Raw genomic sequence first — 60,948 nt, 5'->3', positions numbered from 1 at the left:
CTATGGGTGTATTAATTCTAACTCTTGTGTCCTCCCAGAATACTAGCATCCCTTCAGGCATCTGCCATCTGAACCACACCCCCTTCTGGTATAATTTCTTCGCTAACTGCGAATAGCTTTTTCTTTTTTCCCTCACTTTCTTGGGGATCTGTTTCAGAATGGTTATATGCCTGTCCTGGTATTTCAATTCTTGCCCCCTTTGTGCACTCAGAATCTCATCTCTTGTACTTTTTCTGAGAAATTTGATGTGTACCTCCCTGGGTACGTTATGTGCTCTAGCATACGCTGAGTTCACTCTGTAAACCAGGTCTATTTCCCACCCCATCTGTTGTTTCTCTCTGTGAATGTATTCAGCCAAGATACTTGTCATAATGTCCCTTATGTCTTCATCATCTGCTTCCACCACATTTTGAAATCTAAGATAAAAGGACATTCTCTCAAATTCTATTTTCATCTGCTGGGTATCAAGTTCTTTGTTCCCCTTCTGCATCCCTTCCATCCCCTCCCTCATCTCAGCCGTCCCACCCTCCAAAAGATCCAGTCTCTGTGAGTTTTTATTAATTTGAACCTGGTTCTCTTTAATTTCTTCTTTCATCTCTTTTAATTGTTTTTTATTTCCTCTTGCCCCTGTAGAATTTGTTGAAACATTTGTTGAAACTCAATCTCTGTAGATTTAGGTTGCATCAAAGCTGTTATCGTTGATTGTGTACTAGGACTGGACGTTGCAGATGTCGGTGCAGAAGCAGCAAAGCCAGGTTTTCCAGGAGGTGGTTTTTTAGGAGCCATTGTTTGTAGAGTGAGAAGATCAGTCAGTGCAGAGATTGGTCAGTCAGAAAGGTGAAACAACCAGGAGAGTCCAGGAGACAGAAGGTCCAGGCAGAAGAGGATTTTTCTAATCACCCTGGCAGTAGAGTAAAGTTTTTCAGACCAGGGAGTTCAAAAGGCAGGAATCAACAAGAGATTTGTCTGAGTAGCACGGAGACAAAGACCGGAAGCCTGAAGTTTTAAAGGTGGAGTCAGGTTTCAGAGCTCATAAAGACAACGAAAGTGTGCCATCTTGCCCTGCCAGCTTCGGGTTTGGAGGCATAACAAAGTTTTCAAAGTTCCCAAAAGCCTTCCAGATCATCCTTCCATTGTAGTTTTAAATTCAAAAATTCGCCATTACTAGGAGCGTGGCATCCTTAGTTGGCTCTCCCCCCTCCTCCTTCCCTTGGGGCTGAGAGCGAAATTGTTTCCAGCCGCCTGTCCGAGGGGGGGGAAAATCCCCCTCCCTCCAGTCGCGCTTCTCCAGCCAAGCCGAAAGTAGAGTTTAAACTGCTGGCAATTTTTCTGAGTTAGTGAAGGGGATGAGAGGGAGATGTCACCTCACCGCACCACAGCCGCGTCCTTCAGATCGTCTTTTTCTTCCGTCAGCCTCGCAGCGAAGACGCCGGAGCGTCCCCCATCATGCTCCCTGGTGCCTAGAGCGAGGCGGGGCCCCCCCACCAGCCGCCGCCAATTCCGGGGATCCCCCGCGGTGCCGCTCCTCCGGCAGGAGCCTCTACGGGGCGTCCTGTGCCCCCCAAGGAGTGGGGAGCCCACCGGGAAAGCGCGGGGCAAGCAAAGCTTGCCCGTCGCCGTCAGCCGCCGGAACCGGAAGCATGAGATAGGTCTATGTAGATTAGATTTTTGTTGTTTAGTAAGACATTGAGAAATATATAACGTGAGAAAAAGTATTGTTTAATTTGAGAAAAGTTTATTGTTTAATGTGAGAAAAGTTTACTCCTTATGGATTCAAAGAAAAAAGTAATAGAATGTTTTTTGCAACACGACATCAAAGAAGAAATTGGAAGAAGTTGGAAGAAAAATATGCATGGCTATAAATTAGATGAAGTGAGATTGAGCAGGAAATAGGCGAGGGTTGGGTAATAACTGTACTCTTTAATAGAGGGGACATGATGGCTCAGGTGTTAAAAACACTGAGCTTGTCAGCTAGAAAGCTGACAGGCTAGGTTTGAGATCCGAGCACCTCACAACAGGTGAGTGAGTTCCTGCCCCACTCCTGCCTCTCTAGCAGTTTGAAAGCATGCAAAAACGAGTAGATTAATAGGCACCACTTCAGTGGGAAAGTAACAGCATTAGCACCTAGAATCAGATATGACTGGACAGGGAAACCTTTACCCTTTAGCTTTACTCTTTAATATATTCATGAAGAAATATACAAAATGCTTTTGGTGGCATTAGAGATGCACTAGGGTGGGGAATGTATTTTTCTACATAGATGATGCCATTTTTTGGCTGAAAAACCATTTGCAACAAATATTAAATTGTGTAATGCAATGAGGAGTATGACTCTGATCATTAATACTAATTCAGGTGCTTGACAACTGGCATGTATTTATGATAGTTGGACTGTTCCAGGGTCACATTATCATTTGTAAATTTTCCAGCCATTTTCCAACAAGGGAACTCAATGAGTGAAGCCAGATTCACTTAACAACTACATTTGATTTTCTTAACAACTGTGGCGGAAAAGATAATAAAATGCAGCAAAACTTACTTAAGAAGTATCTTGCTTAGACTAATAATGGGAATTTTGGATGCAGTTGTTGTCATAAGTCGAGGACTACCTATACACCAGATAAAATTGCACTTCCCCTGAAAGAGCACATTTGCAACATGTAATCTGTACTGGAATTCCCACATGTTACAGTAGCAGATGGCTGAGGATGGGTACAATAGCAGGCATATTATATCTCTAATGCTGCTTGTGACCATCTTCAGCCATCATACCTCATGGCAGTCACCATTCATTAGTTTGGTTTTATATGGAACGACCTAAAAAGGGTTTGAGAAACTTCAATTCAGAGAAAATACACCAGCTTGACCGTGAAACAACACGCAGTATTCTGGCTAGGGCTAAAAGATATTGGTGGTTGTCAGTTGTTTTCCAGACATAATTTATGGTATTAGTATTAGTGTCTAGGGATCTAAAATGTGTAAAGTCTATTGTATCTTAATATAAATTTACCTTGAAGTATGAAGGTAAGAAGGTACCCTCTTAATGACTCCCTTCAATTTCCAAAATCTATTTATTGGGCCCAAAAGAAGAATGTTCTCCAATATTGCTCCCATGGTTTGCATCTCTGAAGCCAAAGAATACTATATAGTACAGCGATGGCGAACCTTTTTTGGCTCGCGTGCCACAAGTGGGGGGAGCGTGGGGGGGTCATGTGCGGGCATGCTGCACCCATAATGCAATGCGCCCCCCCCAGTGCGCATGCATGCACAACGCCCCCCCCCCATTTTTACATGCTTTTTTCACCTTCCCCAGTCTCCAGAGGCTTTATAGGAGCCTGGGGAGGGCGAAAAGAGCCTCCCCCCCGGAGGCTTCAGGGACCGTCCGGAGGCTTCCCTGACACCTTCGGAGTGCTTAAAACCACCCTCCGAGCAACCTGGAAGTGACTTCCGGGTTGCTCGGAGGGTCGTTTTAAGCGCTCCGAAGGCTTCAGGGAAGCCTCCGGACGGTCCCTGAACAGGCACGAAATGTGCGTCTCCATCACCCGGGCACGGATCGCCTCCGCCGCGCGGTGCCTCGGGCCCGGCGTCCTTGCGCCGCTCCGCCCAGCCTCGGTGTGCTCGCCAGGGCCCGGCCTTCACATCGCCACCGCCGCCAGGACGGGGTCGGCCGAAGGGAAGTCCGTTGGGCCTCAGCCGCGCCGCCCTTGCCGCCGCCTCATCCTCCTCCTCTAGCCGCGCCACGCCAGGCAGGCCGCGTAGCCGCCTCGATCCCGGCCTCGGGCGGCCCCACGCCGCATCGTGCTCAGCCCCGCGGGCGGCTCCGCCCTCGGAGCTCGGCTGCCTGCCGCCTTTCCCCTCCTTTGTCTCCCAGCCGGGGCGGCCCGCCGCCGAATTGCAACTATTGCCGCCGTTCATGGGACCCGCCTCTCACCCTCTTCCTCCGGTCGGCAGGTTCCGACTCGTTCACTGCCTGCTGGGCCCCGGCGCCGCGTTCGAGCCGGAGGGGGAAAGGAGGAGAAGGAGGAGGAGGCTGGGCTGGGCTTGGTTGGTCTGCGCCACCCACCCCCCGCGCCGCCTGCGCAATGGTACGATCCAGAACACTCCGAGCCGTCGCCTTGACAACAAAGCCCCCTTCGCTTTCCCCCTCCCCCTTCCCCCCCCTTTCGGCTTAATCCTTGTGACGCCTGCGCAAAGCCCCGAGGGGACGGATTCCTGTGCGGGACGCATGGCAGGAAGGCTATAGAGTCCCCCCTCCCTCCACCGTCCGGACGGTCCCTGAAGCCTTCGGAACGCTTAAAACGACCCTCCGAGCAACCCGGAAGTCACTTCCGGGTTGCTCGGAGGGTGGTTTTAAGCGCTCCGAAGGCATCAGGGAAGCCTCCTGACGGTCCCTGAAGCCTCTGGGGAGGGGCGGGGGAGGTTCTTTTCGCCCTCCCCATGCTCCTATAAAGCCTCTGGAGCCTGAGGAAGGCGAAAAATAGCTTTTAAAAAGGTGAACTCAGCTGGCCAGCGTGTGCATGCACACTGGCCAGCTGACAGGGCAGCGCCTAGCGTGCCCTGACAAATGGCTCCGCGTGCCACAAGTGGCACGCGTGCCATAGGTTCGCCATCACGGATATAGTATTTTTATACTGCTTTTCTCTTTCTGCTTTTTAGGAAGGGAGATATTACGGTCCTCTTCAGCCAAGTTTTTTCAGAATGATCTACTTTAATGGATTTCCAATTGTTTGTATATGCTTTGCTTTTATTGTTCACCTCTTTGATTGCACCATGTGCTAAAAGGCAGGCTAACAGTGTTACTGATGCTCTTACTACTTATGCTTCTACTCTTACTACGGTAACAATAATTATAGCATCACTGTGTTCATTTAGGGCCAAACCAAATGCCTGCATGTATATTAAACACCCGTTTTCTCTGCTGTAAACTGGGAGTAGTAGGCTACAGATGTAAGGGGAAAAATCTGTCCACTGCTTTTATTTTAATGTAACAGTGCACATCTCCTGTGATAATGCCAGCTGATTATTCTGTCAAGAAACAGGGTTATTATTATTTTTGATTAGTGCATTTCTCTTGTTTGAAAATAATTGAATATTTAAGACAGTGATGGACTGGATTTTAATTTAAAGAGCATAGTAACATTGATACTAGTAAATCTATTTGTGCATTAAAATGTGTTTCAAATCTTTCCCTGGAAAGGTATAAGTATAAGTATAAACCTTTTATAAGTTCCCTGGAAAGGATTTCTTAGTATTATAGTCTGTTTAGTAGGAATGGTAGCATGCTTTTTGGGTTAATTTATTTGCTTTTTTAAAAAAAAGTTGCTTTAAACAAGGCAGCACAACAATATTTAAGTAAACAAATCTGTAAGGACTAAATAGTTACTAATAGTGGTAGAATAACTGGAATAAGCATCTGCCCTGCAAAATTGAAATTATATTGGCCAGATATTTCCTTAAGAAATCTTTATAGCCTTTGACCAGATGATGGCACTCCATGATAACTTTTGCTTACATAAATGATTCCCACCCACCCACCCAAAATGAAGGAAAATATGTGTCCCATGTAGGTTCCAACATGGATGGATCACTAGTTTTCTGAACTTTTGGGTTTGTGCTGGAGCCCATCCTCAGGGAAATTCTCACCAAAATGTTTCCCCCCTTATAGATTTATAAGGTTAAATTTTCTTGAAAATTGTCATTTTTATACTTTTAAGATGTCATTAAAATAATTGTTTTTTATTTATTTATTAGATTTATATGCCACCCATCTTGTCTAGAATAAAAAAATGTGAAATAAAACATGGGTTTCAGAAATTATCTATATAATTTGATTCTGCCTTTCAATTAATAAGGGTCTCAAGACAGCTGAAAACAATTGAACATCCGACTATAATAATTTGGGTCCCATGGGATATGCTTTTTCTGTTGTGGTGCCCACTTTATGGAGCATTCTTTTCCACGAAATTAGATAATTAGCTCAATCCCTTTTGCTATTTCGGAACTTCCTTAAGACCTGGATTCATTATCAGGTCCAGGGATCCCAAGGAACTGGAAGCTTGTTTGGATGGTTTTATTGCTAAGATGGCCATTCTTATCGTCTATTTGCCTAGGACAGTGATGGTGAACCTATGTCACGCGTGCCACAGGTGGCACGCGGAGCCATTTGTCAGGGCACACGACGCGCTGCCCTGTCAGCTGGCCAGCGCGTATGTGCGCACTGGCCAGCTGAGTTCACCGTTTTTAAAAGCCATTTTTCGCCCTCCCCAGGCTCCAGAGGCTTTATAGGAGCCTGGGGAGAGCAAAAAGATCCTCCCCCGCCCCCCGAACGGGATGGTCCCTGAAGCCTCCGGAAGTCCTCCGGGGGGGGCGGGGAGGCTCTTTTCGCCCTCTCCAGGCTCCTATAAAGCCTCTGGAGCCTGGGGAGGGCGAAAAAAGCATGTAAAAAGGGGGGGAGTCGCGCCTGTTGTGCGCGCATGCACACTGGGGGGTCGCGCATTGCATTATGGGTGCAGCACTCTCGTACACGACCCCCCTGCGCTCCCCCCACTTGTGGCACGCGAGCCAAAAAAGGTTCACCGTCGCTGGCCTAGGATTTTTGTTTTTTTTTATCTGCTTGTATCTATTGTTTTTAATATCCATTAAAACACCACCCAGGGTCACTTTTTGAGAGATGGGCAGATATACAAATTTGATTAGTAAATAAATACAAATAAATGCTTATGAAGATTCTCAGTCATCCATGGTTGTCCCAAAGGTGCTTTTTCAAAAGGCAAGTGGACTTTGTCTTTCGTTGAAAACTTTTCTCATCCAAGAAGCTTCTTCAGTTCTGACTGAAAGGTGGAGGATGGAAGGATTTATATTCTTTGTTGTCATCTGATTGTTAGCACTCTTTCTGAGAGTTGTTGAGGCCACTTGGAGATTTATCTGTACATTCAGGGTCAGCTGAATAGTACAAATGGGTGTAGAATCTTCTTGGAATCCCAGGACAACCAAGAAATGTTCGGAGAATAGCAAATTTTATTTTTCAAAATATCCTCTTTACCACCTGCTTTCTGTGAATTCTAGGAACCTTGAACCCTTTGCAGTCTTTCCCTTTTTCATTAGTTAACAGTGGAGAACAAGTTACATAAACACAGTGCAGCAAAATAATGTAAATTCCAAAACAAAATGTAGTTTTGATTCAAAAGTTTTATAACAATGACAAACATTATAACAATGAAATCTAAAATTTTATCCAACTTTAATAATGTTTGAAATAAGTATATATGTACATAGGGAGATGAAAATAGAATTACTTTTTGATAGCTTAATTAGTCAATTTTACAGACTTTATTAATGTATAATTTCAGCATTATAGTTAAAAGTAATTTATTACAGAGAATTCACTAGTGGAGAATTATTGTAAAATGTTATTTTAATCTTCCACTAGATTTTTAAAATGATTTATTATTGTGTAACTACTATACATCTGTTTTCATTAGCTAGATCAGGGGTGGCGAACACGCGGCTCTCGAGCCGCATGCGGCTCCCGGCCAAAATGAATGCGGCTCTTTGCCTCTTATCATTATTTTGTATACTGTGGCTCTTTGCCAAGTTTGGATTTTGTTATGCTGCTTCTGAGGAGGGACCTCTGAGGAGAGATCTCCGAGCGCGTAGTCCCGCCCCCAGGCTGCGTCATCACGTCTCCCATCCCTCGGAAACAACTGCACGGGCCAGAGAGCGGGGGGACCTGTGTGCAGTGGTGGGTTCCTGCCGGATCGCACCGGATCGCGCGCGCTCCCTTTCGCGCTAAACCTGGATCGCGCGCTCCCTTTCAGCGCTAAACCCGGAAGTACGGTCTTGCCCCACCCCTGGCGACGTGACGACGCTTGCCTGCGCTCCACCAGCTCGGCTGGGAACGGAGACGTTTCTCTGCTCAGCAATGTCTTCAGTGGAGTGGTGGCAGCCTGGCAGGCTGAGCCTGCGTCCCTTTCAGGCGCTCCGCTCCGCTGAGGAAACGTCTCCGTTCCCAGCTGAGCTGGTGGAGCGCAGGCAAGCGTCGTCGCGTCGCCAGGGGCGGGGCAAGACCGTACTTCCGGGTTTAGCGCCGAAAGGGAGCGCGCGATCCGGCGCGATCCGGCAGGAACCCACCACTGCCCGTGTGTCACATGTTGTGTCTCGACATTGTCGCATTAAAAGACAGAACTCGCGGTACTGACATAAAAGAGGCAATGACTGCCGTTTTTAAAAAAGCGAATATGTCTTTTGAAAAACTCACCGCAATAGTCACCCTGCAGAAGACCGGTGTTAAAACAGATATAGCTGGATACGTGAAACAACTTACACAACTGCAAGAGAAGTTTACTTTGCGGTTTGAGGACTTGGACCAAAAAAGACCACTGATCACTTTTCTCATCGACCCGTTTAATGCTGACACCGACTGCCTGAAAACCCCACTTGTTACTGATGAGGCAGCGAGTGAACTAGAAATGATTGAGCTACATGAGGACGATAGACTGAAATCTCTTTTGAAGGAAGGCCATGTTACGTTTTGGAGAGCTGTGCCAACTGAAAAATACCCGTGTGTAAAAAGAGCCGCTCTCAAGCTGCTGTCTATGTTCTCGTCAACATACGTCTGTGAGAAGCTGTTTTCTACTTTGAAACACGTGAAATCAAAGCACCGGTCCATTCTGACTGACACTCATGTAAAGGAACTGCTCCCAGTGGCTACAACTGAATACAAACCTGATTTGCAGAAGATTACTGAAAACAAAAGATGCCAGAAATCCCACTGAGATTATCATCCCATCACTCCAACAAGGTAACAAAAAACACCTGACTGAGCATGTTATATTATGTGTTTAATATATTATTGTTAAAATTATATGCTTTTGTGTGAGTGTTTGTCTGTTTTGGCAGGTCACTGCGTGGTGTGGCTCTCTGACTCTCACAGTTTAAAATTTTGGCTCTTTTTGTCGAACTTGTTCGCCACCCCTGAGCTAGATCTTTCTACCTCTTAAACATGATATTACTTGCAATTGTATGAAGGCATCATATTTGAGGAGAAATTCCAGTCCCTCACCTGAATATATTACATTGCTAACATATTTTTAAATAATGAGGGACTATTTTCAAGATGATTACCTTTCCAGATTCCTAAATGATCAAAAAAATGGCACAAGTGAAAAATAAATATTTTTTGTTATTTAAATGTGGTTTATTAGATAGAGAGTTATTTTTTAAAAGAAATTAAGATAAACTGAGCTGGATTCAATGGCATGTTGTTAGTAGAATTGAATTCTCCTAAAAGACAGAGAAGAAAACCAGTTTGAACATCTGCTGTATCAGAAGGGGGCGATTTTGAAGGTGTAGAGAATATAACAGGCAGGAAGAGAATTGTAATTTCACTCTAACTGAAAGATAACATATAAATTATCCTTACATATCTGTTTTCCAATGTTGTCTTTCTCTTTCTAAAGTTATAAGCAATCATTTAAAGCAGCAGCCCCCAACCTTTTGGGAACCAGGGACTGATTCCATGGAGAGAGTTTTTTCCAGGGATCAAAGGGGGTGTGGTTCATGTGCTGCCTGCATCCTGTGGGTGGGGCTTTGCTTGTTTGAGCGGCCAGGTTTCTGGCATGCTGCAGAGGACCAGGAGTTGGGGACCTTGATTTAAGAAATAGCTCTTACAAAATAGTTACAGCATAATAGAAATACAAAAGCTGCAATCTTATAGAAAAATACATTGGATAAGCCTAAGAAGACAAGATTTTTCAAAGTTTCAACTTAAGATTCTCAGTGGATGCAAGGCCATTGTAAGGGGTTGCAATCCTTTTCTTACCTGAACTTTGAATCCAGAGCAGCTCACTCCAAACATGGAGACAAGGTGGAAAGATCTAAATTTGATTTGGCTTACTTGAAAACGTTTTCTTCTCTTCTTTTTTCTAGCTCAGTGGTTCTCAACCTGTGGGTCAGGACCCCTTTGGGGGTCGAATGACCCTTTCACAGGGGTCACCTAAGACCATCGGAAAACACATATTTTCAATGGTCTTAGGAACCGAGGCACCAATTTTATGGTTGGGGGTCACCACAACATGAGGAACTGTATTAAAGGGTCGCGCCATTGGGAAAGTTGAGAACCACTGTTCTAGCTACTTTAGCATAATACAGCCGTTCAACTCTCTACATAGAAAACAAATTCCCTGATTCTTTGTGAAATTCTTTCCATCTGCTTCTTGCTTTTTGAGGACACCCCCCCCAAAAAAAATCATATGTATTACAAAGCACCGAAAAGTTGTTGGCTTTGTGGTTTCATTTTAAATAGGAAAATGGTATAAATTTCTTTGCATCATATTTAAAGATAAAACTCTAGTTCTGTAATTAATTATATATCATGGCTCTGTTTACCCATATGGAAGAATAAAATGAGAAAACTGACAATATGTAGAATTGCTGGAAATAAGATATTCAGCAATTTGGGACTGATAACAAAAGATGCAGAGCCTTTTTTATTTTTCTCTTGAAAAAACTCTGTAACGCTATTTCTTGAATTTCTTTTTTCAGTCCCTGAAACCAAATCCAAATATCATTTTTCACCTCTTTTAAAATTATTTTTAGGTGACATTCAGATACTTGTTTTGCATGTATGCTATGTAATAACTGTGTTAATTTGAATGAAATACATTTACAATATTTGAATAGTTGACTTAAAGCAATTGTTCCATTCACATGAACAGACCTTTTAAGCTTCTCTGCCCTCTCTGCTCTGCTGTTGAATAAAATAATACAGAAAAGATCCTATTGGTGTGTGTGTGTGTGTGTGTGCGTGTGTGTGTGTGTAGTCTAACTTAAAGGTATTTGCTGAACCAAGAAAACTCAATAACTTATTGCTGCTTAAGTAGCTTAGTACAATATCTATAAATAACAGATTGAAAGAGCAGTACTTTATGGAAGAGTGTGTTGAAGCTAGACTCACTCTGCTGTCTCAACAACAGTAGGGCCTTTCCCAGACATACAGCAAGAAATCTTGCCACTGATGCAATGAGAATGGAATTGGTACAATTAGTTAGAACTTTCCTCCTCCAACTATGCTGCCTAGTATGCTCACACAACAAAGAGTTCAAGGTTTTTATTCAACACCCCCATCCCGCCCCAGATTTCCAAGTAGTACCCATGTTGAGTGAGTCCAGTCATTTAACTCAGCACAAGAGAGGCTAGGCAGAAATCCAGTCTCAACAGAAGACGAACAGAGTCCAAAGGCAGGATCAGCTTGTGGACAACCTGCTTTCCCAATTGTTGGGCCTCTTGCCTCATCCCACTTCTTCACTACTATGCTTCAGCTGCCCCAAAAGCTGTCTTTTAAGTGAAAGATACTTTATAGGTTTGCAGGTCCTCTTAGAATCCTTAAGGAGGATTTTTATATGTATTATGTTCAAACAAATGGGTAAAAATAATGTAAGGATATGAGTGGAAAAGTGCAAAAATACCGTATTTATGCATGTAATGACATTGGAGTATATATTTTTTTTGTTTCTGTAAAGTATGTGGCAGCTCAAGTGGCATAGTGATTCCATGGCCCCTTTCCTAATCATTGTAATATTGGTAGAAGACAAGACAATCACAGATCTTTTTCTTTGGAAAATTAGGGATAGAAAGAGTGATGGTATAGAAATGTCTTTAGAATTTTTTTAATTTAAGGAATAAATGTAGTAGAGAAAACTGATGAAAGATTAGACAGCATTTTTGAACAAATAACTCTTCCTAGCTTGAATTCCAAGTGAACGCATCCAAAGCTTTCATTCCCAATAACAATTCAAAAGGAACTAAGAAGATATTCTTGTTTAACATTCATAGAAATGACACTCATACCCAGATTGAAATCTTCAATAAAAATATATTTCATTAGGATGTCGTTAACTGGCTTGGCTTCAGAATAGAGAATATTGTGCTAATTTAGTTGGATATTTGGGGATTTTAGTTATGATTTGCTTTATTACTGTTTTTTGCCCAGGGACTAACTGAATAAAATTTAGTAATTCTCAATATGCTATTTCTTAAAACCATCAGCATACTATTTTCTCAAGAGATAATGATTTCGCTTTGTATGATGGTCTTTAGAAAATCTAACAAAATGTTGAAATGAAAACATTTAGGCATAAAACAGTGAAGGAGACAAACTTCACAGTTAAATAAAGCAATTGTGTTTGTATAGTTTGAAAAAAAATGTATTGGGTCTGTTGTTTGACTGCAGAGAAACACATACAGAGGTGGTAAAAATGTCAAGGTCATAATGTTCATGAAAGCCTTTTGACCAGTTAGGAATTTTTATTAATTCTTTAAATGCAAATACCATGGTACTGTGGACACGTTCCATACCTCCTGCAGAGCAAAAGGTGGAAAATTATAATTAGCTTTTCAGAAAGGAATGTTACATACCAAGAACAATCTAAATACAAATGTATCTCTTAAACTGAGAACTCTGAGGTTATCAATATTACAATCATCTCATTTTTACAGTGAAAGTAAGAGACTTTTGGGAGCAACAGAATTTGCTCTTGTTTCAGGGATGCTAAATAATTTCTTCACTTTTCATATATCAAAAGAGAAGAATACATATTTGCCAGCTTTGACAATTTAATGTTATATGTATTTCTGGAATACTTAATAGAATAGAATAGAATAGAATAGAATAATAAGAGTTGGAAGGGACCTTGAAGGTCTTCTAGTTCAACTGCCTGCTTAGGCAGGAAACCCTACACCACTTCAGACAAATGGATATCCAGCATCTTCTTAAAAACTTCCAGTGTTGGAGCATTCACAACTTCTGTAGGCAAGTCATTCCACTGATTAATTGTTCTAACTGTCAGGAAATTTCTCCTCAGTTCTAAGTTGCTTCTCTCCTTGATTAGTTTCCACCCATAGCTTCTTGTTCTACCCTCAGGTGCCTTGGAGAATAGTTTGACTCCCTCTTCTTTGTGGCAACCCCTGAGAAATAGGAACACTGCTATCATGTCACCCCTAGTCCTTCTTTTCATTAAACTAGACATATCTAGTTCCTGCAATTGTTCTTCATATTTTTTAGCGTCCAGTCCCCTAATAATCTTTGTTGCTCTTCTCTTCTTATTGAGAAATAACTAGTTTTCTGAGACATCTAGCGAATGTGGTTTTTTACAAGCCTTCATCTATTCAAAATACTTGGGGAATAGGGATGAAATGTACTATATGTCTGAAAATGATACAGAAAGGAGAAAAAAATTCCTTTCCCAAGTGGTTCTCCTCACAAATGTTTTTCTGGCTGCTGGGCTCATATAAGGAACATTTCTGTATCTAATTGGCTATCCCTAAACCTGTCTCTAATAATTGTGCTTAAAAAACAGAAAATCTTGGCCTTCAGAAGAATGTTAAAATTTGGCTTTTCCCCAAATGTTAGCCCCAAGATAGTAAGGGAGTTCAAGATATATATACATTTTAACATTTAACCATAATCCTAACAAAGCTAATAGGGTATACTTGTTTCTCCCCATTTTTTTCAAGTCATGTGAACAATAATCTATTAAAGCAAATTCTCTGGCATGAATCATACTGTCCTAAGAGTTAAATTGAATTTTTCCAGGTAATATGCAAGGCTAGAACACTGGGTAATATGCAGGGGTGGAATTCAGTCGGTTTGGACCAGTTCGGGGGAACCAGATGTTAATTTTAATCTGGTTTGCTGAACCAGTAGTTACAAGGACTGGCTGACCCCGCCCACCCCACCCCTCCCCTCCCAGGAGTCTCCATGTAGCCTGTTTTGGATGCCAGGTAAGTGCAGGACTGGCATGGAGGCTCTGGGAGGGTGAAAAACGGGCCTACCAGAAGTCCGGAAACAAGCCAGTTTCTGGCCTCCGGAGCTCGTGGGAAGCCATTTTCACCCTCCCAGAGGCTTGAGGAAAGTCTCCGGAGCCTGGGGTAGGCGAAAATGCCCCCCCCAATCTTGGAGCAGGAAGCCAACTAGGCCACGCCCACCCAGCAATTGGCCAGAGAACTGGTTGCTACAATTTTTCAATCCCACACCTGGTTATATGCCGTGTATGGTAATGGTAATAATTAAATTCACATAAAAGGCATTGTCAAGAGAGTCAGATAAATTCTAGCATTAAATCAAATCACAGCTAATACATATCAAAATAAGTATTGGTTATGAAGTATATTTTCTGCCGCTATCAAAAAAGCTACATTTAAAACCATAATATATATAAAATATATGCTTTATATATTATATATTATAAAATATATGCTTTATATATTATTAAATTAATAATAATCTTGATTATAATATGCAGTAGTTTATATAGACACAAGCACATATCCATCTTAATTCTTTGAACAATGATTGTGTGAATTGGGAAACTATTTATTTTCTATTTTGCATTTCTTCTGCAAACCATTAAATTGAAAACCATTATTTTAAACTAAGAAGTGCCAGAAAAGTTCTATATAAACAAACTAAGAAAGAGAGTAAATCAGTGGCTACTAGAAATGTGGGCTTTGGCTAACTTTTTCATATTTATTGAATAAGTCGTTCTGTTTTTGCACAGTTCTCCAAAAAGAATCAAGATGGAAATTATTGCAATAAAATATTGGTAAAGGATAGGTGAATATACCCCCTTAGCTTTTGATGGAGGACACAGCATAAGATAATGCTGACAAACTTGAAGATTGGGCACTGTTTAATAAAATGAAATTCAATGGTGAAATGAGTAAGGTTTAGGCAAGAAAAACGAAATGCACAGGTACAGTATAGGTGGTACCTTCCTCAATAGTAGTAACTGTGAGAGGGATCTTGGAGTCCTAGTGGACAACCATTTAAATATGAGCCAGCAGTGTGCAGCAGCTGCCAAAAAAGCCAACACAGTTCTAGGCTACATAAACAGAGAGATAGAATCAAGATCACGTGAAGTGTTAATACCACTTTATAATGCCTTGGTAAGGTCACACTTGGATACTGCATCCAGTTTTGGTCGCCATGATGTAGAAAAGATGTGGAGACTCTAGAAAGAGTGCAGAGAAGAGCAACAAAGATGATTAGGGAACTGGAGACTAAAACATATGAAGAACGGTTGCAGGAACTGGGTATGTCTAGTTTAATGAAAAAAAGGATTAGGGGAGGCATGATAGCAGTGTTCCAATATATCAGGGGTTGCCACAAAGAAGAGGGAGTCAAACTCTTCTCCAAGGTGCCTGAGGGTAGAACAAGAAGCAATGGGTGGAAACTAATCAAGGAGTGAAGCAACTTAGAACTGAGGAGAAATTTCTTCATAGTTAGAACAATTAATCAGTGGAACAGCTTGCCTCCAGAAGTTGTGAATGCCCCAACACTGGAAGTCTTTAAGAAGATATTGGCTAGCCATTTGTCTGAAACAGTATAGGGTTTCCTGCCTAAGCAGGGAGTTGGACTAGAAGACTTCCAAGGTCCCTTCCAACTCTGCTATTGTATTGTATTATATTGTATAAATGGGAAGCAAAGTAGGCAGGAGATGGTACTTTTCTTTTTTGACATTGCAAAAAGAGCACAACATTTCTGTCACAGTAGCAGCATACCTAGCTTCAAAATCATGGCATGCTAAATATTTTTATTTCTAATCTTTTGCTTTGTGCAGTAGATTACAGTGTGCTAATATTTCAGTATGTCTTGAAGTTTTTCCATATATAGAATATTTCCAGAAATATTTGCCTACTTATTTTTCTTTCTATGGTTCCCCACCCCTCTCTCATTAATGTGGAACAGTCATAAATATTTTCTTACTGAATTGTGGGAAAGGAATTGACCTTTCTGCAGGGTTAGATTTCAGAACTGAAGAAAACCAATAAGAAAATATAGAAACTTTGAGTAGCGGCAAATATGGTTGCTCATCTCTTCAGTGTGATCTTTAAGTAGGGGGTAGTTCTAAAAAAAAATCACTTGTATTTGAATGAATATCTAAAAATATAGGCTGCAGATTTGTTCCAAAACTATTGGTTATTTATGGCAATCCTAGCTCTCCATTTAGATACTGTAGTAGAATTAGATTCTCTGTCATATATAGTAACAGGAAGATGTAGTTCACTGAAGTAATTATATTAAAATTCAACCTCCTTCATGTAATTTCTCACTGAAAACCATCTAGGCACTTGTATACTTGCAAGACCGATATATGTAACCAAATATAGTCATTCAAGTGAAAGGTGATAATTGTCAATCAAGTGTAATTGGTAAACATCTTTCATTTCATTGCAACCTAGAGAGGAGCAAACCAACCCTTCACAGAAGGAGCAAGTTGCTGCAAATAATTTCATACAGTTTTTTCTTATTTAAAATTTGAAAGATCATCTAAATGACTACAGAAGAGCTGTTATTTGTACAGAACTGTGACACTTTCCCTCATATATTACAACTAATTTCAAGCAGGAATCTATGATGCTTGGCATTTAGTTCCACAATAGAAATAAGACTGCAATCCTGTATCCATGTATCTTGGAGTAAGCTCTGTGAGTCTCAGCAGGACTAATTTATCTGTTAATGGGTATATATTTGCCCGTAACCATCATGTGTGGGAAGAATCTCATTTGTCTTAGTCCTAGTGACCAGTATCACAACTTGAATACATAGAAAATTTACTGGTTTTCAATTATTTTACATTTAAGATTTTGACAGGTTATAATATTGCAAAAACATATCATGACAATTTTTAGAATTGTAACATATTTATTATATACATAAGATGGAAAACAACATCTAAAACAGTATCAATTTTAAAAATCTATAGGATCACTGTAAGATCAGGGCAATGAGAGGACACACTCAGGTTCAAGGCAACAACAGCTCTTTATTCACAGACAAGTATGTACAATCTCTCCTTTTATAGGGAGCTGTCAGACCTCTCAACCAATCAGGTTAAACCTCTGTTCCTGCCTAAACAGAGGACTGGAGTGGAAACCACGGTAGCTTGTGTGGATATCTAACAATCACAATAAAAAATAACAGATGAGCCATGGATGACTGTTTTATTTACGTTGTATGGTGCCTTTGCTTTTATTTTTTCTATGTTCATATAAATAGAATATGTTAGTCAGTGCTTGTGTTAACAGAACAGTGTAGATACCAGTGATGAAGTTCTTGATATATAAATATATGCAATTTTGGAAGAGTATGTACACCATATGTAGAAGCAGAAGATGACAATTAGAAAACAGTTTAAGTCTAAATATTACAAAACTAGAAGCTAAGGCCAGCATAATGCTGGGCAAGTTCACCTCATTTTTCATAAACTTCCATTATTATTTTTTATGTTTATGAAGTCTTATCATAACTGATATCAATCAAATCAAATTATCATTTTGAGGTTGGGGCTCCACTGTAAATATATTCTTTTTCACAAGTTATTTTAGTTTTTCTGAATGGCTTTTGCTATGTTATAAGGAAAGCAGTAGTTTAGCAAGTTTCTGTTCCCTCATTCTTTCTCTTGTGCTGTCCCTGTTCCCCAATATTAGATTGCTCACACTTGAAGTGGGCAGGCAATAAAGTGCTTTATACGTAAAATATTTGAAGTCAAAAAATTCTAATAAAGGGATAGATTCCATTTTCATTACGTTTTAAGTGCTCACGACTGCAATATCCCACACAACCCCAAAAGCCATTGATTTAACCAACTTGAGTCTGCATTCTTTTGTATTTCAGTGGAGATCCTATATACTGCTTTAAAAAAGACCACTAATACATTGGTCATTTCCATTTATATCTACAGAAACCTGAATATAAACCTAACCAAATTCCCCTTTATGATTACAATACACCGACGAAGCATTCGGTTAATCTCATTCGTTACAACAGTACAAATAACAGCAATTACTTTATCCATCACAAGTGTATATACATATTTCCAAAGAAGAAAATGAAAGGTTCAACTTTTAAATTATCCATAAAATTTTTGTGCGGCTTAAATAAAACATTTAAATTGGATATTAAATCTATATTGATTATGAGAACTTTAAGGAAGTAATGACAAGGCAAATTCTGCCAAATTAATGGGTTTTACTTTTAAGCACTGTACCTTGGTCCAGTCAAAAAAAAAACTGTTGAGGAAATTCTGTTCATAAAATGCTTTAACCACACTAAACTGATGATTGTTGATAAAATAAAAATGTTAGAGTTGGAGGAATGCAGAAGTGGCTGTATACCATATTACCACACTTTTGGATTGTTACGTTTAGTTCATACTTTTCATCCTATTGCGTAGAATAAGAGGGTTGTGTAAGACGGCTCCAACAATTTCTGCAATCTGAAATAAGATGTTTTGAGTCAAGGTGAATGGGCTATGAATTAAAGTTCTTTTTATACTACATTTGGCACTGTTCCCTCACATTCCAGTTTTAATCTCAGAAGTTTTTCATGAAGTTTTACACGTAAAACGGGAAATCTTTTTTCCCAGAGCTGATTTCCACTGGTGAACAAAGCTTTTCATATTGACTATCAGTCTGCTTGTACGAACATCTTCATATCCAGCCACAAGATATTTCAATCCTGCCGATAAAATAGACATATCTTAATTATTTGTGCTTAACATATATTGAATAAATATTACCGTATTTTCGGAGTATAAGATGCAGCAAGATTTTGGAGAGGAAATTTAAAAAAAAAGTTTTTCCACTCTGCAAACGTCCCAAAAGTGGCCTGTTTTTTGTAAAAACGGGCCCATTTCCCCCCCAAAAAGGGCATGAATAGCCTTTAGGGAGCTTGTAGAGTGCTCCAGGGGGGGGGGGATGAGCAAAAAACAGCCCATTTTTCGTTAAACAAAAGGGCACGGATAGCTTTTAAGAAGCTTATAGAGTGCTCCTGGGGGCTGGAGGGGGGGGGGTAAAGTGAGCAAAATACGGGCCAATTCTTGCTCATTTCTGCCCTCCCCAGCCCCCAGGAGCTCTCTAAAAGCTTCCTAGAGGCCCTGCACAGCCATTTTGGTGATGGGGGCAGGGTTTCAGGGGGCAAAAAATGCTGTGTTCAGTGTATAAGACGCACCCAGATTTTCAGCCTCTCTTTTGAGATAAAAAGGTGCGTCTTATACTCCGCAAAATATGGTACTTATGGGGAAAAAATTAATTAGAAGAAAAGGAGAAATAATGTACATGAGAGTACTGCTGTAAACTGTCCAGAGTCACTTCAATGAAATAGGTTGTGTGGAAATGTAATAAATAAAATTAAAATAAAGTAGTTTTAGATAGAATTTTCATCATGTTTATTGTAACAAATGCAATGCTCGATTGTCAGTTAATCAATATATTTTTGCTATTGCTGTGTGCATAATATTGTCAAGATGATGTCAGTATTATTATAGCGACTGTCATTTACAAGAGATTGTATTTATATATCTTTTAAATAAAACATGTTTGCTTCATTAATTGTATGGCTTCAGCAAAATTACATGGGAAAAAGCATAACACTTCGTTAATTAAAGTAGCTATAGAACAATTTTTGTTTCTCTAAAAAATAAGTTACCTGCACTATTTTATAGGTTTAAGTCGAATTTTGCTGGGAGTGTAGAAAATCCACACTGATAAAAATAATTAGTACATATTATAATGGGTAAGCAGTGAGGGAAATGCTTAGTATTGTATTATATTAAATTGTTTTAACAGTATATAGGCAGTATGGCAGTTTCATTTTCAAAAACATCAAGCTTTTTTTAGCACATGGAACAAAATGAAATTTATATAATATACAAACAGTGCAATATCTATTTAGTTATCTGTATGAGTTATATAATCAATTATATATAATTAAAATTTTATAAAATAAATATATCTATAAACCTACCAGGATTAAGTATTGGGCAGGTACAACCTCGATTAGTCCATGATTCTGGATAAAGAATCCGTTTTCCTTGGACAATCTTCAGTTTTGTAGATTTCAGTACTTTCTGGATCATCACATTGACCTCAGCATGAGACCCTTTATCATGAGCAGACAAAATCTTTGCCTTTACCACTGTGGGAAGACAATTTCAGAAGGAAGAATATATCTTCTCTTTTTATTCCACTGGAATGGAATGAAACATAAATATTGACTAAAAGCAATGTGCAGCGTAAATCTTTAATACAAGGGTTACAACTATAATGGAGCCTGCCCATCATGGTCATGGGTTGAAAGGAAGTTGGGAGGACCCTAAGTGAATCATGTTAAATGAATGAGTCCTAATCCGTGCTCTCCCCAATGCATTCATTAAATGAATCGGGATTGTTAAGTGTAAATGGTGTACCTTAGGGTGGGGAAGACCATGGATGGCCTAATGAAGGAACAAGACCACCTGCCTCTGGTGTCCCAAAGCCTCCTCCCACCCACTGAGACACCCAATGCTCTGCTTCCCACTCTTTGTGGTCCTCATAGCTGATTGGGACTGCTCTGTACCAATCCCCTGTCACCAATTAGTCACTTTTTAAAGATGCCAGTGCTCAGATGTCAGAGTAGGGAAGGAGGACAGGCCGCTCCATTGCCGAACAATGTGGCAGAAAAGCGGCCAAGTTTTTCTCAGACACTGGCAAAACTCAGAAAACGTACGGTAGTTAGAAACCTAGAAATAGTTCTGTCATCACAAATAACTGCCAGAAGTAAAGTGACATAAAATAGGGAAGAATAGAATTGATTCCATACATCCAATCATACATTTTTCATGGAACATGCCTTATTAAAAGGACACATACCAATAATAAAACATACAATCAGTTGGAAAGACTATAACTAACACTCAAAATATGTTGGTAACTTTCACAATTTATTAAAAAGAAATTCCCAAATCAGCCTTGCAGTTGAAAAATGTAGTGTCCTCATAAGCAATTTTCCATTTTGAATGAAGTTGTCTGCATAATTAGTACATCATTTTACACTAATATCCAGTTCTGCTAATATTAGGAATAGTCCCTTTCATACATGCTATTATGTGTATTTTTTCCTGGTATTTTAACATATTTACTGCTGATATCCGCATCAATATGGGGACCTCTACAGGATTTATACTGAAGATAGGATCTGCTGTAGGAGCAGAGGGAAATCTGAAATCTGCTATTTTTTTAAATTGTCAAAAGAAAGTCGTCTTTATCACAATAGGATTTGCTATTGATGGTATATTTTGTGCATCTAACACATCATAAGATTCTTCTCTATTCCATTTTAACAGTGCAGCAGAGAGCAGCTTGCAGTTTTTTTAATATGACCACAACACATTTGCCTTCTCCCTTATTCTTTTTCTGAACATCCAGTAAAAAAGGAAAATATTGTGACATCAATCATATATTATTTTTGTTGCTGTTGCACTTGTTCAGAATGCTGCCTTGGTAGCTATAATTCGATGCATGTTATTTGCCTTGAAGTAATTTACAGTAAAAGTTTGGGACCATAGAGCTTATTATTGATTTCTCCTCAGGCTACTTTTCAGTTTAGTCAAGAATAAGAGAAGAAGAAATCCATGTGTTGCTTCCTTAAAGTAAAACATATATAGTTGTAACAAATGCAGTTTCCTATCTGAAAGGAGCAAACTATTTCTCCAAGCGAGCGTCCTACCCTATAAAGATCAACAACAAAGATACTTAAAATCATGGTAGAAGTCAAGATACCTTCTTACCTATGTAGTATAAAACCATTTCTATTTATTTTGGTGAATCATGCTTGTAGAATTAAAGAATTTGAAATGAATAAATGTCTGCTAAAGAATCTTCTGCAAGAGAAAAAAATATGTATTTGAATCCTGCTGCAGTTGCCAACTGATTTCTTGTAATATCTCTGTCCTTAACACTTGTCTGATTTCATTTCCTTGTCAGGAAATTTTTTGTCCAATTAAGTACTGGGCAGGTGCAACAGCTAAAAACACTGGAAACTTGCCAAGAAAAACCTGATAATTTTTGTACTTTCCGGTCTATAGAACAATCAAAATGGTACATTAATAGCTTCTTAATATCAGGATACACAATCCGCATAAATATAAATAAAAAAGTAGAATTTAGACATTGAAAAGTGTTTATAATCTACCCCAATTTGTTTATTAGAAATGAACACAAATAGCATATCTATAACTAACTATCTATCTATCTATCTATCTATCTATCTATCTATCTATCTATCTATCTGTATGTATGTATATATGTATTTGTGTGTGTGTGTATATGTATGTATATATCTGTACATGTGTGAAACATATGTGTGTATATGTATGTATTTTGACTCACCATATGTATATTTCATGGCACAAAAGATCTTAAAATTTTGCAAAACTTGGTCTTTACATTCACACTTGCCTGTGGAAACACCAAAACATCTGTTACCATGAATCACCAACACTTCTAACTGCTATTACAACATATTACGAACCGCAAATGAATGACATTGCTGTCCATATTCCCTGAACTGAACTTGGAAGGAACATATTATATAAAAGAATATACAATTACTTAATGTATTGTAATTTGGAAGGATACATTTCTTTAAAGAAATTGATTATTTTTACATGAAAGATTGTGTGTGTATCATGGTGAGACTGCAAGGCCTGAATTGCTCAGAATATTTGAAGATGTTCCTGGAAGTCTTAATAGGCCACCAATGGGGAACATTTTGAAGGAGGTTAATTTTGGAATGGATATTTCTGAAATTCCAGCTATGCATTGGATTGAATTGCCCACAAATACTAATTGCAGTGGATAGACTATGGGAGGGGGTGTGTCTCCTGTTGTGTCAGAGGCATCTGGATGACTACTATGAGAAACAAAATGCTGAAACAAGAAGTAACTCTTGGCCTAATGCAACAGGACATTTCTTGAGTTCTTGTGGAGTTCTTCCCAGGTTTTCAAGAGTTCCTTGTTCGTTTCATAAAAGAAATGGAAAACTTCAGAATATATTCTACTACTACCAACAATTCTAAAGTTTCTTCAAGAAAAAAAACTTATGACAGGTTAAATCAGTCTAAATCTTCTGACACTTCATAGTTTCTCTGTGTGGCGTTCTTAATCATTCTAACAATAATTTCTCCCTTCAGTTAGATGCACTAGAAAGAATAGAAAAATGAAAGTACTTAATATTTCTGCCCAATCCAGCAATTAAATATGAATAAATATTTTGTCGATGTGAAATCACAAGGGGTAGTTTACACAATCCTGCAGGCAATGGTTTTAATGAGATACTCTTTCTTTTAATATACCAAGTTAAAACTTTAGAAGGAATTGATTTGGGGAAAAAGAAAAGAAGCCTACACTGATACACATAAAAGTCTAAAATTAATAATGGAAACCTAATAACATTAATTACTTATTTGCATAAAAAAATGGGTTTCAGTTAATGTTCATTCCAGAAAAAATGATTGGAGAGAGTTCATTGGGGCCAGGAAGGGGAATGTGTCCCTCAGAAAAGCAGTATATTTCCTCTTTAATTAAAAATTTTTAAAAAATATTTTGGAAGAAAAGCAGTATCTTGCCTACCCATACCCCAATTCTTGCTCAGTTTACTCTTAATTTTCTGGCTTTTTGAAACAGGCCTAGAAATCTGGGTAATGAAAATCATTTCATTTGGTCTTTTATTTGTGACCTGATGGTTTTCCCACTATTTCTTAAAATCAACTTTTCACTGATTATTAAACAGTAAGATTATCCTCCTAATGAGATGACTAGCAGGCCTGCGAACACATTCTTACCGGAATGCCGAAGAGCAGAGTATCCTTGTTCCTCCTCCCACTCCCAATCTATTTCACTCTTGTTACGTGTAGGGATTTCATGGTACCACTCTCTGTCTCCATTGCTAAAAATCAAGGAAATAATGTGAAATATTTCTTATGAAATCAGTTCAATTCAGTTCAAGTGTTATTATAGAGAACTGTCTTCATAAGATTTAGAGAATCAGAAGTAAGTTAAAAAACAATCATGTTAAGAATTTATATGTCATATTCTTAATCAGCATTGTTGTTTTCTGTTTGTTTATTTTAAAACCCTCTATAGAGACCCGGACTCATTTAATTTCTTCATCAAATATTCTAAATTGTTTTTTTGCAGAAATACAACCAAATCATCAGCAAAATCCCTCAGTTTATAAACTTCCTTCTTAATATTTATACCTCTTATTTTTCCATCTTGTCTGATATCTCTATTCAAAACTTTGATCACCAAGATAAACAGCAAAGGAGACAAAGGACATCCTTGTCTCGTAACCTTCTAATTTCACATGAGTTAGGTCACCATTAATAATAATTTTTGCTTGCTGTGATGTGTAAACAACCTTGACCCACTTGAATAAAATTCCCACCAAAGTCCATTTCTTCCAGGACTTTAAACAAAAAAACCAATTTAAGTTGTCAAAGGCCTTTTGAATATAATCATGGAAAATTATGATTTTCCCTTGATAGAACAAAATTGTTCAGATGACAATTGTTCCAAGCATAACCTCAAGAGATTTATCAGGTCTCAACTTTCTCTAATCCAACATATATGGAGACACTTTGGGAACAAGGCATGCATTCACTGATGCTACCTTTTGGGACAATGATATAGTTTAATACATTCAGCTACTTTCAAATCTTAATGGTTCAAGCCGAATAGCAGAAAGAAAAGCCATGATGTTGATTCTGTATATCTTGCAGTCAAGTACTACTAAGCTTTTTTATTTTTGTTCATAAAATAGCATGAATCTGTTTGTAAATTTGGACTGTTTTTTGACCTCTACTTCAGACACAGGATTATTAAAGGTAAATTCCTGTCCTTATGATAAGCCAACTTGTTCAGTTTTTCTACTCACCTGTTGATGCAGTCTCCATTGATTGAATCACAATTTCCTGCACAATCACATGGTCGACAGCCATAATGTCCAAATCCCCAGTATCCTACCATACACCGATCACACTGGGTACCAGACACTCCAGGTTTGCAGGGACAATCACCATTGCTGGGGTCACAGAAAGTGCTGTTGCTAAAAGGAAGCATGGCTGATCCAATGGGGTTGCAAGAGCACACTGCAATTTCAGAACATGCATATGAGGGATTGCTCTTCATATTCAATAGAAATGACAGCTTGCTTTCTTTGCGTATTGTTCCTCTTGGTTATTTTTTCCTGAATATTTAATTTATTTATAATATCCAGGGGAAATATTCCTCTAGCGTCTTCCAAATTTTCCTCTAAAGTTTCTCTTGAAAATTATGCCTATATCCATCTCTTCTCAAATATATGAGTTTACAGTTACAGACAAAGCAAAAAAGGTTAATTAAATGAGTACATTTCAATCCCAACAATATAGAGAGGGGGGTCATTAGTTCAAGAAGACATGTATAAATTAGGTGTATGAAATAATGCACACATTATACAGCAAGGACTTTATTCTCATATGAACTCATGTAATAGATCTGTAATACTAGAAATAAACATTTGAAGAAAAGGCCAGTGTATAGATAAACATTTTACTTCCCATTCCTCTAGTATCTCTGCTCATTACATTGGTTTCTCTGTTTCTGTTAACTAGAACTTCATGCTTTAAAGGTGTCTGATTCCATCATTTCTGATTTGGCTATAATATTACATATTATTATTTAGATCTTTTTTTTGGCATTACTCTACAAACTCTGGTGCTTCTAATATTTTGAAAAGATCAAATTCATTTTAATGTTGTATCTATAGTTGAGAGTTTTTATATTATTTGTTTACCACTTTATTAACAGGGAAAGCAACTGTATAACAAATGCCAAATGGTACCTTTTTATTAGCTGTATGAATTACATTTGGCAAAGTTTATAAAAAAAGATATAAAGAGCTAAATACTACCAGAATCTGTAATTATATCTCTACTTAATTGGAAACTGAGATTATGGATTCAAACAAACCGATTTCTGACAGACATATATAATTATTTTGTATTCTTGCTTGTGTTTACTGACTTTTAAGAAAAACATTTACATTTACAAATGCAATCCCCACTTTTTAAAAAAGTGTTCATTGCTGTTTTGTTGTGTTTTTAAGAATGAAGTATGGAAAAAATATATGTTGCCCAGTGTTACTAATTTTCATTATGTGATTAAGATATCCACTAATAATTTTACCTGTGTATCTTTAAATGCTGATAATATTTTGAAACTGTTTCATTCTAGTTGTTTACTCTTGCTGGGGAGTTTGATTATTTTTGCCTGCTATTAATTCTTAAATTAAAGATTAAACATGGGCTAGCATTTTTAGTCACTTTTAGAATTCTGCATGAAAACTTTGGTTAGTTAACGAACTAATTCCAATGGAACAATAAAATTATAAATATGAGGCCTGGGTAATGCTATAGGTTTAAATTGGGGGAAAATACTTTTGGAGCATATAGAGCATCTATTTGCAATTCATTAAAGGAGACGTGTAATTTGTCAGGATTGTGTAGCTACTTTAAGGAATCAAACAAAGCCTGTTCAATGCATTGTAGATAGAAGTTGTGTTCACTATACTCTATATTCCTAAACTGCTCTTCTAAACTGAATCCAAAGCACTGCACCATCATCTTCATGCATATCATACAATCCTTCTTAATGGAAGCTCTACATTATATAAATAATTCTGACCACTCTATTTGCCTAGGTTGAGCTGATCAAATTCATGGTTGAGCAGAAATGTAGTTGAGATTGAATTAAAACCCAGGTTCCCTTGTTCCAACTTTATGTTGCATGGATATTGTGTGCAGTATTTATTTAGAGAACCTTTAATATTGGTATTAAATAACTTGTAAAATAAGTATATTTTAAGTTCCTTCTTAAACTGTAACAAGAAATGAACTGTTTCCTCTGCAGTACTTCCTAGTTGTAATTTTTTAATTGTTATTTTTAAATGCAAAATATATACTAGAATACATCTGTCAGATATGCGTACATAAAAGAAGCCTAAGGTTAAAAACCCTAACGTATTAATTTAAAAAATCACCCAGTGTTGGAAGCTTGCAAAATTAGGATTGGCTTACATTTGCAGGTGTCAGGAGCAGAAAAAGGCTTTCTAAGATCTCGATAAAAGCCTGGCTTGCAACGTTCACAGTGCTGTCCTTCAGTATTATGTTGACAGTTGTCACAAATGCCCCCACTTTGGTTCCCTGATGCCAGCCATGTGTCCATATCAAAGTGACAAGTGTCAGAATGTCCATTGCATTTACAAGCTGAAACATACCCAAGATTAAGGAGGGTGGAGGAGAAAGAAAATCAGGATTTTGCTGTTTTGTTAAAAAAAAAAAAGGTACGCAGCATGGAAACTGTAAATATTGAAAGCAAATGATATTAGAATATATGGGTTCGTAAAATGAGTAGATTGTATTACTGTCTGGTTTTTCTAGTATATTTAGCTTGTCAAATGCAAAATTGCTCCTTTTATTTGGATGGATAGATGAATGGATGAATAGATGCACATAATTTTTATTTAAATAATGTTTCCAATAAAATACTGTAAAAGCAAGAAAATACAATAAAATTCATTGTCATTTCAAAATGTTACATTTAATCAAATTTCAGATCAGTTTTTCTTGGCATACATTTAGGATCACTGTAAACTGTTTATGTCTACGTACTTTTTATATTTTAGATGTAGGCTGCAAATCTTTTGATTTTAATTCAGAACATTTTATTTAAATGCTATGTGAAAATATAAGTAACAGTTCCTTGGCTTTTCAGTAGACTAAACAATACGACTTTCTTCAATATGATGCTTTCCATACAGTATGTACTAAATAGTAAGGACTGGAATGCTTTTTAAACCCATGGGCTTTCTTTCAAGATTTTGAAACAGGATCCCATCACTGAGAAAAAAAGTGGAATTAGATGACCTATAGACATTTCCAAATAATATATTCTATAGCATGATGATTCTAATTCTCAGCTACCGTGGTCCATTTGAGATTAGGAGAGTTGTAATCCATGATATCAAGGCTACCAGTTTCGGGAAACTTCAAACAATACCTTCTCAGTAAGTGTCTGTTCTTATTTTTGTAAACTGAGAAATTATTTAAAAGGATGCAGATGGTAGTTTTAGTTTTGTCTTGAACTATTTTACCCCATCATTTGCAAAAGAGACCTTTGTTTTTACTCAATAGTCTATAAATGATTTCATTACTTTGGTCTCATACTTACATTTGCATACATTTGGAGCTCCTGTTTGGCCATTTGCAGCAAGCCAGGGTTGGTCATTGTAAAGAGGGGCACAATGTTGACAATGAGTTCCTGCAGTATTATGTTTACAAATGCATCTCCCATGGACCTAGCAATTGAAAACAACCATGTCTGCAATGGCATGTGTACAGATTTCAACATTCAGATATCACCATTACACAATGTTAGAGTATGTGCTACTCTAAGGCAATAGAATATGCCTTTGTAACTAAAATAATTCCTTTTAGAAAACTATACAATACAATACAATAGTAGAGTTGGAAGGGACCTTGGAGGTCTTCTAGTCCAACCCCCTGCCTAGGCAGGAAACCCTATACCGTTTCAGACAAATAGCTATCCAACATCTTCTTAAAGACTTCCAGTGTTGGGGCATTCACAACTTCTGGAGGCAAACTGTTCCACTGATTAATTGTTCTAACTGTCAGGAAATTTCTCCTCAGTTCTAAGTTGCTTCTCTCCTTGATTAGTTTCCACCCATTGCTTCTTGTTCTACCCTCAGGTGCCTGATGACTCCAAACTGATGACTCCAAGCTCATCCAATAGATAATCAGCACTGTTTCCTACTATGAATTTCATTGCATGTAACACCTTCTAGTTGTAAGAGGATTTGATATTATTAATGCTGTTTCCGACACAACCAATGGGTTGTATGTTTTTTTTATAGAATTAAGCAAATATATACGTAGATACTGGGAAACTGAGAATAGGGAGAGGCTGCTACAGCTCACACAAAAAGTAAATTATAAGGAATGGGAAAACATATAATTGGAGAAGGAAGACAAGGTTACAGTGATACTATTATTCATATTCCAATCTTCCATTACATATTTATTATACTGCACAACTTTCTCAACATCGACACAATAATACTTTAAAAATGCTGCCAAAAATGAAATGCATTTTTCTGAAATAAAGTACCACTTATGCATCACAAACACACCCTGTAGAAAATAAATGATGCTGTTGCATTTCTTGAATAATCTTGGAATGACTGATTCCTATTTAATTCTATTTAAAAATAAGATATACATACATTAAACATATTAGTTTATATAGAATGATACCAATTGTAATTGGTCTTCCATTAAAATACTTGCCTGTTCCTTTTTATATTATTTTTCTTAGTACTTTGTAACTTCAGTTTTATTTTGGCTCCAAAGTAGTAAAAAAGAGTGGCCATCTGCTTTACACACTTCATGTATGATATGTGTTGTAGAGTCAAGCTAGAAGATGAAAATGTAATCTGTGGAGGACTAGGAAAAGTATTGCAGACAAAGATATTTTCTTTAGAAAATATGTATTTCTCAAGATTATTCTGCATCCTTCAAGATATTCTTAAGAAGGCCTGATTGCGGTGAGCACGTATTTATAGTATTGGAAGGACATTTATGGAAACCATATTATAAAATATTCTTACGATGCTGCAGTGCAATATTATTCAATCTTGTTTAGAATATTATGACAAGGTACTGTACATAATAGCAGAGTAGACTTAATGGACTTAATACTTCAATGTTATTATACCCACATGTCAACTATATGACTTAGGAGATTCAAACAAGACATTCAGTTGTATTTGATTTATCAATGCACATATTTACATTGATGATAGGATGTACATATTGAAGCCAGTGTCCTATATAGAGGAATGGAAGTAGAATCCAAGGGAGGCATTCACAATAATAGGTTTCCTTCCAGCTTCAACAAACAATGTATTTCTGCAGAGAATTCAAGCCCCTAATTCTTATATACACGTGTATTTTGCATTCTTGCCAACTAAGACCTGTAGTTAGTTTTGGAATGCAAACATTTCCTTTGGTAGTCCAAAATGTCCTTTTTTAAGAGGCAACTGGACTTTCTGGCTTTTCTTTCAAGATATTTTGCTTCTCATTCAAAAACCAGAAAGTCCAGCTGAAGAAGCTTCTTGGGTAAAAAGCAAAATGTCTTCAAAGAAAAACCAGAAAGTCCAGTTACCTCTTGAAAAAGCACCTTTGGGACAACCATGTCTTGGATGACTGAGAACCTCCATAGACATTTCCTTTGGTAAATATGAAAGACCATAGTGTTCCTGCTTAGTGATGGAAAAGGGAACATCCCATATAGTGCATCATAAGTAATATCATATTTATAAAAAGCACATCAGTTACGAGTTGCATACCAACATTTCTAGAAGATGCTGGATTAACACTGATCTAAATATTTCCATTTGAAAATGTTATAAGGAATTGCTAAACAGACACATTTCCCAGGCTGTTTCATTATTTTGTGAATCAACACAAGCAAGTTCATTTAACCAGAATCCTTTTGCACACACACTATTTTTCATTCTGTCACTAGGCCTTTCATTTCACTCACAGACTGCTTTTCTTCTTAGCTTGACAGCTCTCTCCTAATGTCATTTATTATGCTATACAAGGCAAACAGTGTTACAAAAGTTGACCTATGTAAGATAAACGAGTGACTGATTTTCACACATGAAGACAGTTGCTAGGGCATGTTTCCTTCCATTGCCTTTTTGTTCTTGAATTAATATATTCAATTAGTTCTTTTCAAATTGCCTGTTGTTTTTTAAGAAAATCCCTCATGACTTATGTTCCTCATATACTGTATCAAGAAAGGAGTGACTAATCAGCTGTAGACTAAGATGCCTTCTCTTCTCCCCCCTTGATTAATAATTGCATTGAAAGATGTCTTGGGTTTTAATTTATAAGTGCAGGGAGGTTTCTTTTTAATAGATGTCATAGGAATGCATGGTGAAAAAGTAAAAGCCTTTGAAACAATATCAAAAGAATAACAGAAAACCATCCTTAGAAAATGGTTTTAAACTATCAATCTTGCACTATGCTTTCTTCAAGAGAATGAAAAGCAAAATGCCACAGCAATAAATATCCTCTGTTAGGAAACTACACAATATAAAGGATTGTTTTTTGTACTCTATGACCTATCTTGCAGCCACTTTGAAACTGGTTTGATTAACTACATTTTTATTTTTATTTTGAGTGTATAATTACAGTGATTGTGAGAATGCTTGAATGGAAATATATTTTCTAAATAAAAAAGCCTTTTCCAGTTTTGATATTAGCTTTTCTACTATTTCTACTATTGTACAAGTAATCCTAAATCCTATTAAAATTGCAAATGAAAGATTTCATTAGATAAAGAATTCATTAACAATAACATTTAAATACCAACATGTTATATGCCCAATTACCAATGAAATGTTACATAAACTGTGAATGGGTTATTTGCCTACATCCAACAACTGATATAAGTGTAGTTTATTAAAAAAAAACCTTTAAAAATATTTAAAATTAATTATCTGAAAGATTACTAAGAGGTAATTTCAATAATCCTATGACCAGGTGCTAAAAATGCCCTTCTGAAGGGTTAAGAATTCTGAGACTGAGGCTTGTAATGAGTTATAAAAAGACCAAAAAAGATTTATTAGATATGAGTGGGACTTGAAGAAAGACAAGGAAATTATCAGAGTGATAATGGGAAAAGATGCCAAGAGTTAGATATAATAGGGAGAAGGCTGAACTGCTTAATTCTTTCTTTGCATCTCCCTTTAACCAAAAGAAAAAAAAGTAGTCCAATCTATCAGAAAATGCACCTTGGGGGATAGAAGACAAACACCAATCAAATTAGCAAAGATGTAATGAAATAAAGTGCTTTTAATGAAGTTGCTGGGGCTAGAAGGATTACATCTCAAGATACTAAAGGAATGGCAAATGTGATTTCAGAACCACTAACTGTAATTTTTGAGAACTTCTGGAATGCAGGGGAAATGCCAGAAGACTCTTTAAAAAACCCAACATTGTTCCTGTTTTTTTTTTAAAAAGGAACAAAGAAAATCCATGAAATTACAGACCAAACAGCTTGACCTTAACATCTGGAAAAATTCTAAAAAAGATAATCTATAAGTTTGCAAATGCTTAGAAGAAACAGGGCAATTACTAGAAGTCCACATGGGTTTGTGGAAGAATAAACTGGGGTGGGTTGTTTTTTTTTGACAAATTGATTAATAGATCAAAAAATGCTTTGGATGTGATGTACCAAGACTTCAGTGAAGCGTTTGATAATGTTGACCATAACCTCCCTCCTTAATAAACAGAACAATGTGGGATGGAGAGCCCCACTACCAGGTAGAGTTATAGTGTTTGAACAACCATATCTAGTGCCTAGATCTAAGTCTATGTTTACACAGAGGGAGATATCTCAGGGTTCTCTCCTAGGCCCAGTGTTCTTTGACATTGATATTATTTACTATATTTTTAATAACACGGAAGATATTATAAAAATAGTCGTTGATTTATGACTGTAAGTGAGTCTGGAATTATAGTTGTAACTCATTGTGGTAGTAATTCTTGGCACCTGATTGTTCCATATTTTTTGTGGTGGTTATTAAACAAATCAATTTTACCCAACACATGTTTTTGCTGGAAACTAAAAATAAATGCTGGAAATTGCCAAAAATGTTGCAAATGTCATGTGACCATGGGACATTGCAAATGGCCGTAATGTGGGAGAAGGAAAGAAGAGTCAGCAACTGGAAAACATAGTATACTAGAAAGTGGTCTAAAGGTTTCAATCCAGTATAGCAAAAAAAGATAAAAACTTTAGCATCTGAAATACGCTCTTTCTCCTGTAACAAATGGGATGAACTAGTCTGCCTCCAGCAGCTGAGACAGGGAAGTTGCTTCCCAGCAGGCAACCTTTTATTATATCCAAAGTACTCAAAATTTCCACTACTGGTTCTCCAGAACCTGTCAAAACCTGTTGAATTTCACCCCTGCTTTCACTGTAACATTTTAAAGTGGCCCAATTTAATACAGACTCCTATTAAGGAATCACTTATCTTCAATATTATTCTAAGGCATCTAATATTTCAGAGGGGTCATCTGGAAATTCTAACGTTCCATCAAAATGGCATCTAGTTGAGCACAAGATTTTCAAACAATTATCTGCCCTTCCAAGATTTGAACAATACAAACTTACCACACGGAAGACTCCTGCTGCTTTGACAGGCCTAAAACCTTTAAGAGGTGCACAGCGATCTGCATGGCCGTTGCAAAAACAGCTCCCCTTCACAATAAAATCATAGATTGCGTAGTACGTTAGCTGTGGTGGGTTTGCATTCAGATCATTGCTGTGACATGGGCAAGATTGTCGCTTTAGCAGTTGCACTCGAAGGTTCGTGATTTTCAACTGTGCCTGAATTTTAAGACTGTAAGGGTCATCAGCAGGGTGTGGAGGTGACAGAGCTCGATATATAACCTGAAAATAATAAATAAATTGAAACTAATCAGTGAAATAAAACAAGTATGCCGACTAGACATTTAAAAATGTTTGTGTAGAAGATGAACAGGCTGAGCCCGAGGGAGGGGTTACATGCATGATCAGTCTCAAGTCTCTTTGCACCCACAAAACATCTAAATCTATCCCACCTTGAAGAATCTGTTGATTCTTCAACTGTCAATTTGCTTTGACTATTAGTAGTTCAGATTCTTGAAGAAGTCTTAGCATATATTCATTTGAACAGCCTTGACTCCTGATTTCTTGTGCCTGACAGCTTGTAAAGACAACTGTTAGCACCTCAACATAGTTAGAGCAAGATATAGTTTCTTGCAGATTTCATTTATTGAAAGCCTGTGACCTCTAGACTTTATTTACAATGATTTTAGGTTTTAGATTTTAAGATTGTCATTGCATGAGGATTTTTAGTGTTGGAAAAATGCCTTTGAATGAACCAGTAATAAAGCTCCTAGCTTTGTCCTATCCTTGAAGCTGTAGAATATTTCACCAATGAACAAGATTTTGTTCGTTTATGAAACAGAATTGCTAGCTTGGCTTTCTTTCCTTAATAATGTGTGATTCCTTAAGAACCACACATTTGTATCTATGTTAATCATGAAACACGTAAGATCTAGATCCATGGGGGGAAAGAAATATGATCACCTAAATTACTGCTGACTAATGCTGCTTTAGTTTAGTTTCAATGTACACTATAAATGTGAAATTTAAATACAACCTTTTCATCTATAACAATTATTTTGCCATCATAATCTCTGTTTCTGAAGTAAGGATATAACAAATACGTTCCAATAATATCTCAACTTCATCTGAGTATATGTATTCTGTATTAAGCTGCAGTAGGAGAAGCATGTTACGTGTCCATTGAAGGCTGTTGTCTGGCGGAACCCAGGAAGAAAGACTTATCTGTTGCACCACCTTTTCTAGAGAATATCATTCTACATCCATCACCCCAAGAGATCAGATTGTCTCTGACATTGAAGGCTCTGAAAATGTGGTTATGTTCAAGATATGGGATTCAGTTGGAGCCTGAGCACTAAATTATTTCAGTGAAATAATTATATTGAAATTGTTGTATTGACGATTCCCTCTCCCTCCCTCCCTGTCAGTTTTTTTAAAATCACAGCAGCTGATTGATATTTTGAATTTTGTTTGTGTGTGTTTTCTGCTGTTTTTTGTTGTTTTTGTTTTTGCTAGCTACCCAGATCTGCTTGTTTGAGGCAGGTGGCCTTGTGAATTAAAGAAACCAAACCACATAAATAAGTTATGCAACCAAACATACTTTGAAACCTCAAAATACTTATGTCATGCCATTATGTTTTTCTGAATCTGGTTGCAACTTCTGTTTTAATTTTCCACAGATGATCAATACAAATTGAGCCTAACCACTGGCTCTTTCTTTCTTATCTATAGTATATGATAAATTGTAATCAGTACTGTAAGTCACCGAAACCAGGTATGGCTGTCAGATACAAAAGACCAGGACCACATATGAAGTTCCAATAACACTAATTTATTGCTTATGCTTATGCACAGAAATGTACTCAATGAATGTTTAGCATTATTTTGGCGGTGGATAAGGATTAACAGACTTCAAGGAGGGATTGGATTTAGTTCATTTGTGGCTATATAGAGATTCAGGTTGATTCCTCTCTTGACTCCACCCCAATATTCTGCCACAACTTCGCCTATAATGGAAGAAGTAATCACAAGGGTTCTATGGAAAAGATATTTTAGGTTAGATAAGGTGGTTCCAGGAAACTTTGACGAAATAAGTAGATAAATATAAATATATATAGAAATATAAATAAATAAAAAATTCAGCACATCTTATTTTAAAAACCATAAATTAGTTTATTCTCATTACCCACGGCCAATACATATTTGGTGGAGCAAGTGAGGGAACCCCCTTGTGTTATTTAAATCCCTTTTTTAAATAATAAGGTGATGTACAAATTGACATACAAAACTGATGCAACCCTTGTCCAAAGCCTTTGTAATGGAATGATTTAGTTGGGTTTCTGATTTTACCACCACACTGAATTGTCAGATTGTTTCATCTTCTAACTACTGTAGAGATACGGTGTTGATTCCAAGATCTAATCACTTTTTTTATCAAGATTCTTTGTTGACCCAGTATTGGCTTCCTTTTGAACTACCAAACTTTCCTTAAAACTGGGGCCACTTAGGGTGGGAAGGGGTTGAAAGAGAAAATAAAGGATTTAGATCATTTACATTTCTGAACAGAATGAATGCAGCCTGCTTTTGTCTATTCTGTCAGCATGCCAAATTTGGCAATGGCCAATGTGACAGAGACAAACCCAATTGGATATTTGAATGCCAGCAAGCATGACTTTAGAACATATCTAAGTGTTTTTATCATATAAAATAATAATAAAAATAGTCTGTTTGGTACATGTCAGTGTGCCGATTTGTAAATCAAATATTTTCTTTTGGGTGCATTGAAATGAGATATGCTGTATGTTGTAAAGAATGCTACTACTACTGTGTCTCTTCAGATACCAAGGGACAAAGAAACAAGAGTGAGAAATGCACTGGGAAAACGATGCTCATGGGTTGTGTTGGACCTGAGTAAAAATGCTGAATCATTGGCTGGTGATTGAATAAATGGTAACAAATTTCAGAATCTGGTCCCTAATACATATGTTTCTATACTTAACCAAATAAAGATTGAATTAAACAGGTGTGAAAAATCGCAGCTCCCAAACCTGTGTACAAGTCAGTTCTATTTCAGTGACATATGTTCCCAACTACAATGGATTTTTAGCAACTATGGGACACACAGCATGTCTTAATATATAAAAGAAATTAGAATTGTCTCAAACTGCAAGATAGTGGCAAATAAATTCAATAAATAAACAAACAAACAAGCAAGCAAATAAATAAATAAATAATAAAATAGTTTGGAACATAGTAGAATTTTATACAATTTCTTTTTTTGCTAAATGTGGGGAAATCATGTTTCCTTTAATTAAAAATAATCTGCATTGTATGTTTCTTCGTTCTTTCTGCATAGTTTATTTTTAAAAAGCAGATTTTTATGGGAAAAAATAACATTGATACATACAGTAATTCATATTGTTCCTAGTTTTATTAATCTCTATTATCTGCATTTTATAAATGAAAGGGTAGTAGCAATCACCATTTATAAAGGCAAAAGAGCACTTATTCATTATTTTGTGACTTCATTTTAGTAATAAAAATAATTTGTAGCATTTGGCAGAATTCTGTTCAGACTTTTCCATGCTAATCAAACTAGAAAATATATTAAAACACACAATTAAGATTACTATAAGGCATCAAGTTTAGCATCAAAAAAGGAATGGAAGTACCTTGTTCCTGCTTGGGAAGAATATATAGTTTCTTACAGCATAGCTCTTCCTTCTCAGAGACCCCACAAAATAACAATTAATTCAAGATTAGGGGGCCTGTCTCTATCACCAACACTGCCTGCCCATTTTCCACATTGCTTGCCTGGAGCTACAAAATACGCTGGGTGTTGAAAAGCTATTGATTTATTATTGCCTTTTCTGAAAAGTCCAGTATTGCTCCCTTTTATCCTCACTACCTGGGTGTTTTGCTAAGCAATTATCTATTATTTTTTTGCTTTCAGCAATGGGATTGCTGTTATTTCAGGCAATGAAAATAACAGCCTCCTGAGTGTGTGTCAGTACACTGCCAATACCTCCTACTTAGTGAGGTGCAGACAACAAAACAGTGCCTTGCAAATTAGTTTCAAGTTTGTATCTTATATACATAGAATAGCATGAACATCATTGTAGTAAATCTGAGTTTTGGCTGTGCTTGTGGCCCGACAAGGCAAAATATGCCTGAACTGACCAATATTTTCTGTACCCCCAACGATAAAAAGATAAAGATAAAGATAAAACAAAATTAAAATCTACCCATCTTTGATACATAAAACTTGGCTAATTTATTTACAGTAATTTTAAAGATAAGAGAACAGGGTTTTTTTAGGTAAAGGTTCCCCTCGCACATATGTGCTAGTCCAGTGATGGCGAACCTGTGGCACGCGTGCCACAGGTGGCACGCATAGCCATTTGTCAGGGCACACGAGGCGCTGTCCTGTCAGCTGGCTAGCGCGCATGCGTGCGCTGGCCAGCTGAGTTCACCCTTTTTTAAAGCCATTTTTCGCCCTCCCCAGGCTCCAAAGGCTTTATAGGAGCCTGGGGAGGGCGAAAACAGCCTCCCCCGCCCCCCGGAAGCCCTCCGGAGGCGTCAGGGAAGCCTCCAGACAGTCCCTGAAGCCTTCGGAGCGCTCAAAACGATCTTCCAAGCAAACCGGAAATGACTTCCGGTTTGCTCAGAGGGTCGTTTTGAGCGCTCCGAAGGTGTTAGGAAAGCCTCCGGACGGTCCCTGAAGCCTTCGGAACGCTTAAAACGACACTCTGAGCAAACAGGAAGTGACTTCCGGTTTGCTCAGAGGGTCGTTTTGAGCGCTCCGAGGGCGTCAGGGAAGCCTCTGGACGGTCCCTGAAGCCTTCGGAGCGCTCTGAAGGCTTCAGGGACTGTCCGGAAGCTTTGCTGATGCCTCCTGAGGGCGTCCGGGGGAGGCTGTTTTCGCCCTCCCCAGGCTCCTATAAAGCCTCTGGAGCCTGGGGAGGGTGAAAAAAGCATGTAAAAATGGGAGGGGGAGTGCCTGTAGTGCGTGCATGCGCACTGGGGCCCGCGCATTGCATTATGGGTGTGGCACGCCCGCACACGACCCCCCTGCGCTCCCTCCACTTATGGCACACGAGCCAAAAAAGGTTCGCCATCGCTGTGCTAGTCGTTCCTGACTCTAGGGGGCAATACTCATCTCCGTTTCAAAGCTGAAGAGCCAATGCTTTCTGAAGACGTCTCCATGGTCATGTGGCAGGCATGACTAAATGCTGAAGGCACACAGAATGCTGTTACCTTCCCACCAAAGGTGGTTCCTATTTTTCTACTCTCATTTTTTACGTGCTTTTGAACTGCTAGGTTGGCAGAAGAGTTCTTTTTAACAGTCTCACAAAAACTTAAAGATATATTACTATTTAACATAATTAACTATTTTCTAGGCATTATTTCTGTTCTGGTCTGTATACTCATATAAAGTTTTCTTTCTACTATCAGTGTTGTCATTTTAAGGACCACCTGCTTGTTTCAACCTCATGCTTTTTAAAATACAAACAGCTTTCCCAATAATTGCTGGCTGTAGTAGAATGTATATTTAAAGGCAATATTCCTGTATATTTTATAAAATGAAAATCAGAAATGGGAAATTGTATCAGGCCAACTGAGCTCTATTTATAGAATGATATAAAACTTCAAAGCAATCTTTCCTGGGTGAAAGAGAGATGGTTGTAGGAAATCTGCAGCTTGCTCCTAGATATAGTTATAGGAACTGTTAGTGAGGAAGGAAAGGAACTTAGGCACAAAAAGGAAGACTTTCCAAAGTAAATGTCTAGAAGAGGCTGTTGCTTTTAATTTTCATTAAAAAAAATAATAATAAAATAATAAAAAATAATAATTGATGACAATAAAATATATACGTATTGGAAGCAAGTCAGGCTAAGTATTTAAAGTTAAATGTAAAATGTGCACAGCCCGACTTCAAAGGCGATTTTGCCATATGCAGTAGATCAAGAATTGTCTTCATGTTTTTAGCCCATTAATTGGGTGTTTCCTGATTTTTTTGCGGGAGTTCTAAGCTGAACTACTTAGAGCAGGGGTGTCCAAGCAGAGCTGGCTGGGGAATTCTGGGAGTTGAAGTCCATAAGTCTTAAAGTTGCCAAGTTTGGACACTCCTGACTTAGAGCTCAATGCCATGGCTAAAAAAATGGATCTTTCAAGTCTATGGTGGCATAAACTTCTCTTAGCCCTCCTTCATCATATAATCAGGAAATTCCTAAAACAGAAAGTCCTAAAGATCCCCGATGCCTTCCAGCTGTTTTGAATTATAAATCCCACACTTCCAAAAAGGCTTGCCATAAACAATGGTTATTTGGCACATGCATCATATCTGTACTTCTTGTTTCAAACGGCTTTTTTTTTGTGTGCTTATGACTGCTTAAGTCTAAAATGGTTTTAGTTTAAACAAAATACGTTTTGTTTGCAATTTCCAAGTTATTTAGTCTGGACTGCAGGCTACCACAGTCTTCTATTGGGCAATTCTTGTACTGATGTAGTCTACCTCCCTTCTTTTCCAGGAAAGGGACTTTCAATCTCTATTCTTCTTATGGTTGAGTCTTTCGTGGGCATATATTTGTGTGCATGTCTGTGTACACAAAGTTCATAGAGAGAGAGAGAGTGAGAGAAGGAAAGAAGGAGACAGAGAGAAAGGTTACATTTATATATAAAAAATTAAATAAAGCATCAAAATGCATACATACACAAGCTTACAAAACAAGAACCTTTAAAGTAAAATTTTCTTTTGTGTCAGAATTTTTGGACTCTTAACAATTTTTAGATATTTCTTTTACCATATAAATGGTATTTATCATACCATTTACAATACTAAATGCAATACAATACAATACACTTTCAGAAAAATTCAGATACACTCATACTGTCTTAGAAAAAAGTTTATTAAAAAGGGATAATTAAGAAGTAGAAATTTAAGACCCATGAAATTATACTGAAGGAACTGGGAATGTTTAGCCATGAGAGAAGGAGATGATGTGTGTTGGAGGTAATTACACCATTCTAAATAGTAGAACAATAACATACAGAAGGTTAAATTTGATTCTCCATCATTCTGAAGTCCAGAACAAGAACTAATGGATTATAAAAAAGATTCCAGCTGAATCTGCTTCAAATGGCAAGCCCAGTTTGATTGATCTGCTTTAATTTGGATCCCTGCACTAGGCAGAAGATCAAACTTAATGGCTTAATTAGCCACATCTAGATTTTATGAAATTTGTTTTAAATATTTATATGTAGTTTATTTAGAATCCATTTAATCTCATTAGTTGATTAAATGGATTAGTTGACCTGGGATATTTCCAGACAGATGACTGCTGGTGTTAATACATTTTTGTTGTTCTTCTTCTAAGTCATAAACAGAATTGCAAGTGTCTGTCAGTATTATAGAAATACATCCCATTTCTTACATGCATATGCTTATTTTACAGGTTTATAAACTTATTTAGTGCTATTTATAACCCGCTATGCATAAACTAGATTAAAGGTACTAAGAAAAATTGATAAATAAATCACATTGCAAGGTAAAATATTTCCATGCTGAGGAACTATAAACACCCATATAGGCTATTTGTTGTTATATTCTATCTTTACCAGCATATTTCCAGTTGCCCAGATACTGCATGAACAAATGCCAGATTTCTTATCTATTTCAAAATTACTGGGTCTGGATGTTATGCTATTGGAATTTTTTCTCTTGACAAATGTTGATAAAAATTTCATTGAGAACAGAATAGGAGGGTCCCAGTTATTTGTAGATACATTCCTTTTAATTAGTTATTTAATCTTACAGTTATTTTCTATAAATATTTCAATGTATTTCAGAAGAGGTTTTTCTAAAATAAAAACCATTCCTTCTACCTTGAACTTTGAAGGTTTTTGACCTTAAACGGGGACATATAAATCTTCCTCAGACAACTTTCCTTCTTTATCCAAAGAATTATGTTCCTAAAGTCAGCATGCCTTCATTATGAGTGGATATTTGTCAATTTTTTAAAAAAATGAATTTCATCCCAAAACTAAGCCAAAGAGTAAGGGATTGAATGAGCAACTTTACTTTCTAGGTAGGATACAAAATAATCAGAAGACTCACAGAACAATCTCCTATCATTGAGCATTACATATGTACAAAAAGCAAAGGCCTGCAAAATCATCATCAATATTGTGCTTGTAGGTTAGCAATGTGAGTACAGAAAGTAGCATTGTGAATACAGAAAGATTTTTTGAATTAGTATCTTTCATACACTATGGAATAAACTAATACATTCCACTTACAAAATGCTTTAATAGTAAGGCCCTTCAGATCTTTCAATAGATTTTTTTTTTGCCTATTCAGTCCTGATTGTGGCTTCCATCCAGTTTATATAGATTTTTCATGAAGAAAATGAATTACATTTTGTGATTCTCATTTTCATAAGAATATTCCACAGCTTGACCTAGTTGATATAATTTAAGGCTTTTCTATAATTAATAAAGCAGATACTGACTTCTTAATTATCCAACAAGCATCAACAATAATATTCCTTATTTTTCTTTCAAAGAATTTAAACATCTGGCACCTCCCTTTCCATATCAGCATGATCCTAATCATTATTTTGCTAGCATGTGAAATAGTGTGTTAGTTTGAACACTTTGTTAAAATGGTGTCCTTTCTTTGACACTGGTATGTGAGCAGACTTACTGTTCTTCTCCAGATATGTTAGCTAGCTACTTTTTGGTTGCTTGCCGTAATTCTATAGATGTTCCACCAATTCCTGTATCTTGTAGCTTGGTAATGACTGGAATGCTGATCTGACTTCATTTTCTAGTTCTTCTAAATAGAACTTTTCTATTGCCTTCTGATACCCATCTGCCAATAGCATACTGTTATATTGCTGCTGCCCAACATAATTCCTGGTAGATATCTGGGATCAGTTACAAGCCTTGGGTGACTTCTGGAAGTACATATTCTTTGCATATATTCACTCATATGTTTCATAATTAATAATGTGCATTTAAACCTTTAAAAAATGAGGCAATTCTAAACTGGCACATTTTATTTTAGAAAATATTTGTTAACATACTGAGGCTGTAACAAACCTACACTGTTGTAGTTGTTTTAATAACTGGATAAGTATTTTTCTAGCTAATAAGAACATTTATGAAGAAATGGTTGATAACAGTGATGGGTTTGTACCGGTTTTACTACCGGTTCTCTCATGAGCGTTCTCTCTCTCTCTTTCTCTCTCTCTCTCCCCCCTCCCTCCCTCCCTCCCTCCCTCCCTCCCTCCCTCCCTCCCCCCTCTCTCTCTGTGGGTGAAGCCTCCCGCTGCTGCCACTACCAGTTTGGCCAAACTGGGCTGAATGGGAGCAACACATCTCTGGTTGATAACTGAGGAGCTATAGAATATGCAAGTAGAAGTTCATACATGAATATATGAATGCATGCATCATATACATATACCTCACAGTAACATACAAAAGCAGTCACTGAAACTTCTCAGTTCAGGGAGGGAAATATGCATTCCTTTATCTATTATTTCATAACTGCTCAATGGGAAGATACCAGCAACTAATCAGACAGTAAAATAATTGGAGAAGACATAAATTAAATTAAGACTTCCTTGGGGCTTTATGACCACATATAGAGAAGCTGAAGGTAGCTGTCTAAGACTTTTTACTAATTTCATCTGGAGTGTTTAATGTATTTTCATCTTTTTAGGTCATTTTTGCTGGTTGCCATTGGACCCTTGAGAAATCCTGGGAGGCTCAAGTCATTTTCTGCTTTTGAGGCCCATAGCCATAGAAAACAAATGAAAAAGGAGGAGGAGGAGGAGGAGGAGGAGGAGGAGGAGGAGGAGGAGGAGGAGGAGGAGGAAAGTTTTCTCAATTACTCTGGCAGCTTATGAACAGCACATGGGAAAATATAAAAAGTAAGTCATCTTGAATATTTTAAAGTTGAAAACCTCTAAATTAGATGTTTAGTCCCTGCTTCCTGCTTCTTCTGCTCCCACACCTGCAATGGCCCAGAAGCCAACAGATGTTCTTCAAGGGCATCTCTTGCCTTTCCCAAGTGCAGTGAATGCAAACAATGCATGCAGGACATTAGGAGTAGGGAAACTAAACTATTAGAAGTGAATCTTCAATGGCACTGACTTTTTCGCATTTCACAACCTCCTGATTATAAGGTGCAATGGGACATAGACAGTTATGGGTTTAGTTATTCATATCCACACTTGCTCTTTAAGCTGTTCTGGTCTTGCACTCATAGTTGCATGAATTCTCACTTAATAACCTGTGTCCTGGGGGTTACAATGGCAACTGGGACTGCTAGGATTGGTGTCACTAAACAATGTGGTCCTATGACATTGTATTTTACAACCACATCACTTAGTGATGGAAATTCTGCTCCAATTGCTGTTACAATCCAAGGACTAGCTTAATTATATTCAGCTTCGACAGCAAGGTACTACGTCTTCCATTGAACAATTCTCTTGCTTTGTGTTTGCCTACCTTTTCTCTTCCAGGAAAGCAATGGACAATCACCTTTTCTCTTGTGAGCGAACAGATATTCTTTGTGTGTTTGTGTGCATATATGCACATATGTTTGTGTGTATTTGGCAATGAAACACACACATAAGGGTATGCACTTACACAATATTAACTATATATATATATATATATATATATATATATATATATATATATATATATATATATATACATATACATACATACATACATACATACATACATACACACACACACACACATACATACACACACAAAGATGGAGCATCAAGAAACACACATGCTTCCACACAAAATATGGACTGGTGCAATGTATATTGCTAACTTTATTAGCATAATTATTTGACAATTTTACATTTCATTTTTGGTTTTCATGGAAAGAAGTAAAGAGCTTTTGGTCTTTAATTCTCCTGTTTAGGCTTCTGAAACTGATCACTACTTTTCCTAACCAATCTTTGCATTCCAAAGCGTGTATGCCTGCTTTTATTGAGACTAAAGATATTTTACTTCTTCCAGTTACTAATTCTTGAGCTTAGGTGTGATTATCCAGCCTATACTAAACAACTTGATCTCAGTTTATAAAAAGTATGAGTACAGAGGAAAGTCTTGTATTTCCTTCTTCTCGAAATCTGCTACATGAGGTCACTTGCTTTTTGTGAGGCAATACTATAGAACAGTCAAAAGAACTTCAGATCAAATAGAGCCACACATAATTAGCATAATAAGGATATATTCATTAACTGGGATGAGTGGCAAACAACTTTAATAAATAAAATAAACTTACATCTACCAACCTGTTTTGGTCAGTTTTCCTACTAAGAGTGAGCCTACTGCTGCATTAGACGGTTAATTTCTTTAGTATGACTTCCTGACAAAAAAGAGGAATAAAATGGCAGGAAATCCCAGAAGGATATGTCAGAAGCTGGCTGATGTCAGGCATTCAGGGTGTGAGATGAAGAATGTAATAAGTACACTCTACATACCTATAATAGGTTGGTTTTCTATTATAACAATTTTCTCAACATTTAAAGAGAATGAGTGTCACTTGCAAAGAATGATAATAAAATACCCAGCCACAGACAAAGAAAACAAAGTTCACCAGGCTTTAAGCAAGCAATATTATGCCTAGAAATACAAATGAACAATCTTTATATTTTATCTTTCCATTTATTATAATAACAACTCATATTCCTTTTAAACATAGTACTTAAAAATAAGGTTTCAGATGCAAGTGGCAGCATCTGGCCAATTTTGTCTGGCATTTGGAAGTTCATCAGAGTTGCACCTGCTTAATAATTGGATGGGGCACTTCCCGGTAATATTAGTATTGTAGGCTAGACTGAGAACTTCTTTACCTTTTAGAAATAGAAAGTGGAGGACTTTACAGTTTTCAAACAACATTGAAATTGTTTATTGTCATGGATATCTTAGTGAACTCACCTCTCCTCCAGTGCAGGGGAAATGGCTGGAGTATCTTGAAGTGCAAAGTGCCTCTTTCTTAGTTACGTCATCATCCAACCCAAAGGCTGCTGAGCAGTTGATGGAAAAATACTTATAAGGCTTCCAAGTTTTTCCAAAATCCTGAGATCGCTCTAGGACCATGGCTGCTGGTCTTGGTGACTTGAATATCATGATTAAATGAGTGAAATAAAATTCAGTTTCCAAATTGAGTTGGATCTTCTCCCTCTCTACTCCTTGTGCTGATTGCCACCATGTGTGTGGTAATCTAAAAGATGAATCAACCATAGCAGAAGCTAGATGAGCCAGATGTGTGTTCATAGAGTTGCATTTGCTACATTTAGGCCGCATGCATAGGAGGTCTGTATTTTCACTGTAAGAACAGTATAATTCTGTGGAGTTGTATCCACATGTTGTATCTGTCCACAATTTACGTCCATGACCTAGGTTTCCCATTTGAGGATTGCATGCCTTCTCACAACGAGACCCAGTTCCAAGAATACTACTCAATCCTAAATAAGAAAAAAAAGGCCCAAATGAAACTCCTCATATGTATCCAATGCATACAAAATAAGAAAGCATAGTTAAATAAACAATGGATCCATTATAATCCCAATCTCAGAACAGCTCCATTGTATATCTAGATAGATAATAATACTCAACTATTTTATAAGTCTGTTTTGGGACACAAGGAATATTGTGATAATTTTTGTTAAAAATATTGACCATTTATATCAAATGCTTTTACTAAGAAATAAATGTGTACAAAACTCTTGAAATATTCAATTTCATTGTAACTAAATTAATTCCAGGCAGGTCTTTATTTACAGGAATATTATTGTTCAGTTGTACAGCACATATCTTTCACGTTCAAATATTAACACCACCAAGTACAAAACTTTTCTGCCAGAAACCTTGAAGGATCCCTGCCAGTCAGTGACAATTATTTGGGGAAGAGTGGATGACTGGCTCAGTATAAAGCAACTACTTGAGTTCTTGTGCAAGTCTAAACATTACAAAATGATATACTGCACATTATCAAGAAATTACTAAAAATTATTAAGTGGAAGATCATTATTAATGTCAAGAATACATAGAGAATAATAGTATTGTCTGTTTTATGCCTAAGGCAGGGGTGTCCAAACTTGGGAACTTTAAGACTTGTGGACTTCAACTCCTAGAATTCCCCAGCCAGCCATGCTGGCTGGGGAATTCTGGGAGTTGAAGTCCACAAGTCTTAAAGTTCCCAAGTTTGGACACCCCTGGCCTAAGGTATCCCTTTTTCTTTTCTTTTTGACTCATGAATTGTATTTCAAATCTTTCTGTTTACATAAGCACTCAGTTAAAACAAATTTAAAATAGGAGAGTAAGATCAATAGTAAACAAAATGTACTGTATGTATCAGTGACATGTGGTGAGGTTTATGGCTGGTGAGGCTGGTGACGTCATCAGCGCGAGCTGCGGTCCCCTTCATGTTGACTCAGGAAGGCGGGGAATGGGACCACGTGTGCAGGAGGCTGAAGCTGCCTCAGCCTCCTGCACACGTGGTCCCATTCCCCGCCTTCCTGACTCCTGAGTCAACAGGAAGGGAACCACGGAGTGCGCTCCACGGGACCACGGCTCACGCTCCGTGGTCCCCTTCATTGACTCAGGAAGGTGGGGAATGGGACCACGTGTGCAGGAGGGAGGCTGAGGCTAGAGGAGCCTCCTGCACACGTGGTCCCATTCCCGGACCACATATGCAGAAGGCTCTTCAGCGCCTTTTCCCTTTTTTTTATTTTCATGATGAGAGCGGTGAGGCTCAGCCTCCCCTGCCTCCCCTGACTGCACGTCCCTGGTATGTATTCTATTTTCAGAGGCTGTCTACTCCAGCCATTTATTCTTCTGCTCTATTCATCCTATCACTCTTTGCTTAGACAAAGGAATGTTCATTTGCAATAAATTGTACTTATTTCTTAGAAAAAAACATGTTTAGAATGAAGGTTGATTTTTACTTTGAAAAGAAAAAGTTGTGCTATCTTAGATTCAGACAGCACACTTATGCCTACAAAAATAAATAAGTACACTGGTAAAGGTCACATTATAATATCCAACTCTTTTCAAAGTGCTGTACAAACATTAACTAATCTATATAGTTCTCCTGAGAAGTAAGCAAATATTTTCAGGTATCAGTTACAATTGCCATAAATTGCCTCAGTTAACATGCTGGCTGTTAAATTCTTCACTTTCATTATGCTACATAGGACCTTTACCTGCTATATAATCAGGTTTACCATAGTAATTTGATGTCTATGGAGATTTTCAGTTATCCATGGTTGTCCTAAAGGCAGCTGGAGTTTTTTTGTTTTTTCCGTGAAGATGTTTTGCTTCTCATCCAAGAAGAGAAGTGAAATGTCTTCAAGAAAAAAACAAAGTCCTGTTGCTTTTTGAAAAAGTATCTTTGGATAGAAACTTGATCTATTCCATTTTTTTGCAATCTAGTGAAGGAAAAATCTGAAGCATTAAAAAAAATTATCTTAGAGAACATAAGTAAAGTTATGTATATCCTGTGAGTTAAAATACATCTGCATGCAATCTGATACACATGCAATCCTTTTTGGAAAAGCTTGCCTTGCCTTTTAAACTCAAATGTCTAATCCATACAGGATTAGATAAAATACTGAAAACATGCAAAATTAGACTTATGCTTGCTTCATGAGTCTTGGCCAACACTCTTCAGAAAAATAGACGGTGGGGAGTTTACAACCAAAGGAAGAAATTAGGAGAGCAAACAGGAATAGGAGAGCTTTGGCAGAGAATTTAGCAGGAGAGAAAGAAACTGGCTTGAGATATTGTCAAAAGGATGGTATCAGTGGCATCAATGGAGCAATGGGAACTTGGAAGCTGTGTGCTGTGTTTACCAGGAAATTATGCTAATTACTTTTGTGGCAAACACTAGCATTTCTCCTTGCGGAAGAAAAGGGTGAAAGAACTGGAAACTAGCCATTCTTTTTTATACACATCAGGGATCGTGACAATCACAGCAATACTGCACAAACAGCTTTCCACAAAGACTAATTAGAATGAGGCCTTTAAGGAGAAGGGCACAGGAAGTCATCCAGAGACAGGGTCAATAAGGAGGCGGCACAAGAAGGAAGAAAGCACTTCAGTGGAGGGATGAGTATTTGGAGGATTGTGACAAGAACGATGGGTTGAACATGGTGGTCCTCCACATCAAGGAGTTGATCAAAGAATGTAAACATGGAAGCCAAGCACCATTTACCTGAGAAAGTTCTATTATTCTAACCTCTTCAGCTCTGGTCAACAAAACCAAGAAACCCAACTGAAACTTCCCTTGAGGTGGAAAGAAGAGCAGTGATGGTAGAGGTGAAAAAAATCTCTAGTATGCTAGATATAAGGAGCCATAGTGAGGAGAACTCCATGTTGGTGCACAAATTCAGAATATGAAGGGAAGATTACCAAGACTCATCAATCTGATCATTATCCATTCCTGTTTATCCATGTGTGGTTCAATCTTGCTAAAAGAGCTTTGTAAGAAATTATAAAACTAGGGTAAACAGATGAAGCTATATGGATTGTAGTAAGTGTTTTCATCACCCTTCCATACATAGTCAAGGAACAATAAAGGAAAGAAAATCTTGCAGGTGAACAAGTGGCTATGAAAATTGTGTTGTCAAGAAAGAATTGGATTCCTAAACCATGGTCTTCTTCAACAGTACAAGATACTCTTAGATGGAGTAAAGTGCACCTCATAAAAACATGAGGCAATTATTTTGCCAAGAATCTTGTGAATTTTATGCCAATAAGGTTTTTGTGTCTCCTGATAAGGTGCTCATAGGGCCATAGTGTTAAAAAAGGAAACAAAAGCCAGTTGTTCTATCTCTTAATTTGGAAAATTCTTAAAACAAATATAAAATTGAAACTTTTTCTTTCAGGACTTTGGATGAATAACTTGAAAAAGAATGGAACTTTGTTGCTACATCTGTTGACTGTAGCGAGAATCCTATATGCACACAAATGGAAATACACATCAATTTCCACAATGGAAGATGTGCTGGAGAAAGCGATGAAACTGGCAGAGATGGCAAAACTTGCTTTAATTAAAGAAAAGAGCTTATCCAGCTTTGTTTCTACCTGGAAACTGCTTCTGGACTTTATGCTTGAAACAAAACCCAAAAAAAATTGAAACTTTGCTCTTATGCTTAGATGATTAGATTATTTTGTTGTTATAGGAATAGCTAGTACTTACTAAATATAGTACAATTTAAAAAGTTGAGGTTGTAACTGTGTTTTATATTCCACTGTACTGAAAAAGTTCTAAGTCACTGCTTTTTTACTTTGTACCTTTTCTCATTCCCTTCCTCTATTCAGGTTAATATCTTTGCTTCTATCTGTATTTTATATAATAAACTTAAATTAGAAGAAGAAAAATCTAATATAATCAGCAAATCACATTATAAAAAACATTTTTGACACCAGTTCCTTTTTTTACTTGCTGCTTTTCTATTTCTCCTTTTTTTTCCTTCCTCTCTCAGTCCAAAGTTTATTGTTAAGCTGCACTTTATTTGTTTGTTCTATCCTGTGTTCAATGCAAGGGCTTCATGAGATGTACCTATATTCCTTTGTCTTATTTTTCTCACAACAGTCCTGTGAGGCTGGGCACCATACAGGATAATAACCCAAAATCTGTAGTATCAGACAAGACCCTGCATGAGGTAGTACTGTAAAGGGATTTAGAGCTGATCTTGGGGAAGATATGAAGGAGCCATTAAGCTTGGAAGAAAGGAGTAAGCCATTAAGGAGAGTCTTTGACAAGAGATTACGTCCAGAAATAGAAAGTAGCATGAAAAAGAAACTCAGAATAATCCCACCTTCATTTTGTTTAGTATAAACAAAAAGAAAATAGAGAGAATTTGGACAGGCTTTCCAGATTGATGCCAATCCTTTGAAGTAGGACAGGGGAAGAAACACTTTATTGTTGTAAGGTATATTAACAGAATCTTGAAAACCTGTCCAAATTTTTGTCTCAAAGAAAAATCCAAGGTGGAATTAGTTTGAGTTTCCTTTTCATGTTTCCTTCAGTTTCAGGACAGTGTAGTCCAAGTCCCTTAATTAATTCTTGCTGCACTTTTTCTAAATTACGTTGCCTGGTCTGAATATAAATAATGTAGTTTCATTAACAGCTTTCTTATTTTTGTTTTATTCCTCAAATCTATATGAGCTGTTTTCCACTATTTAAAGTAAAAATGCCAGCATGTGGTATTCATGGAATGGACATGAATGCAAAGGTATGGTCCTAAATATTCTCAATCTTCAGAAGGAAAATCAATATGAAAAGAATGTCAATAGATCACAAACAATCTCTAAATTGTTCATTGCAACTAATGATAATCAGAGAAAAACAATTATCATACACATTCCAAGAAGTAATTCTCTGTAATCTTGCTACTGGAATTACCTTAAGTATTTTTTTCTGCTTCTGTTTAAACAATTGTGCTATTTACTTAATGTGTAAAGAATGAAGTGTTTGTAGTAAGTAAATTCTGTCATCCTACATTGCCACATAGATATGCTAGTTAGTCTTTCTTTAATTCCACTTAAATGATACATTGTACATTTCTTTTGTTTAATAATTTTTTTATTAATTTTCAAAACAAACACAACACATAAAATCTTCCTTCTTTACATACTGTAGAAAGTGTATCAGTTGGTTACAAAAGGCTTTCGTGCATGTCTTCCACAGTCATCAAGCATAATTCATATTAACTCAAGTATTTTAACTCAGATACCGTATTTATACATGTTACCATCACCATACCTCCATTTTCATTTGACTATAATTGTTTCAATGTCCTTCATCATAAAATATACCAAGATTTAATACATAACCACATATTGGCATTTCATTTACTATTTTTAAAATCCTCCAATAACACTGAATCCTTATGTTCTATTCTAGCTAAACATCCATAATATTTAATAACAAAATTTCCTAATCCTCCTTTCCAAATCACTGTTTACAATTTACATCCACTTTCCTTATGTTGTACCCATACACATATATATGTTATCATTATCCCTCCTTTATTTGACTATATCCTGTACCATATCATTTCCCCCCCTAATAATCAAGACTTAACTGAATCTAACTTAATTCTTTTTTATTAACCTTTATATATAATCCAAAAGGATTTCTAATCTTCCTTTCCTGGGTACCATTCAATATTCATATCCAATTATTACTTATCATAACACTACACATTATACATTATTATCATTATCAATTATTTATTTAACTATAACTATTGTCACTAAATTTCACTAAGTTTAACTAGTTTTAAATTATACTCTTCCATCTATCAACAGATCTTTCCAGTAGCAAAACAGTCTCATATCTTCTGCCATTTGTGGTATCAGTCCTCTAATCATCTCCTTAATCAAATTTGTATGGACTCCTCTTAGCAACTCCTGCTTATAAAGCCTCTCATGTAATTTTGATGCCCTTCTTGTTTCCTTAATCAGCTTATCTTTGATTGTCGGTAGGTTATCAATGATGTTGCTAATAAAATTTCTCTCTTTAAATCCATAAATTCTTTTGTTTTTTTCTTCTTCTGTGTCTTGCCATCTGGGGTAGAGTTCCCCTCCATTTAATTCCTCTTTCAATATTCCACTCTTTCCATTTTCAGAGACAAACCAATCACCATAAATATCAGCAAATTTAATTTCTTTATAGTCATTTTTCTCTTCGATTTTTAGGATTCTAACCACCACTTTTTCCACTTGATAAACATCTCCAACTTCTTCATCATATTTTACTGTTAGATGCTCTAAGTCTTCCAACTTCTTCTCTATCCTCTCAAATGTGTTTGATAATTTCTGTATTTCTAGGAATATCTTTTGCAGACTTAAAGTTTCTTTCTGCTGTTGAAATTGTGTCATTATCTCCAGCTAACAAACACTGCTGCTCTAGCTTGGAAGGTTTTAACAAGATTAAGCATAGATTCACAATAAAGGTTTATTTTCACTTTTCTTTGGTTAAAGATATACTTCAAAGGGACATCTGTATGCTTTTCTTCTTATCACTCTCTATAAACAAGCAGTGAGACCTTGGAGTGCCAAGCCAGGATAATCAGTGAGAAAATTAAGAGTGTTTCATTTCCAATACACAAACTTCCAGCCTCCAAGTAGCAGTGTTATTGTTGCAATTTTCTTTGGTTTTTTTTGTTTCTTTTTTGTATTTAAAGTTAAAAAAAAGTCCGATTCTTTAATGAGTTAGAAGAACACCCACAGTAATGAAAGAGGAGAATTTTAGTCCATAGGTTACAAAGAGTAATAAAAGAAAAAAAAATAGAAGAAGAAAACTTAATCCATTCGTTTTAAAAGGCTTGCATAAATTCCATCCATGAACATAGCATTTAAAAAGTAAGATAACCCATTGTCCAAAACCATTCCAAACTTAATTCCGCCATTTATTTCTTCTGTTCTCCAATTTAAATTAATTTTAAGTTTTTTTATAGGCAGTCTCTTTTAAAACAATAAAAATTCCTCACCAGCCAGAAACACTTACTCTTTCCGTATCCTTCCATTTTGGAGCTGCCCCGACTTCATCAGCCTAATGGCTGGTTTTTTGTCACCGGCTTGAAAAACTTCTCTTGGATCGATCAGGGACTTCGCCATGTCCCTGAGATCAGCAAGACATATTCTTCCTGTTCACCGTCTCTGCGAGATGGTTTAGGTCTGATTGGACCACCCAGTGGCAAAAGTATCGGCTGCGGTCTCGGAGCATCAAGACCGCACATCCGTATTGTCGCGACGTTGGCTCCTCCTCTTCCGATATATTACACATTTCTTGTTGATTCAGGGGAACTAATAAGAGCCATTTAGGATCTAGGGCTATATGTTTAGTTTGGTGTACAGTACACCTTCTATAGAAATACTGTTTATTACTAAGTGCATATATTGTTGCATCTGAATAAACTAATAAGATCAACAATTCTGCATACCTTTTTTGGACAGGGCTTGTGCTTTTGAGTAAGTGTTGACCTGATTAGACTCTTGCTGTTTTCTTGGCAAGGGTTTTCAGAAGTGATTTGCCATTGCTTTCTTCCTAGGGTTGAGACAGAGTGACTGGCCAAAGGTCACCCAGATGGCTTTATGCCCAAGACAGGACTAGAATTCATGGTGTCTCAGTTTCTAGCCTGGCGCCTTAATCACTGTACCAAACTGGCTCTCTCTAAACACCCATTACAACAGAATACCCACTATTCCCCTATTTTTCAAGAGAGGAAGGAAAACTGCAATATTATAACAAAATGCTCTTCTATTGTAAAATTCCATTTCCCAAGGTTATGCTTAAGTCAGGGGTCCCCAAACTTGGCAACTTTCAGACTTGTGGACTTCAACTCCCAGAATTCCCCATGCCTGGCTGGGGAATTCTGGGAGTTGAAGTCCACAAGTCTGAAAGTTGCCAAGTTTGAAGACCTCTGTGCTAAGTCATATGCAAAGACGCCGTATATTCTCTGCGGAATAGATTGTTAAAAATCTTCTTTCTCTCTTGCGCAGCTCCAGCCCTTTAATGGTTTTCTTCTAAGCTCACGGAACCGCTGCCGTCGTTTAGACAGCGCATTTTATCTCGTTTACTTACAATACAAGCCCCTCTCCTCCGAGTTCAGTCGAAGGAGGAACTCTGCGAGTGACCAGGGGACGTTTTTCAGCGACTGTCCCAAGCAGAGGAGGGGACCGTGCGGGAGAAGCACCCCGGAGTCAACGTCCCCCTGTGAAGAGCCGTTTCTAAAAGCGCCTCTTCTTCGCCAGGAGCAGACCTGCCAGGAGAAGGGCTACCCCCGGCATTCCCGCGGGCTCCGAGACACCCACCTGCAGAGCAGCTCAGCAACACGAGGGGCCAGAAGGGACTCCCCATGGCAGCAGCGCGGGGCACCGAGCAGGCATGCAGTCCCGTGTGGGCGCCAACCCTCGATCTGGGCGCCCCTAAGGACGGCAGCCAGGCTCCCTCGCCACAGTCCCCCGCAGGGCGACGGCCGGAGGACCGATGGAGCCAACCCGAACCGCAGGTGCTACTACCGCGGGCATCTTTTTCGCTCCTAGCCGTAGCAGCCGATCCCCGCCAGCCCTGCTCCCTCGCCGCCTTTGCCGCCGCCTATCTGTCCCCGCTGGGGGATCCACGGCCAGGTGCATGAAGAAGAGGCGCCGATCCTCCTATCCCGCCTCTCCGGCTTGTCTCCGCGTCCCGAGTGACAGACTGAGAGGGGAGTGGCGGCGGCGGCGGCTCATAGTAGAGCGGTGGCGGCGGTGGCGGAGCCTCAGGAGGAGGAGGAGGAGGAGGAAGGCCGGCTCCAGTTGCTCCCACCCCTCCCGTCTGTCATAGTGGGGAGTAGAGACCGCCTTTCTCGTCCCCCGCTCTCCTTTCCTCACTCCCCTGCCTTCCCTCCCCACCCAGCCCGCCTCGGCCCTCCAGGGGGCCTGGTGCTGTGGTGAGCAAAGGACGGGCTGCCCCTGTCCCAGCGCCCGGCTCTCCCCTCGCCGCATTCCTGGAACCCACTGACTTTAGTCCGCTGTTTGTTTGTTTGTTTATTGGATTTATACGCCTGTCACTTCGCGGCACGCCAAGGTGCTTCAGGCAGACGGGCGGCAAAGGAAAGGGAGAAGATTTCGCCCCTTTTCGCTCCCCCCCTCTAGCCTTTCACCCCGCTGAACTTCTTCCCTCCAGTTTGCCTCCGAGGGCGACTGACCTCCGTACCCCGCAGTCACCGCGGCCATCTTCCCTGGAGGTTCGCTCGCCTTGACACAATCGGAAAAAAAGGCGGCCACCTGGTCCGCCTCCTTCTCCTTTCTCTGATTGCTTCCCGCACCATCTCCCTAAGCTACTTCAATTTTTAAAAAATTAAAGAATTTGAGCCAGTGTCTCCAGTTTAGATATTAAAGATGGAGTATGCAGACCTGACTGCATTGGCCAGGAATGCTCCAGTGCTCATTTTACACTTGTCTTCGGATAATTATATTCTATTTTTATTAACTAATTAATTTTTATAACTGCATATCTTACCAAAAGCAACTCTGGTGGCACACAATAATTAAAAGACCAAAAGATGTCCTGTCCTGTCCCATTCTAGAGGCTCATGCTCATCTCAGTTTCCTAGCCAAGGCAGCCAGTGTTGTCCGAAGATGCTTCCGTAGTCATGTGGATGGCACGGCTATACTCCGGGAAACACAGAACATTGTTACTTTCCCACTGAAGTGGTACCTATTTACCTACTTGCATTTACATGCTTTCAAAATATTAGGTTGGTAGGAGCTGGGGCAGGATGGGAGCCCACCCTATCATGCTTGAATCTTGAACTGCCAACCTTCTGGTCAACAAGCACAACATCTTAATCACTAAGCTACTATGCCCCTACACAACAATTCAATTCCACTAAAAGAAGGTTTTAATAACTTTTGCTTTTATTATGAAAACATTTTGTTCACTGGATTACTCTTTTTGCAAGAGGAGTTCACAAGCTGCACTGAACTGTAGCAGTCTCAAAGGAATCCATTAAATAAAACCTGATCAGGTTTGTCCAATCACAGCTGGAGTATTGTAGAAACTTGTTGCAGCTTTTCCTGGGTCTGAAGCAGGTCTGTGTTTGCTTAGGAGCAAGAGTTGATAGCCAATAGCAATAGCCAACTGCAAAAATAATCTGCCAAAGACATGCTGTGTCTGCTGAATGCTCTCCACCCATTGGCAACTTCTAGCATGACATGTAATAGTAGACCCATTCTCTTTGGATTATTTGTAGCATACAGCATTTGTTAATAAAGTTCAGAATTTTCTCCATTCATTTTAAATGTCCAACCTTTTAAAATAAGAAACACAGAGGCAGCTAGATTAGACTGCAAGCTAAGTATGTTGATCAGTACTTGCTGTTGTGTCATAATACCCTATTATAGCTTTGGGGCCCTTTTAGTACCTATTGCAGATTACAGATATTTTTTACTATGTTTTTATTCATATATCTCCAGTTTGCAGACAGAATATTTCTGAGAACACTGCTCAGCTTGAATTATCTGATAACTCAACACAGAGAACAGCAACCCAACCTACCTGAAACAGGCAGATCGCTTTGGAAAATCGTGGCATCATTTCATGGTTTCAGGTCAGGGTCCCTACTGAGTGAAGGGGTTGCTTTTATCTCTTACCATTCTTTTGCATCCTGAGATTTAAAATTGGCAGAAAGAAGCAAGACTGTAGGTGCAGAATACATTTTTAAATGTCCTTTTTGGAGAAAACAAGGACTACTCTTCATATCCAAAGTTATTCTACAATGCAGAGGAACAACCAGTCAGCCTATACTGGTCATTGTCTAGATTCAGCACCATCCCTGCCCCTTGACAAACTTCCAGGCAGGATTTTAAAAAGTTGCCTTCCTTCACACAGCTCTCGGCTGTTTCAGAAGCAACTTAAAAAATTTCCTGTCTAGATTGTACTAATTTGTCAAGGAGTAGGGTGGGTTTGAGTCCAGACAACAACCAGGCCTGATTGGTTGTGCCCCTGCTTCTCATCCTTCACATCCATCAGTGGAAGGAAAACCTGTGTGTTTGTGTGTGTGTCTCTGTATGTGCTAACTAACCATTACCTGCCTTGTCCTTCAAAACGTCTTCCCTTCTGCTGGTCTCCCATTTTTTTCATTCTCTTTTCCACATATTTGACCATTAGATGCCTTCACACTCCTTTCCTATAATCTCTCCTTTGATACTAATTCACCCACCACCCTCATTGTATTATTGTTTCTTTGGTATTGCAATGATTAAAACAAAGGGGAAATGCTTGTTTCTGGGTCTCTTTATTACACCCTGGAACAATGGAAACATTGTAGTAAGCAAGAACTGATAGTTCAGATAAGAAGAAGGAGCATTTAAGGGTACTTTGTAACTTGATTTCAACATGCACATGTTGCAACTTAAAGATAAGAAGGGAAAGGAGAGGGGAAGGGGGAGGGGAGGATTAGATGGGGCACAAAGAAAAGTACACTTTGCCCAGCTTGGACAGAAACTGAAAGAATGCCTATTAGGAGATGGCAGGGTGGAATTCAGGTGTGCTGGGGGAAGAGGTGGAGAAAATATGGTAACCTGAAGATTTGCTGCCCTCCATGGTCCTTATGGGTCATCATTGGTTTAACCGGAATACATAAAAATAAAGTAAGCTGCTGACCAGTTGAGAACATAGCAGTTTAGCAACCGGGAAAGAAATAGACATTCAAGGATCAGCTGTTGGGAGTTTGGGCATGTCAGATACTGTAGCCAGTTGAAATTGAGGATGTTCCTAGACTAGAATGAATCTTGACACAGAAGGCCTTAAGAAAGCTCAGCTTGGGAAATAGTATAGCTGAAGTACAACAACGTTCAAAATATAGGCAGGAGTGCATGTACTGTGGCCTGGAAATGGGTGGAAGATAATGATGTCTAGTCCTGCTTTCAAGAAATGATGGCTAGCCCATTCTGGCAACTGGGCAAGCAGAAAGTGTGGCCTGGTCTAGATATCGAAAAGTTTCTGATTTGGCGGTAGATAAAATGTTTTACTGATTGCCAAGGGGACAACAGTTGGTGCTCTGAAGTGTTTAGGAAATATTTTTTTAATGAAACAAATGTATAACTTTATTTTTCTAGTAGGGTGATTTAAATTATTAAACATTTTATTATAACAATTAAAAGTGGACAGTGGGGTTTATTTTTTAACTACAAGTCTGACCAAAGTTCACTATTTAATATATTGGTGTCTGTATAAGTATGTAGCATTCTTGTTATAATTTAACAGGATGCCTTTGCATGGGGTGCAGTTAGTCAGATTCTTTTAGCCATCTGAATTTGTGTCATGTGTTTGGTTTGGTTTGGTTTGGTTTGGTCAATTTGGGGGAGGTGTCAATTTTCTTCCCATTTTTTTCCAGTGAAGTTCCACTGAAATTTATGCATGTATGTACAATCCTTGTTTAATGACCACAGTTGGGACTGGCAACTCTATCACTGAGCGACATGGTCATTAAGACTTCATATGACCACTGGTTTGCTATCAATTTATCCACCCACCTCAATTCCATGACTGTATGGCTAACAATATATATATATAACCACATCTTTAAATCTTACGCAATACTACCATATTTGGCTCAATCTAATCTGGGGAGGGGGAGGGGGAATTAATGTTCCAAAGTTAGGTACCATAACAGGAAAGGCTATCTTCCTGGATCCTGCCTGATGACACATTCTGCCAGTATCAGCTTCAAGGGCAGCCCCATGTAAAGCAAATTGCAATTGTACATTTGGGAGGTAAATAAAAAAAGCATGACTATCAGAATAGTCTTCTGGTCCAGGAATGGGCACAATTGGTGCACATAAATGTCTGGAAAGGTTGTCCATGACTGCCACCTCAAAACAAGAGACTTAAGTTCGGGAGGACTTCCAAATTTCACATTTATTCTGTTTGGGATACTGCAATTCCATCCAGAACTAAAGATGGAGAGTGCCTGAAACCATGGAGGCCCTTATACTCAAAAATTATTCAGTATTACTAGGGTTGAGTTGAAGTCTGTTGTTCTCCATCCAAACCCCCACAGCTTCCAGACACTGAAGCAGAACCTCCACAATCTCACTTGGGCTGTGGGGATAATATTTACCTGGTAATATCAGCAAACTAATGATATTTCATCCTGTGAAGCATTCACTATACTGAAGCGAATGACTTCACTCTAGCACCTTAATATAGAATAGGAGTAAAAATAGTACCAAGCCCTATAGAACAACACAAACCACTTTATGAGTGGGGCTGTATGGTGGACCTATTCCCCCCACCAAGACTGATTATAATCACAGAGAAAGAAGAGTATCAGCATAACACAATACTGCTACTCCCAAATTATAAAACTGCTCCAGAACCATACTATGATTGATGCTATTAATGACAGTTGAGAGGCCAAGAAGACTAAAGATGGATGCCCCACACCTATTCTGCTCCCGCCAACAATCATTTACAGTCAATGCGTTTATCTCTGTACCCAGGTTTGAATCTTATCTGAAAGGAATCCAGATAATCTTCTCCCTCCAAGCATTCTCTGGGTTCATCATGCACACTTGAAGACTGGATGAAAATTGTCACTCTGGACAATTTTTCATCTAGCAATGACTTCTTGAGAAGAACAAGTACTACTGTCTCTTTAAGAGATTGTAAGACTATCCTGTACCTTAAGGAAGAATTCACCACAGTCTCCATGTCTCTTTCATTTATTACTTTATGAAGAGAAAAATAAAGCATCATACCAAAATTGAATCTTCAAAGTTTCCCTTTACTGGCAATACCCCAATGTATCCCTCAATATACACAATGTATAAAATATTATACAATTATAAAGGGTTCGCAACATTTTCTGAATTCAGTTAAATGACAAGACTAATATATATGTGGTTCATGATACTCATGTACTGAAAAGCACAAAAATCATTGTATTTATCAATTTTAAAATTCTTCCACTAAAACTTTATGAATTCCATCAGTGAAATTGGAACATTTACTTAGCTGAACTTGTTCAGTTAAAATTTATCCAAAATAATGTAGAAGAAGTATTAAATCTCAATCACAGGAGAGATGTGAAAAAAAATAGATTAAAGAACAAGAAATAGTGGGATCCAACATAAATTATGTGGAAAAATCCTAATTAAAAGGAAAATAATTGTTCATAATTGAATAATGATGGTGACATCTAGTGTCAGCTACAAGAATGAACTGGTCCAAATTCAGATAATATTTTTAAAATAAAATAAAATGTCATATTAGAAGTTAATTTCTGAATTTAGTTTATATGGGTCATTAAATCACTTTGTATAGAATAGTTAACTACTGTTCATATCAGTCACCTTCTGCATATTATTAGTAACTTACAAATTGAACTCAATGATATCTTTCCACTGATCTCTTAACCACTGAAAATGGTATAGTGAATTATGAATATATAATCATTTCTGCTAAAGCTCTCCACTAAATTTGATAAGTAAATGTAAAGAAAGCCTCAACAATGGACAGTTTATGTATTTTAGAGCTATAAGGAATTCTTCTCAAATCCTCATTTTGGAAAAGGTGGAAAAGTTCTATAATGAATTATAAATTATATAATTTGAAATTAGTATTAAGACAATATTTTCATTATAATACTTCATGATAACTTGGAAACTTTCTAAACAAAAATAAGTTACAAATAAAATAATGTGAAACTCATTCTGTTTTTGAGAATGAGATCTCTGCCTCCCTCCCTCTCCTTCTTTGTTCAGCAAATTGCAGTTAGTTTGCATTGGAACTGTTGAAATAACTGGAATTTACTTTTCGGAAATGTGCCTAAATCAGGCACATTTAAATCAGCCCTCCAGGGAAAGGCAGTAGAGAAATAACACATATTGATCAAAGAAACATATTATGGATGTCATGCTTGTTACATTATCTTTTTTTCCATTTGAGAATTACTACTATTTGCTGTTGCTTGTGACAAATGAGATAGCAATAGCACTTAGGACTTATATACTGCTTTACAATGCTTTACATCCCTCTCTAAGCGGTTTACAGAGTCAGATAGATCAGCTTTTCCCAACCTGTTGTCTCTTTGCATTTTCATACTCAAAAAGGAACATTTGGGAAAATATAAGAATATGTTAGTTTGCAGTGATGTTATTTTCAATTGAAAAAGTAAAAGCAATATATTACTATTATTGCGCCTAGTAGACAGGTTTTGTTACTCATTACCTGGCCAATGCATGCAAGTTTGCTGACTAAAATAGCTGCTTGGTAATTTTAAATAG

The 60,948-nt window shown here is 37.8% G+C and overlaps 1 protein-coding gene across 4 annotated transcripts; it reads right to left on the bottom strand.

Annotated features, from left to right (window-relative positions):
- Window positions 1–16,712: 16,712 nt before the first annotated feature.
- Window positions 16,713–54,435, bottom strand: NTN4 (netrin 4). 4 transcript variants are annotated; one of them, XM_081958571.1, is made up of 10 exons: window positions 53,989–54,432; window positions 45,097–45,626; window positions 33,127–33,405; window positions 28,090–28,216; window positions 26,937–27,125; window positions 24,755–24,968; window positions 23,661–23,764; window positions 22,207–22,275; window positions 19,805–19,975; window positions 16,713–18,517 (listed from the first exon to the last, which is right to left on the bottom strand). In XM_081958571.1, exons 1-10 carry the CDS (start codon window positions 54,032–54,034, stop codon window positions 18,384–18,386), a joined length of 1,863 nt encoding a protein of 620 aa, XP_081814697.1. In that variant the 5' UTR covers window positions 54,035–54,432; the 3' UTR covers window positions 16,713–18,383. The 4 variants fall into 4 exon arrangements, 2 of the variants coding, with proteins under 2 accessions (XP_081814697.1, XP_081814698.1); XR_014175820.1 differs by lacking the exon at window positions 16,713–18,517 and adding an exon at window positions 21,606–21,698 and having other exon boundaries at window positions 19,832–20,026; window positions 53,989–54,435; XR_014175821.1 differs by lacking the exon at window positions 16,713–18,517 and adding an exon at window positions 21,606–21,698 and having other exon boundaries at window positions 19,870–19,975; window positions 53,989–54,435.
- Between the last annotated feature and the right edge of the window lie 6,513 nt (window positions 54,436–60,948).

The sequence above is a fragment of the Natrix helvetica genome (assembly GCF_964273705.1).
Source record: "Natrix helvetica genome assembly, chromosome: 6".
NCBI classification, from domain to species: Eukaryota; Metazoa; Chordata; class Lepidosauria; order Squamata; family Natricidae; genus Natrix; species Natrix helvetica.
This window is presented reverse-complemented; position numbering and strand designations above follow the sequence as displayed.

What these genes read in the sequence shown, in the direction of transcription:
- NTN4 (XM_081958571.1), bottom strand. Translation starts at nt 54,034, where the DNA reads ATGGGGAGTCCCTTCTGGCCCCTCGTGTTGCTGAGCTGCTCTGCAG. An exon ending in CTCTGCTCTTCGGCATTCCG is followed by an intron (nt 22,276 to 23,660) that starts GTAAGAATGTGT and finishes GTGTTTCCACAG; the next exon opens with GCAAGTGTGAATGTAAAGAC. An exon ending in TGCCATGAAATATACATATG is followed by an intron (nt 19,976 to 22,206) that starts GTGAGTCAAAAT and finishes GTCTTCCCACAG; the next exon opens with TGGTAAAGGCAAAGATTTTG.